This window comes from Nomascus leucogenys, chromosome 2, assembly GCF_006542625.1.
Source record: "Nomascus leucogenys isolate Asia chromosome 2, Asia_NLE_v1, whole genome shotgun sequence".
In the NCBI taxonomy this organism is placed as follows: domain Eukaryota; kingdom Metazoa; phylum Chordata; class Mammalia; order Primates; family Hylobatidae; genus Nomascus; species Nomascus leucogenys.
Window position 1 is genome coordinate 95,599,661 of NC_044382.1, and position 72,089 is coordinate 95,671,749.

Genomic DNA, 72,089 nt, shown 5'->3' on the forward strand with positions numbered 1-72,089 from the left:
CAGAAGGCACCATCTGTAGGGAGCATGTCCTCACCAAACACCAAATCTGCTAGCGCCTTGATCTTGGACTTCCCAGCCTCCAGAAATGAAAATAATAGATTTCTGTTGTTCACAAATTACCCCACCTAAGATGTTTTGGTATAGCAGCCTAAATGGACTAAGACACTGATTATATAAAAAAATGACCAATTTGTGAGATAAGTATGGAAGAAAAGAGCAGAGGGATAAGGGGATGCAAAGAAGAGAAGAAGAGAGAAACTGGGGAGAATAAGACAGAGAGAGGCCTAGAAAGAGAAAAGCAGGAAGAAGATGAGAGACAGATATAGAGAGGTTACAGCACTTTTGTTTTATGACCCTTTAAGGGCGGAAATGGATGGCAGAGTAAAAATACGAACAAGATCAAAGCAATATGGCTAAAACATTCTTTTATATAACTAAACAGAAAGGTCATACAAGGCATGTAATTTTAGAATATAGGTTGTGAAATGTCTATATGTACCAGGTAATAAATTTTTATTTTATGCTGTTGGCCAATGTTTTTCCAAAGTGTACTCCATGAAGACTTAATGACTCATAAAGAAAAAGGTTTATTTAAATACAGTTGAGAAATACTACAGATTATATCTCTCTCTGAAAGTATTACAACACATGTCAGCATACTTACATCTCTAAGGAATCCTGAGAAAATATACTTGGTGATAATTAGTTAAATCTGCATTTACCAATCATACTTAAAGACAGAATAATTTTTCTGTGTATAAATCCCTACTTGTATCCTGTAGAACATACTTTGGAAATATGGTCAATCATGAGCCACAGTTAAATGTTTAGACTAAAAAAGACAAGAGAAACATAGAGTTTAGGAAGATAAAATCTCATGGCTATATGCTATATGGATGAAACAGACTAAGACTAAACCCATGGGGGGGTTGGGGTGGGCAATTAATAGGTTATAGTAATAATCAAGAGGATATACCAGGTCTTCAATTTGTATGGGAATAATCAGAATTAAAAGATATGGGTAAGTGTGAGAAATGTTATATCAGAGATGTTGATTGTTACCAGACTGATAGCCCCTACTGAGACTGCCACCTTTTATACCATGTCACTTCACAACCTAATTAAACCAGAATGAGAATCTGATACAAAGTGACATGTCACAGCTGTCCAGCAATTATGACTTTTATTGTCTGGCTTAAAAACAAAAGTTAAATAGGGTTTCTCATTCAAGAGTTTGAAAGTTTGAAAACAGAGACTGAGACTTGTAGCAGATAGATACAGATATGTATCTCCAAATGCCATCACGTTTCAGGGTAGAGAGTTGGGGCTTCAAAGTATGAATTTTAGGGGAATGTAATTCAGTCTATAACATTATTCCCTGGCCTCCTAACATCCATGTCCTTCTTGCATGCAAAATACATTGATTACATTCCAACAGCCCCCAAACTCTTAACTCATTCTGGCACCAACTCTAAAGTCTAAATTTTAAAGTCTCATCTAAGTATTATATAAATCAGATATGGTTAAGACTTGATGCAAAATTCTTCTCCATCATGAGCTAAAGAAAAAAAATTGGGGTGAGCAGATAACTAGACAAGTATGTGCTCCCAAAATGCAATGGTGGGACAGGCATAAGATAGATATTCCAATTCCAAAAGTGAGAATAGGAAAAAAGAAACAGGTGATGGCTACCAAACAAGTCTGAAAGTTAGAAAGACAAATTCCATCAAATCCTAAAGCCTGAGGATAATCCTGTTTGGATCCATTCTCTGCCTCTGGACCCACTGGGGCAGTGGTTCTGCTTCTGTGACTCTGCAGGGTACTCTGGCCCCCATGGCTTCTTGCAGAAGCTGTCTATCCCAGTGAAACTGAGGAAGTAGCCTTGCTGATCTCTGGATCAACTTCAGGGTCATTTTTCTCTGTTTTTGTAGAGCAGAACAAATTTGCAGCCAAATACTTTGTTGTCCAGCCCTGTCAAATCCAGCAATTCTTACAGCCTTCCTTTATCTCATTTTTTCTGTTCCCTTTAGTTGAAACTGTTCTTGCTGGTTTAATCCCATTTCTATTCCTGGCTTCTGTTGAAATGGCTGATTAAGTCCATGAGTCCCAAACATAATCTTTTTATCAAGTGGTTATTCTGTCACACCTTTAGTGTTCTCTTCAGAAAAATCTTTCCCATTTTTACAATGTTATGCAATAAAATGAGAATTTTCCACATCTCCAAGTTCTGATTCCTTTTTGATTAACAATTTCTTCATCAATTAATCTCTCTTCTTTTGCATTTTACTGGAGGCATTCAAGAGGAATTTTCAACACTTTCCTTAGAAATCTCCTCAGCTAAATATCCAATTTCATCACTCACAAGTTCTGCCTTCTACAAAACACTAAAACACAGCTCAGCCAAGTATAAGTATTAGCTTTTGTCCAGTTTCCAGTTATTGGTGTTCTTCACTCCAATCTGAGTTTTCACCAGAATTGCCTTGAATACCCATATTTCTAATACATACCTCAAAACTCTACCAGCCTCTACCCATTACCCAGTTTCAAAGCCATGTTCATGTTTAGGTATTTGTTACAGTTGCACCTCACTTCTTAATACTAAGTTTTGTATTAGTCTAGGTTCTTCAGAGAAACAGAAGCAATAGAATATATATAGACAGAATGATATTTATTATAAAGAATTGGCTCACATGGTTATAGAAGCTGACAAGTCTCAAGATCTGTGGTCAGCAAACTAGAGACCCAGGAGAGCTGATGGCATAAACTCCTGTTCAAGTCCAAAGGCCTGAGAATCAGGAGAGCCAATGGCAAAAGTTCCAGTCTAAGTCCAAGTCCAAAGGTACGAGAAGACTGATACCACAGTGTAAAGACAGGAAGAAAGAGAAAATGCTCCCTTACTAAGCCTTTTTGTTCTATTCAGACCCTCGGCAGATTGGATGAGAGTCACCCACATTAGAGACGGCAATCGGCTTTCCTGAGTCCACTAGTTTAAGTGTTAGTCTCATCCAAAGCACCTTCATGGGTACACTCAAATAATGTTTAACCAACTGTCTGGACATCTCATGGCTCAGTCGGGTTGACATATAAAATAAACCATCACAGGCTGGGCATGGTGGCTCATGCCTGTAATCTCAGCACTTTGGAAAGCCAAAGCGGGAGAATGGCTTGAACCCAGGAGTTTGAGACCAGCCCTGGCAGCACAGCAAGACCTCATCTCTACAAAACTTAAAATTAAAAAAAAAAAATTAAGCATCACATAAATGGCATTTATAGGGCTCCTGAATAGGCAGATGGGGTCTTTGACACCCAGAGGGGTAGTAAATGTGAGAAAGTAAAGCCCTAGTGTCAATAATTGAGGAGGCCTGGAGCATAGTATGTTTTGTCCATGTTAAATAGTAAACAACAGATTTTCTATACAACTTTTATTTTGAAATTTCATTACTTTTATGAACCTAACTATAGAAGTTCAAATTGAACATAGTTTTGTGGTCCCGCATGCTTAAGCAAATAGAATGAAAATAAAACTGCATGAAAATAAAAACCTTTCTAACTTTAATAACTGCACTTTGCTTTATTTATTCAAAAACTCTCTGGATCTGAGGACCACCTATGTAGGAGAAATTAAAAACTAAATGAAAATATGCTTATTCTACATTCCATGCCTCCAATTTAATTTTTAAGCCTTTATCACCCTAAAAATGGTCAACTGTTGTTTTATCTTTTGGCACAGAGTAAGTTTCCTAACAAAGATTCCAGTAACAGTAAATCTGATGTTTATAGCCTCAATTTGGTTTTTTTTGTTTCTATAATATCTCTACATGAGTTCACATTAACATTTTCTTCATCTCAGTTTTCTCTCTGTTCTTCTTGGTACTAATGTTTGCGAGGGGCCTATGTTTCTAGGCCCCAGGATGTAAACCCACTTTCCTAAACTGTAATTCTCCACTCAGATACAATATTTTGGTTTCATCAGTTTGCTTGATTTTTTTACATGTTTACAATTTTCTGTTGCTTCAACGGAGTTTTGAAGATTAAGCAGGGCATTCTTTTCCAGTCTCCTCATCAAGGTGTTCTCCTTGCCTATGGTAGTCACACATTCTGCCTCCTCTAGAAATCCACCCCTATGGGTGAGGTGATTAGAGCTTCTGAACTAAGAATTAGAGTGTGTAATTTGACAAATTGAGTGTTCTAATAATGACACAAAACCTGAATTCTCTCTGGATAGAAGCCTCAAATGCAACTGAACCACTCTTTGTGTAAATCAGAGGTAGGACATAGATGTTAAACTTTAGTCTTGTTTCTTTTTAACACTGGATTGTGCTTGGTATAATCCCTCCCAAAAATTTATCTCTAAGTTCTTTCTAGGCCTCAATCTCTAAATTGGGAAGTTATTTATTCAGCACGTATTGAACAAGCAACTACAATATGTTTGGCACTGAACTTCAATTAGAAGCTGAAGAAAAAATGGTGAACAAAACATACTGATGCCTACAGTCTAATAGGGAAGACAGACTTTAATCAGATATCATAAATCATTACCATTTTACCCCAACCTACCTCTCCTCTCTTTTTCTTGGCTTTCTTGATTACTCTCTGTTAATTTATCTTCTACCTTTAGCAGCTCCTTTAGCAGCTCTTTAGCAGCTCTTTCTTTCTCCACCAGTATCACAGGGTTTTTTTTCCCAACTCTGCATCCTGCCACTCTATATTTTCTCCCTGAAACTTGACACATTTCATGGCTTCTACTTTTAACTAAATGCTGAAGATTCCAGAAATTCTCTCTCCTTCCTAGATCTCAGTAATCCCCTTGCCCCACCCAAAAAAACCACTAAACCTCTCATCAAATATTGGAATTAATCTCTTAGAAATAGTTAATTAATTAGCTAGAATTAGTTACTCCTTCATCTATTATACCATTGTCCCAATGACATACTTCTATTAATGCATCCATTAGAAGGTACTGGGTTCACGGTGTCATTTATCTCAGTAATCTCAATACAGAGCAAAAGAGCTGGAAAAATAGTAGATGATGAATAAATACTTATTGAATGTTGTTGAATAAGAGAATGCCTCTACAGTTTGTGTGTGTGTGTGTGTCTGTGTGTGTGTGTGTGTGTCTGTGTGCTTTAGAGGAATGGAACTTCCTGCTTTAGAGGAATGGAAATGTGCTTTCTCATTCTTTGTATGGAAACTGAGGAGCAGGGAGGCAGATAGAAGCAATAAGTAGAATACAAGTCAGAAGTAAAAAGTAAAAATCATAAATATAACCTGCTATTTAATGATGATGTGTCATATAGAATAAAGGGTTATTAAGCACAGATTTGGAATTGGCCCCTATTTGTTTTGATGTGGTTCAGGATTCAGTTTATCTGTAAATAACAGAAAAAAATATGATAGTTGTACTAGAAACTATTTTTAAGTCTACTCCTTTATCTTATAAAAGTCCGGGCAGGCAATCCTGGGCTGAACAGCACTTCACATTGTTAGAGAACATGTATTCTTCTGCCTTATTTCTCTGTCACATGTAGCTTCAACCTCAAGGTCCAAAATGGTAATGTGCGTTCCAAGAAGCAGGATAGGATAAAGAACAAGGAAACACAGCACAAACATTACATGAGCACTGTCTCCCTGGGAGGGCTTCCAGAAGATGTTGCATAACACTTCCACTTGCCTCTCATAGTCTAGTTCTGTGACCAAAGAGAGGCTAGGAAATGGACTCTTCATCCTGGTATATCATGTTTCAAGCTTTAAATTCTGTTGCTGTAAACAGAGGGAAAAATGGATATGGACTTACAGCCTTTTGTTTTTGCCTCTTTGTATTTCAGGCCTTGTCCATGATGTTACATATAAGGTAATTAGCACACTACATTCACTCAACAAATATTTACTATTATTGTTATTACTATTCACTTTTACATCATTTGCCAGTTCTCCCACATCCAGACAAACTGGCTACTTTGTCCCAATGACTGGTTAGCTATACGTTAAGATTTTGGATATTAGAGCCTTTATCAGTCCCTGAACACTATATAAACTGTACCCTGATCTTGATAAAGTAATAATGACTAAATTCCTAATAGCCAACTGATACTCTTGGAGTTGTCTGACATCACCAGAGAGTTAGTGAGGTAGTGGTCGATTTGATTAAATGTTATTTTGTGTTATGACCTTACTTTTTACTTGAGAGAGATGAGCTAATCATAACTACATAAAACTCAAAGTCTCACAGATGAAACATCCATCTCACAGAAGCTTTTGAACTTTACTCCCAAAGTGATTGGCCAGACCATTCTACATAACTGCACCAAAATCAACAATATTGAGTCCCCATTTCTCTAATGTGTTTTAAAGGATTGCTATGCTTTGTTGATTTGATAATGCTTATCTTTTTATTTCCTTTCTAAGAAACTAAAATTTATAGAGTAAGCTCTTGGCAAGTGAGTCATTTGAGAAAGCTACAGGATATTTCACCTGTAAGATAAGGCTAAGGACTACTACTAGCAGACAAGATAAGTCTCCTGGTTACTTGTTTGCTGGAAGTCATTATTCACAGTCTCCTGCCCAGATTACTGAAAACATGTTACTCAGGTCCTAAGGAATTGCTTCTTTGTTCTCTGTAACCTTAACTGTAGTGATCACTGTATTAAATGTTACAAAGTAGTCCTGGAGTTTTATTAATGAGCCCATCAGCTAAATTATAGTGATCATTAAAACTGCCAGTTTGTGTCAAAATGTTTTGACTATCAAATTCAGACAAATTAATCATTCTTTTAAATATGCTCTATTAGCAACCTGATTCTTTTTTCTGGTCCAGGATGTCATTTAGCAGGGTTTCTATTTCTTCCCTTTTGCAGGCTGGTAATTAAATGAAGGACAAATGGGTGGAAACAACCTTTTTGGGAAATTTTTTAAATGAGTTAATGATCCATTTCTTAAGCATTACAAACTGAAGGTGAGTCACTAAAGCTAATGACATTTATAATCAGTATTTGCAAAGAGCATCAGGTAATCAGTTAGAGCAGAAGAACAGGATAATGGCATTCCAGATGAGAATACACTTTTCAGAGGCTGATAACTTCTGCCAACAAATTGTCAGTGACATCTTGTTCAAAATAAAAAGAAATCTTCAAAATCTTATAAAGTGATAAAAGTCAGAAGATGTTTGATAAGTTGAAGTAAGAAATATTGACTGAGAGAGCAGGGTTTTTTATAAAAATTGACAGGGACTTCAAGATATGTTTGATAATGATTGAATTGGGTTACATAAAGTGACACATCTTGCTGCCTTGCTTCTTTTTCTGATCAAAATTGAGAGTTAGCAAATTGTATAATTTATATTGTTTCTGTCCCCTCTCTTGTCATTGCCATAAAGTCCGTGATAGTTGCTTCCATTTCTGAAGCATAACCAGGATTTATTTTTAAAATTTAAGCAATTGTATAAAGTGGCTACTCAAGCACTTACTAGGGCTATAGGAAATACTATATAGAAGTAGTATTTTCTTCCATGAGGTGTGGCAATAATTTCTTTTAAAAAAAGTTTTTTATACTATTTCTTTAAAGGAAAAAATTATTTTGAATTTTTCAGCAGCAGAATTTGTCTCCCAATTAGTGAAATGATTTATGTTAAGCAAGGATGGTGGTATGCCACAGTTTTGCCCCTTCTGATGTCAAAATCTCAGATCCTAATTACCAAAGTGACAAAGTCTTCTCAAATTGCCTCCTTCTGCTCCCCGCCAACAAGAGAAGTGTTATATTTAAATAAAATAATCTATTTTAGGCTTCTACATTTACAATTTTAAAGATATTTTAATGAAGTCAAATGAACTTGTACAAAAACATATTCAGAATTCATACCCTGAATTCATTACTGTGATTCTCCTACTTGGCTTCTAGGAATTAGAAGGTTAAAGACAAAAATGGTTGGAAAACTTAGAACTATTAACATTTGATACAAAGGCAAAATTAGGCTTCTGATTCAGTACTTAGTAGGGTCTCTCATAGATGAGATCAATACAGGCTGTTCCTTCTGTCACAACCAGAGTTTCCTAGGGAATTGAGTGTTCTCTTTCAGAGCAGAGGTTGCACCTGTGGTCATTGCCTTTCCCACTCCCCAGCCACATCATTTCTCATTCATTGGCCTTTTCCTTGAACTATCTCTATGCAAGATGTGCAGGAGGCATTGGAGGGATCAAGGTATTGATCATGCAGCATTCATCTACTTTTCCTTTCTTCTTTCCTACAGCTTCCAAGTTTGAGCAAAAACAAAAGAATTCACATATATTGAATGCCTCTTATGAACTAGTACTGGGCTCAAAATTTTACACATATAATTTCATTTAATTCTCTCTACAGTAGTGCCCTCTTTTGTGGATGAGGAAATCTAGACTGATAAGAGTCCCAGGGTCACAGAGTAAGGAAATGGGAACACTGGGCTGTCCAGCTCTTTCCACTCAGTACACCATACTGTGTCTATGTCACCTGGATTTAAGAGTTAGTTGAGGTTGGGATAAGAGAAATAAAAGGCTAACCATGATGCTAAAATGTCTGAATCGTTACTGACTTACCAGCTTGTCAACAATCTAATACACAAGGAGAGCAAATTTTCTATAATGGAAAGTTAAGTTTTTGTTGTTGTTGTTGTTGTTGAGATGGAGTCTCACTCTGTCACCCAGGCTGGAGTGCAGTGGCACGATCTCGGCTCACTGCAACCTCCGCCTCCTGGGTTCTCCTGACTCAGCCTCCCAAGTAGCTGGGATTACAGGCATGTGCCAACATGCCCGGCTAATTTTTGCGTTTTTAGTAGAGGCAGTGTTTCAGCATGTTGGCCAGGCTGGTCTTGAACTCCCGACCTCAGGTGATCCACCTGCCTCAGACTCCCAAAGTGCTGGGATTACAGTCATAAGCCACTGCACCCAGCCAAGAAGTTTAATATTAATAATAATTAAATAATATCTGTATTTGGCATGGAGACATTTATGGGTGTGGTTATTTATTGCATTCTGTTACAGTATGCAATTAATATATCATATATCACTTGAAATTTTTGTATGCCAATTATAAACTTTATATTCCATTTTCAGTGTGCTTGATGTGTATTTTCAAAGGCATTTGGAGAATATTTCCTGTAAAACATTTAAGTCAACATTCAGGTTAATTTTATAATCTTCATAAATGTATTAAAACCTTTCATATTAGTTCTCACCCTGCTCAATACTTCATCAGGATTCTGACTTAAGCATTTCTTTGACTGGAATTTGTCATTTACTACAGTTAATAGTGCATAACAATACCCAAGCCCCTACTTTATGCAGTTTTTTTAGCATGTGGAAACTACATGCTGACATAATTTTACTATTCACTGCAATAGAAATACAATAACCACTGTACAGCCGAAAGTGCTTTTGCACTCATTCATTCACAAATTTCACCTCCTCAAGAGTTATTCACTTAGTAATGTATTTATTCAATCATTTTGACCCTGTTGAACACCGATTCTGTTTAGGGTATACACATCTTGCAGGATAATATTTTCAATGTTTTTGTCATTTCTAATTATCTTGCCTTTTATGTCTACAAATATTTTATTTTTGATTTCATTGTTAACTTGACCTCCTGGTAGAACAAGTGGCTTTCTGCCTGTTTTGCATATTGTATTTTGTTAGAGGAAGGTGTTTGAAGAAAAACTTCATAAAAGAAGTTTTGATTTTGAGTAGGAGTTCATCAAGAAAAAAAATAATTGGGAGTTTAAAGTCCAGATAAGTAAGCTGAATCACTGATACAAGTGGTCCATAAGACACAGCAAAAGTGTAGCCAATACCTTTTCTGTGTTTGGAGGAGAATGAGGGAATTCAGCTCCTGGAGCTGAGGATGATAAGATCAGAGCATATAAGGACTCAGCATTCTTCAGCTGGCTGGCAGTACTGTAAAAATAACCATAAGACAACCCTAGATCTAGAATACACACTCCATGAGAGTGCCTAGAACAATTTCTGCCATATAGCAGGCTCTCTTTAAAAAATGATGCCTGAATGCCCTGGTGACTTGGTATATAAATTGTAAAGTGCTCAGAACTCTTCCACTTTATTGTTGTTGGTACATCTGTATTTTCTCCTACATAGCCTGATATTTCATGTCCACAAAGAAAGGGGACAGAAATTGATGGGTGAGGACTTAGGGATGCTTATTGAGCCAATGAGCTAGAGATGCCCTTCTAAGTCTGTATGACAGTTTTTTCCTACTTGACCCCTCTTTCAATAAGGATGCCTATTTTCCTTTTTCTTATCTTCATGAGGCTGCTTATGGCAATAGACCCTAAGAGAAGGAGCTCTACTTGGACAGATGGTCTGAGAAGACCGTAGGCCTAAGGAAAAAACTCTTTCTCATTCTTCCTTGTTCTATTTGTTCTTACATTGTGTGTCCTAACTTTCAGAGTATTTCTGGAAGGCGTGTGCCTAGAGGCAGGATACTAGGAACCCATGGTAACCTCTAGATGTAGCCTCATGGCTTGGCCTTATCCTATGTAACATAGCATCATAATTTGGAACCAAACTCTTTCTTCACCTGGCTTTGTCTCTCTATGTGGATAAACTGAGGCCTGAGATTCAAACCAAATCCCAATTCATAACCCTCATGATAGGTGGAAACACCTCATAAGGAGGTGTTCTGTGGACTGGACTGAAGCAAGAAGGACATTTCCAATGACTATCACAAGAGAGAAATATTACCAGGAAAAAAAATTGAGGTCAAAAAGCTAGAAGAAACTAACTGCATCAAACTAAAGGAGCAAAAACAAGAAAAGAAATAGGAAATTAATAATGGCCCAAATGTGGTGGTGGCTTCTGCCTGTAATCCCAGTACTCTAGGATGATAAAGGGAGTGGATGGCTTGAGGTCAGGAGTTCGAGACCAGCCTGGCCAACATAGTGAAACCCCATCTTTACTAAAAATACAACAAAATTAGCTGAGCAGGGTGGTACATGCCTATAGTCCCAGCTACTTGGGAGACTGAGGCAGGAGAATGGCTTGAACCTGGAAGGCAGAAGTTATAGTGAGCCGAGATCATGCCACTGCACTTCAGCCTGGGTGACAGAGTGAGACTCTGTATTAATAATAATAATAATGACAATAATAATAATAATAAGCTTAGTGGATGGGGAATCCATAGAATGGATAAGGTTGAAATGTAAGTTGCCCTGAGCTCACAAGAATCTGCTACATTTGTGGACTGCATAAAAGGGCTGATACCCAACAGTTTAAAGACTTTCAGGAACATTTCTCTTTCCTTCCTTCATTCTTTTAGTACTGACTGTGAGTCAACCTCTCCTCCTTTCTCTCGCACATACACACATAGAGGCATAGAATATAGAATTTTTGAGTATTTTCTGCCAGTAAAGAAGTCTCTTAGGTAATGGAGAAAAACAAACTCATGTTCTGGGCTATCATTCAGCATACTATTGTTCTCTCTACTTATGTACTTAGTATGCACTTTAATGTCTTCATTTTGAGTACTAATATGTATTCTTCTTACACTTGTGTTTTATTTAAATTTTCTCACAGTAAAATTTATAGTTAAGAAATATCAGATTACTTACAATCACTCTCAACACACACACTCACACACTCACGCATTCACACTTACAGCTGTAAACTCCTCAAGGTCAAAGATTGTGTGACTTATACATTTTTATATTCATCGCGCCCAGCATAAGTATTCAGTACATGTTCAATAAAATTAATTAATTTATTTTAAGATGCGTAAGGAAAGACCAAACATGTGCATAGGAAAAGCCAACCCAAAAAAGCATGAGAATTACTCCCTGTTGGGTAGTTCATAGCTGAGTAGCTCATAGGCCATCAAGGCATATCAATTTAAGCTCCTCTGTTCCCACAAAGTTGACAGAAAATGACTCAAGTAACAGGCATGAGAGAACCTTCCCTTGACATGTTGTAGTAAGAAAGTAAAACTCTGTAGGAGTAATTTCCATTCTCTTAATAATCTTGTTTGGTAAGTAAATATCTCTGAAGCCTTTTTTCCTGCTGTTCAAATCATCACCATTTCTTTACCCTTCCTCATTGCCAGTTTTCCATCTCATTTATGTTGTTGTCTCTTTATCACGTTCCTTCTTTCAGTTTTCCTTAATTTACCATTTTTAGCACATAGTCCTACTCTGACTTCAACTAGAGGTGATTAAGATAGGAAGATTTCTGTTCATCCATATTTCACTTACTTTTTCACACATCTCTTTGCTCTTTAAATAAATTTACATTACTGGTCACTCATTTTGAGTTCTCAGGTCCTTTCCGGGTATATCTGCCTGCACGCTCTTACCTGTATATTTGCAAACTATTTTATTCTTCTAATAGAACAATCCTACATCTTCCATTTTCAACTGTGTCCTATATCCTTTCTTTTTCAAGTGCCATTGTATTCTTAATTCTCATATTGTTCATTTTGCCACCATTCTCCAGACCTCTCATGAACCCGTTGGCAAAAATACATTTTATGAGCATTATTTCCATTTAACCACTCAAAGCACTCTTGTCAATGTCAAATGACCTCTCATATGGCTAGATTGTGCAGATCTCTTTGCAATATATTTTGCTCACATGTTACCTAAGGTACAACTGCTAATAACAGTCAATATATTATTCCTGGACAAACTCCATTATAATGAATTTAAAGAGGTATTCACACTTTTTCACTGTCTTAAAGTTTCATTACACAGAATTCAGTATTACTCATATGAAGAGGCCACAAGTCCTGCTTTATCACTTTAATCAGCCAAATACCCTTAATTTTCTGTCCATCATTGCTGAATGTGGTAAACCATAGCTAGCCTCCTTTCTAAAGTGTAAGGACTCAGTTGAAAGATAGATTTAGTTCATCAGAGTGAACAGGCAACCTACAGAATGGGAGAAAATTTTTGCAATCTATCCATCTGACAAAAGTCTAATATCCAGAATCTATGAGGAACTTAAACAAATTTACAAGAAAGAACAAAAAGTAGGCAAAGGATATGAAAAGACACTTCTCAAAAGAAGACATTTATGCAGCCAACCAACATATGAAAAAAAGCTCATCATCACTGGTCATTAGAGAAATGCAAATCAAAACCACAATGAGACACCATCTCATGCCAGTTAGAATGGCGATCCCTAAAAAGTCAGGAAATAACAGATGCTAGAGAGGATGTGGAGAAATAGGGACGCTTTTACACTGTTGGTGGGGGTGTAAATTAGTTCAACCATTGTGGAAGACAGTGTGGCGATTCCTAAAGGATCTGGAACCAGAAATACCATTTGACCCGGCAATCCCATTTACTAGGTATATACACAAAGGATTATAAATCATTCTGCTATAAAGACACATGCACACATATGTTTATTGCAGCACTATTTACAATAGCAAAGACTTGGAACCAACCCAAATGCCCATCAATGATAGACTGGATAAAGAAAATGTGGCACATATACACCACGGAATACTATGCAGCCATAAAAAAGGATGAGTTCATGTCCTTTGCAGGGACATCGATGAAGCTGGAAACCATCATTCTCAGGAAACTAACACAGGAACAGAAAAGCAAACACTGCATGTTCTCACTTATAAGTGGGAGTTGAACAATGAGAACACATGGACACAGAGAAGGGAACATTATGCACCAGGGCCTGTCGGGGGTTGCAGGGGAAGGAGAGGGAGAGCATTAGGAGAAATACTTAATACATGTAGGGCTTAAAACCTAGATGACTGGTTGATGGGTGCAGCAAACCACCATGGCACATGTATACCTATGTAACAAACCTGCACATTCTGCACATGTATCCCAGAACTTAAAACATAATTTAAAAAAAGATAGATATAGTTTAACGTTGTCAAATCTAGCCAATAAAAATACTTGTTAACTGAATTTAAATCTAATTAATTAAATTTAATTTAAATTCAGTTAAATTCAAATTTCAGATAATCAGAAGTTTTTTTACAAGTGTAATCTATAATATATTTAGGATATACATATATTAAAGTGTTATTTATATGCAATTCAAATTTAAATAAGTGTTTAATAATTTTTAATATAAATATGTCCTAATTATTTTTTTCTTTTTTTTAACTTTTATTTTAGGTCTGGGGGTAAAAGGGCAGGTTTGTTACTTAGGTAAATTTGTGTCATGGGGGTTTGTTGTACAAATTATTTCATCACCCAGGCGTTAAGCCCAGAACTCATTAGTTATTTTTCCTGATCCTCTCCCGCCTCCCAGCCTCCACCCTAAAATCGATAACAGCAATGCAAAAGAACTGAAGGCATAACAAGCAGTGTCTTGGACCACATCCCAATCAAATTCAAAATCAAGACTAAGAAATTCACTCAAAACAATACAATTACATGGAAATTGAATAACCTGTTCCTAAATGACTTCTGGGTAAATAACAAAATTAGGGCAGAAATCAAGAGGTTCTTTGAAACTAATGAGAACAAAGATACGATGTATCAGAATCTCTGTCCTAAATATTTTATGGATATACTTATACTAAAAATTATTTGTTAAAAATCTGAAATTAAAATTTAATTGAACCTCAAAGGGTTTCTGGAAAAGAAACAAAACACTAATAAACATGAACAGATTTGGGATGTTACGTGCAAATTTACTTCAAGAAAAGTAGAAGACTACAGGATTTCCAAAACTTGCTTTGGCCTGTTTGTAATTAAATTGTGTTTGCGTTCATGCATATGTACGTACTGTCTCTTTAAATCACTGCTCAATTCCCCAAACAACTTCATATAAAAATAGATCAGATTCAGTTGGCATATGTTAAATATCTACAATTATTTTTATAAAGAAAATGTTTTGTGTTGTAGGTTATATACACAGGTTCTAAAGGCAAAAGAATGTTGTGTATTGTTTACAGAGTCAAGCTGTTTGATGTTGCATGACACACTGTGACATTTTTGGGTCAGGCAGAAAAATCTGCATTTGCTCCTTGACATACTTTATTACATCCACAGTTCCAGGAGAAACCAATCATTTGGAACTTCAACTTGGTTTACGAAAAGAAAGAGTCTGGGTGCGGTGACTCACACCCATAATCCCAGCACTTTGGGAGGCCAAGGTGAGGTCGGGAGTTCCAGACAAGCCTGGCCAACACGGTGAAACCCCGCCTCTACTGAAAATACAAAAATTAGCCAGGCATGGTGGTGGGCACCTGTAGTCCCAGCTACTTGGGAGGCTGAGGCAGGAAAATCACTTGAACCCAGGAGGCAGAGGGTGTGGTGAGCGGAGATTGCGCCACTGCACTCCAGCCTGGGCAACAGAGCGAGACTCTGTCAAGAAAGAAAGAAAGAGAGAGAGACAGAGAGAGAAGGAGGGAAGGAGGGAGGGAGGGAGGGAGGGAAGGAAGGAAGGAAGGAAGGAAGGGAGGAAGGAAGGAGAGATAAAGAAAGAGAGAAAGAGAAAGAAAGAAAAAGAGAGAGAGAGAAATGTAATTCTGCCAAAAACTAGGAAAATAGGAGCAGTGTGTAAGAATATAACTTATTTATTTGAACTCTTCTGCTACACTGGAATCAACTTTCTGTACAAATTTGCACCAGAAATTTAAGAGCCTGAATTACCAATTATTGGTCAGAGCATCTCCTCTCTGATTAGATTCAGATAACGTATTCTAAAATATGCTTATTGTAAAAAAAAAAAAAAAATGCTGGTACATTTAGATGAGGTATACATGAGATGTAGTTATTTAAATTATTTGTACGAAACTGAAACAGAGAATCAAAGGATAGAGAAACTCACTTTTTGAAATTAATTCAGATAGAATTCTTGGAACTTGTTTAGCAGAATTGGCTCTAAGTGAGAGATGTCACAAATTCCATTGATACAGCAAGTAACATCATTAACTTTGATTCATAAACCTAACCTTGAGTGAGTTCAAGGGCATCAGGGCTTAGTAACTGGAAAGCACATCTACTACACTGGTAGAGTCCCTTCTGAGACATTTAGCTTAGTTCAGATACTACTGGAAATGAAACAGTTAATAGGGGTCAGATTAGCAGATAGTGCACAAGAAACTATACCAAAAGAACTTCTCATGTCTAAAGGGAAAAAAGAAAGCACTGCTCACAGAAAAAAAAAAAAAAAAAAGTAGCCATTATGTGTAATTGGTTGATATTTATTTAGTTAAGAGTTTTGTGCTCTCAAAGTATATTATTTCATTATACACATTTAAGGTGACCACACAATCTATCATCCAAACCTTGACACATTTTGCCCAGGACAAATGCTAAACCAAAGAGAACTCCTGGACAACGGGCATACATTGGGAATGTAATGGACAAACTTTAAGATATACACACTATGATTTGTATATACAATAAAAAAATAGAAAATTATTTAAATTCATATAATATATCCATGAAGCAATCAAAATAATCATAGCTAACATTTTGATGTTTACTGTGTCCCAAATGTTCATTTAATCCTGGCATCAATCTTATCCATTAAGGAGCTATTACTATTTCCATTTTACAAATTGGTAAATTATGACCCAGAGAGGCTAAGAAATGTTGCTAGAGTCACAAAGCTACGTAATGTAGAATGAAAATTTGAATCCACACAGCCTGGATACAGAGCTCATATTCTAAATGAAAACATATGCTGAAAGAGAATTAATTAAATTAAATAATTGAATGTTAAGTATAATATTATATTCAATCACATAAAAGAACTGGATAATAAGAATTTAAAATTTAAATATATACTCATTTTTAAAGATAATGACTCTATTATAGTCCCATTACAAATGTGGCAAGTCTGACCCTGAAAATAAGACACTCTAATTATAGACCACCCACCCAAACCAGATTCTTGAGCCCTACCCAAGACTTAACTAAGGATTTCACTTGATTCTTATAATCAGTGTTTGAGAATGTTTCCTAAAAAATAGGAAACAAGAGTAAATTGGTGGTGTTGCATTTATGCTGTTGTTATGATTTTGTTTTTGTTTTTATAAGAACATAGAACTTACAATAACTAAGCACAAGCACTGACTTAGAATGACTATCTTTAAGTACTCAAAAACAACTACACTAGTTTAATCTCCGTTGATTAAAAATATTAACTTCTACCCACCAGCTCACTAGATGAGGTTTTCTTATAAAAACAATAATTATGAACAATATGTAATTTGGTACAGAAGTTACTTAAATAAATCATTGTTACAAAATAACCACCACTGACAACATAGAAGAAATTATTTTGATTATATTATCTGTATTTAAAAAGTGAAGTTGTAGAAATGATTTTCTTTAACTGCATCTAGGAAAGTAAAAAATATGAGTTCTATTATCACTCAATATTATTCATGAGATTTTTTATTTTAAAATATTTTAAAATGCATTTTTCGTTCAATTAATTTAAAGTTATCACAGCTAAGCACACTAATACATAATGTCCTCATTCTTTTAAAAATATTTGCTTATACTTACCAGGCATTATTCTAGGCATGAGTTACAAGTCAGACAACAAAATATTATAAGCAAACAAAATACTTTTCTCCTAGAGCAAGTTTTGTGCTTCCTTGGCCTTAAAGTATTTGACCATTATTCAACAAACTTTCAGACATGTGAAGAAATAGTGTACCAATAAAATAAAATGCCTGCTCTTATCTAAGCACTAACCAGGGTGTACCCTTCTTAGCTTCTGTCTTAGTCTGCTTGTGCTGCTATAACAGAATACCTTAGACTGATTTATAATCATTTATAATGATTTATAATTAATAGAAGTTTATTTCTCATAGTTCTGGGGGCTGGGAAGTCCAAGGTCAAGGAACTTTCAGATTTCATGTCTGTAAGGGCTTTCTCTCTGCTTCCAAGAGGGCACCTTATTGCTGCATCCTTACATGGTAGCTGTGTCCTCACATGGCAGAAGAGCAAAAAGAAACAAACTCGCACCCTCAATTTCTTTTATAATCCCACCCATGACAGCAGAGTCCTAGTGGCCTAACTACATCCCAAGAGCCCTGCCTCTTAATACCATCATCTTGAGGTTTAAGTTACAATATATGATTTTTGGAGGGACATATACATTCAAACTGTAGAAGCTTCCAAAATCAGAGAAGATTGAGCACATCCAAGATGATATGTTGGCAAGGATGTGAAGAAATAGGAACCCTGTACACTACTTGGCAGGAATAAAAAATGGTGCAGCTGTATGAAAAAAATATGAAGATTCCTCAGAACATTAAAATTAGAACTACCATATTATATAGCAATTCAACTTCTAGGATATATCTGAAGGAACTGAAATCAGGATCTTGGAGCAACAACTGCACCCCATGTTCAATGCAGCACTATTCACAATAACAAAAATATGGAAACAACCCAAATGTCTAATATCAACAGAAAAATAAAGAAAATATGGTATATTCATAAAATGGAATATTATTCAGGCTTTAAAAAAAGAAATTCTACCATTTGAAACAATATGGATAAACCTTGAGGACATTATGATAAATAAAATAAACCAGTCACAGAATGACAAATAGTTCATGATTCCACTTATATGAGGTATCTAATATAGTCAAATCCATAGAGGCAGAGAATAGAATTGTAGTTTCAAGGACCTGGGAGTAGAGGGAAAGGGTAAGTTGCTGTTCAATGAATATAAAGTTTCATTTATGCAAGATTAATAATTTATAGAGATATGTTGCACAACATAGTATGTAGAGAGAACAATACTGTATTGTGCACTTAAAAAATTGAGAGAGTGGGCCGGGCGCAGTGGCTCATGCCTGTAATCCCAGCACTTTGGAAGGCCAAGGCAGGCGAATCACGAGGTCAGGAGATCGAGACCATCCTGGCCAACATGGTGAAACCCCGTCTCTACTAAAAATAGAAAAATTAGCTGGTCGTGGTGGCGCATGCCTGTAATCCCAGCTACACAGGTGGCTGAGGCAGGAGAATCGCTTGAACCAGGGAGTTGGAGATTGCAGTGAGCCGAGATTGCAGTGAGCCGAGATCGCACCACTGCACTCCAGCCTGGCAACAGAGTGAGACTCTGTCTCAGGAAAAAAAAAAAAATTAAGAGAGTAGATCTCATTGTTACAATAAGAACAAAAATGAGGCACACAGAAACTTTTGGAGGTGATGGATATGTCTGTTACCTTGGTTGTGGTGATTGTTTCATAGGGGTTTCTATATGTCCAAATTCAGCAAGTTTGGTGTGCCGTTTCTGTGCATCAATTATACTTCAATAAAGCAGTTTTTTAAAAAAAAGGATGAAGGAAGGGAAGAGGGGAGGGAAGGTGGTTACTGTTAGTTCCCAGGGAGAATACGAGAGAAAGTTAGGGTAGAAAAAATGTAAACTGAACCACTAGAATAAGTTTCTGTAAGGTAGAGACAAAAGAAGAACCATCTTGTGTGAGGCAGGGGACACAGAGACTCAGATGTCTTTGTGTCTAAAGATGGACAGAGATGTGAATCACCTCCTTAATTTGGAGGGGCACCTAAGTTGATGATTAGCTTAGCTCTCTTTATGCTATCCTGGTAGATCTTCCCAGCCTCCTTTCTTGGAAAGAGACCTCCAATGAAAATGGGGTAAGCAAGCCCTTTAGTGAGAATTAGAAAGAAGGAGGAAGTGTGGTGAGTTTACTTCTTGGAATAAAAGCACAAAGCAGAAAACCAATGGGACACCCAGTTACTTTGCCAACATTATGCCAAACACTAATTTTGGAAGATCCTGTTAAACTTGGTATAGTCCCTGAGTATTATTTTTATTCTCCATTGTCTGTTTCCCAGTTGTGATCATATAATAGCAAAACTCACCTAATGAAAGCACCTGCTTGCTTGTGTTTACAAGAAACAAGGGAAGGGTACAAAAAAAAAAAAAGAATGATTAAGACCTACTATTTGATAGCACAATAGGGTGACTATAGTCAATAATATCTTAATTTTACATGTTAAAATAACTTAAAAGTGTAATTGCATTGTTTATAACTCAAAGGATAAATGCTTGAGGGGACAGCTACCCCATTCCCCATAATGTGCTTACTTCACATTGCATGCCTATATTAAAACATCTCATGTAACCCATAAATATATGTACCTGCTATGTACCCACAAAAATCTTTATTAAAAAAAAATTAAACAAGTCAAGCCCAAGTAAACCAAATGACGGTATGGCAGTTTTAGAGGAGAGAGGAAAACAAATTTAGTCCTGCAAGCCCTGCTTATGCTGTTAAAAAAAAAAAAGAAAAAGAAAAAGAAAAACACACTAGGAGTTGGCTGAGTCTTAGACATGTACCTGAGGCCTAAGAGAAGAGATCTGTTTCGTGTGCACACAATTTACCTTTGTCACTGAAAAGGAAATAATGTTTCAGTCATTCATGGAGGCAAAAGGGTGGACAAATTGTATTGAGGTGGATAATTGCATCATAAAAATGCATTTCTTATTCTTCATTACCTAATACACTGTAAGTTCTTCAAGGGCAGAGATTGAGTCTCCACTTTTTTCTTCCTATGGCCCACCTTGGTAGCTGACACAAATTAATTACTCATAAATGTTGATACAGAATAAATGAGTGATTTAATTAATCACTTAAAATCCTTTATAAGTCTCAGGCTTACAGTTTTAGAAAAATAACAAACACAGAATTCTTATTAGGCACTAGAAAAATATGTGTCATGGAGGAATTGATATTTGATCTGAGTCTTGATCAATATAATGTGGAAAATGGGGAAAGAGATCTTTGAGGCAGAGATATTAGAATTTGCATGATGAAGAGTCATTTGGGGTGGCTTACATGTATGGGAGGAGACATAAGACACAAGGTATGTTAAGGCCCAACTATGAATAATCTTAAGTATGATGTGAGAAAATTTGGATTTTAATCAATGGATCATGGGAAACCATAGAAAGTTTGTAAGAATGCAAGTGTGACTTGTGATCTGATTTGTCTTCTGGAAGGTTAGGTCTGGTACTGACCAAATGGGGACTAGAAAAGAATCAAGTTATGAAGCTATTGAAATGGTTCAGGAAAGCAATAAAATAAAATATGGACAAAGATAAATAAGGCACAGATGTATAATATATTTAAACATGTAATTCCAAAGACTTCTGATGGGTATGAGACGGAGGATATAAGAGAGAGAAGAGTCATGGATGAACCCAAGATTTCTAGCTAGGGAAGTTGTAAAGCCTCTTTATTAATAAAATCAAAAAGAGATGGAAGATTCGGCAGGAGAGGCCAGATGTCAGTATGGGACTTTCTGAGTTTGAAGTGCCTGCAGATATTTTTATGAAGATGTTCATAAAGCATCTAGAAAATTAGATATTGATATCTACAACTCTGAGAAAGACTTGTGCTGGGCATGGATTTGAGATTTGTCAACAAATAATTAGAAGATGAGCCCAGGATAAATAGCTCATCCTGTAAAAGTAGGAAGAACTGGAGAGGGAAAAGCCTGAAATTGAAATCCAGAAAAGTCAACATTCAAGTAGCAAGAATTGAGGAGGAAACACAGAATAGTCAGGTAGTCAGGAAGAGAGACAGAAGAGAGCTTCTCATAGAACCCAAAGGAAGTCAAATTTCAATGAATGATTGGACCAGATAACAAATAAGATGACTGAAAAAAATTACCACTTGACTGGATAATTTGGAGAAATCTGATGACCTTATTGCAGCATATTGAGTTGGGAAACCAGAGTACAAAAGCTGGAAAAAAAAAAAAACAGTAAAGGGAAAATGGTACATCACTGGCAGTTAGCAGTGAAGGAAAGAGCACGATAGAGCTTAGGGCTTGAAAAAGTGCCAGAATCAAGAAAATGCTCTGTCTCTGGGAAGTTCTGCTTTCTGTGCCCTGATCAGGGACCAGAGAGGGGCAAAATCTGTCTTTGATCCTAACTCCCTATTTTTTCTTTTTCCTCTTTCTTGATCCCCTTGTCCACTTTTCAGATTTAGCCTCACCTTGTAAGTGCTTCCCTTCTGAGGTCTAGGTAAGAAAGATTGAGATTCCATCAGCACTAGACAAACCCAGCAGTCCGAAGCAGTCAAGACAGGTTTGACGGTTTATGGGTTGAGGGGAGATAGATGTGCCAGCTACTGAGGAAACTTGTTTTCCCATTATACCCAAATAGGAACATCCCTCTTAAATTCAAAAGAGCCACTAAACTTCACAGAATTCTTCACCTAAACATGCAGCAAGCCTAAAGCACTCCCATTTCTCTTATTTTGACTTATTTTTACCTCTATACGTCTGTATTTATTTCCAAGTGGTTTTCTTGGCCTCTATATTTCTGTTAGGTATTTCTCAAATGTTCTGAAAATTCCAACTGACATTGTAAACTTTTTTACTGAGTTGAAAAACTTTATTATGGGGCCTTCCCTCTCTAACCCCCATTTTCAAAGGTAAACCAAGTTGGTTTAATTCTAGAGGCCACATGTAATATTTAAGAAACCACCAGATGAGAAGTTAAGCAGCCTTTCTGTGGAGAGTGAGAATAATTGTGTACAAAGTAGAGAAATATCCAATTATGTGACAACCTTTGTGTAATAAAAATTTGTTTAAAGTTAAAAAAAAAAGAAGAAACCATAAGAGTTATCTAGGAGGGGAAGGGTATAATTTAAATACTAGTTTAGACCATATTCAGCCTTATATATGTCTTATGAAATATATAGTTAATCTAATTTATAAGCTACAGTTTATGAAAATATACAGCACATTTGGTGCTTATTTCAAAATGGCTCTTTTTTAAAAAAAAAAAAGTACTGTGAGTTACTAAAATGAAACTGTTCTTTTTGTCAGTGTCACTGCCCCATTTTATATTTTTTAAAAATCACTTGCTTTTATATTAATGTAAATCAACCAATGCCTGTCTCAGGAAAGATTCCATATGGTTCAATCCAAAACCACTCTCTGCCAAACACATGGAGGTGTCTCGCCCACTGGAGAAACTGACAAATGTAAACTCAAGAAAATAGAAGGGCCTTTGTTCTTTTGTTCCTTGTGTGCTGCCTTTCAACCTGCCCATGGCCTCACGGCAGGCGCTTATCCAAGGCAGGAAGTATTCTGTCTGAGTATCTTTGAGCTTTGCTCTTGTTCCAATTCCAGAAAACCACAGATTCGTTTATTTGCAGTATTTCCAGAAATTCAAATGGCCTAAGGAAATGAGTTAGATGGAGCAGTTAGTAATTTGTCCCTTTAAATTCTCAGTGTTTGTTTCCTGAAGATTTAACAATTTCAGTGTGCCTTTCTAGAGAATTAGTAAGCCAAAATAAACATCAAAATTCTTAAACTGTGATTTCTGATTTCTTGTTGAATAGCACCACCTCATGGTTATTCTCCTTTCTTAATTATTACAAGAGATGGCTGGCAATATTTGATTTCCCATTCTTATATGTTTTACTTTATAGCCATGACTAAAACTAAAATATGTTCAAATATAGTTTAAATAAATTCGTTTTTCTGGTGCAGCTATTTCCATTTACCCACCACCTCATCATTTGCCCCTGAAGTTTCATTTTCCTACTCTTTGAACACCTAGCACATCATTTTCTGTATAGTGGATGCTGTATGGATGTGTGTTAAATGAATCCATCTTTGTCAGTCTCACTATTTCTACAACCATCTATATAATGATGGGTTTTAATTTAATTTTCTTCTTAATCCCTTCTAAAATTCAGTTTCACTCATGCAAATATATGTAACTGAATGTCAAATAATTTCTTAAAACATAATACATAAACAAAATTTCTCATCTTTTATTTTTATAAAAGTCTTTAGCATTATTACTTTTGAAATCCTAATTTAGAATCTTACAGACATCCTGATTCTAACTTCTTGGTCCTTTCCTTATTTCAAATTATAATATTGTCCTTTCTATACCATATCTTCCCTTTATTTTTCCTCCTCAGCTAAATCTTTGGTTCAATTTTTGTCAAAGTTATGCTGAAGTTACAGCTATTTTACCAGCCACCTCTTTTTAAGCAGATCCTTCTTCACTTTATTTCAAAACTCATGCTTTTCTGCTGAATTCAAAAATTAAAATTAAAGAATACTATAAAAGTTCCATTTAAAGCCATTGGCATCATTATTCTTTCCATTAAAGCACTCCCCCATATAAAGATAAATATTTAGGTATAAGGATGTTCGATATCACTTATTTATAATACTATAAGACTGGAAACAAAGTAAATGTCCAACTGACAAGGAGATAAATGCCTCCACTGGCAGAAGTGGATAAATTATTGTACATTCATGCAATGGAATATTAAGCAATCATTAAGAATATTGTGTTTAAGCCAAAATTAGTATTAAATGAAAAGAGCAAAATTTTTAAAAAAATCAATACAATCTTTTTTTTTTTTTTCGAGATACGGTCTCAATGTGTCACTAGGCTGGTATGCATGCAGTGATTTGATCATGGCTCATTGTAGCCTTGATCTCCCAGACTCAAGCAGTTCTCCTGCCTTGGCCTCCTAAAGTGCTGGGATTACAAGCATGAGCCACCTCACCCGGCCACAATCATATTTTTTAAAAATATATGTTCAAAGGCCAGAAAAAAATATGCAAAATGCACACCAGATATTTTGTTAATAATAAGTCTTTTTTGTATTTTCCTAACCTTTTCCTATATTGTGCTGATTTTATTAGAAAGGATGAATTAATTATACAATAAAATTATAAATGTATTTAATTCTTCTTGCTCTATCCAAATTAGCATTTAATTCTGAGTTATAACTCATCAGTTCATGTAAATTTTAAATTTTAAATATTTCTTTTCCTTTCTCAAAAGAGACAGCCACTCTAAAGCACCTTAAAATAGGAGACTCCACCATGTAAGGCCCTTAATGAAATATTTAAGATAAAAATGTACATGTGATTAGTTGTCAAGCTCAGGTAAGTTCCTTTAAACAAATTCAACCCATAGTCAGAGAGTTTCATATAAGAAAATGAATTGAAGAATTCTCTCATCTTCATAACTACAAACCACTCTGGTAAATTGTCCACTTGGAATGGAAGTTGATCAAAAGCTTACAATGGAAAAATATGGTTGCAAGTGTATCTTACCAATCCTTTTCCAGTGGCTGTTTATTTAGATACACAAAGCAGTCTGGTCTCAGTGAATGGAGTGAATGGTCACAGACCCAGATGCCTCATATATTCCATATACAGCTTCTCACTTCAGTGCCTTGCACTGCCACTGACAAAGTTGTGGTGATTACAACATCAATAGTGGTGAAGAAAGGGGAAGATGAAAGGAAAAACATGGAAAAAAGAAAAGAAGGAGACTTAGTAAAACCAATATAGTAATGTATGTATTAAGCGCTTCTCTTGTGTTAGGCTCTGTGCTCAGCTCTTCTCATACCTTGCCACACTTTATTTTGTGTATTTATTTAGAGACGGAGTTTTCACTCTTGTTGCCCAGGCTGGAGTACAATGGAGCAATCTCGGCTCACTGCAACCTCTACCTCACAGGTTCAAGCTATTCTCCTGCCTCAGCCTCCCAAGTAGCTGAGATTACAGGCATGCGCCACCATGCCCGGCTAATTTTTTGTATTTAGTAGAGACGTGGTTTCTCCATATTGATTAAGCTGACCTCAAACTCCTGACATCAAGTGATCCACCCACCTCGGCCTCCCAAAGTGCTGGGATTACAGGCATGAGCCACCATGCCCAACCCACACTTCATTTTCACAGTGACTTTAGGAGGCAGTGCACTGTCATCATCTCTGTTTACCGATAAGGACACAGATTTATGAAAGGTTGCCTACTATCAGTAGGGGGCAGATTTGTTGCTTCAAAACCATGCTCAACCACACTCTTCTGACAGTCGGCCATGGACTATGAAACGTATTTCAGGTACGTCCTTGTGAGAGGGATAAGAATAAAAAAAGGAGTGCAGAGATCTGATTGGATCCACGTATAGCAAATAAATTTTACCTTATTATTGGAATCTCAAAATGCAGACTCTAGATGTCCTCAGAGAAGAAAGAAGCTCATGTGACTAAAATTGTGCAAGAGAACAACAGGCGTGAAAGTCTAGGCCAATGCCAGAGCCTGGCTCTATTTAGTTTTCAGTGACTCTCAAGAATACATTTTATTATGAGATTTCTCAAAATGAAACTTTACCAATGTTCACAATTCTAATGCTTCTTCTTCATTTTCTTCCTGTTCTCATTTTGACACCATTGTGTCTTCTGTGGTACTGAGAGAGGGGAAGGAGTTTTCATTTGCTCCAGGAACAGAGTTCTTGAGTCTTCAATGGAGTAGAGGAAGAGAAACACTGAAGGAGGTCAGGAGAGAGGATAGGAACTTTCTCATGTGCCCCTGATCAACCAGCCCTACATTCCCCAATATGCCAATGACCATCTCACCTCTCCTGCTGGCATCCAGTTCTCGGTCCAGAAACTCCATCTTTCCTACCACTGCAGAGCCCTTGCTCTTGTGGCCAAGTGAGTGGGCAATGAGACTAGAGACAATTCTCACTGGACATAGGTATTTTCTGGGATCCAAAGTGTTGGTGTATTTGATTAGGAATTTTAAGTGTGGTATTTTTGTATATTTGGGGGATATGTTCTCAAAATAATCTCTGTGTCTCTTTGTCCAGGAAGCATAACCACAGTGAAGGTAATAATAGCACACCATGTGAAGGGATTGGTTTACTTTATAAAAAAAAAAGGCCAATTTACATCCATCTCTAAGTTTTAGTGCACAATAATCTATTTCTTAAACTTGAAGGAATTTCCACATGGTAATTTTAAAATGGAAAGAGAGAGTAAAAATGACTGTTTATAAAACCAAATCTATAAACTATTCTACAAAACCAGTGTATCAAACAGGTTTAAAATTAAAAGCTGCAGGAGGCTGTAAATTAGCCACAATACTAGCATGTTTTGCCACCCAGATAAACAAACTTTCAAAAAAAAGACTTCACAAAATTCAACTCTATAAATTTAATAGAATTACAAAAAATATCCCAATAATTCTTAGAAATAGCAGCTCACCATACCCTACTACAACTTCATAGAAAGGTTTATTTTGATAATTTGAAGCTGTTTACATTTCAGAATAAAGTGTTTTATCATTCTGACCTTTAAAATGTAAAACTTGACATAAAATTCTATTCTTATTGGTTATCTTTTTATTTAGGAATCTTAGATTAAAATGAAATTATAGTTACATGTTCATGTGTGTCTTTTTCCCCGTTAGGCTGTAAGAAATTTGAGGAGAAAAAGAATCATTATTTATTTATGTTTGCATGTTTCTAGGAACATTAATACAGTAATTTACACATTGTAAGTGTTAAAATATCTTATAAAATACTTATTTTTTCAGTAAATTTGACTACTTCAATGAAAATCAAAATATATGGAGTAATTCAAATGTAAAGAATTATTCTGAAATGTTTTGAAACATATAGTCTGTGTTACAAAAGGAGATTGAATTTCATTAGAAAGTATTTATAGGTTAATTGGCAATATTCAAATGTCAGGTGATGGTGTTGGTGAGTATATAAGTAGCAATCCCACACAATTTATGTGTGGATAGGTAACTAAGTACTTAACTGTTCAAGAATAAGCAAAACCCCTCTCTAACCTTCAGTACAGACTAATGGAGTTGGCCATAATTTTAAGAATAAGCAGACTTCTTGAATTTCAGGGAAAGAGAAAATTTTTGGTTTGAATCATAAAACAGATCGCTGAATTAGCCCAGTTTATGCATTTTGGAGAATAGGGATTAGAAGAAAATTGGAACAAAAAAGAGAATAGATTCCTTTAGATGACAAGGAGAAGGAGCATAACAAGTAAAGATTACACTCAAACAGCTGCTCAGGCATCTAGACCCAAAGTCACAAAATACGTATCACTATAAGCCCAATACTATACAGAGTTTTTTAATGAAGTTACGTATTTAATCCTCAAAGTCTCATGAATTAGACTTTATTAATCTGTCCCTTTTACAGATGATGGAGTTGAATCTTAGGTTAAATAACTTGCCCAAGCTCATGAATCTGAAACGAAATACACATCCATATAAAGTCTATTCTCTCTTGATTCATTACCACCAAGAGAAAAGTTATAATGAAGAGGATGTTTCAGAGTAGGATAATTACTGTGTTCCTAAGAGGTAGCCCCAGCAATCCTCAGTTTGTATTATAGAAACAAACATGGGGAACCTGTACATCTACCACCCAGTTTATACCTGTAGTGACATTAGAAATGGATACCATCATTCATATTTGAATATTTGTCAGATGTGAAATTCAATACCAGTACTTAAAATTTGCAGATATATAGTTATTCCCAATAGTTTTTTGTCCTTTTTAAATTTCAGTTTTATTTTAGTGGATATTTTTTCATAACTTCATTAGCACAATTTACCCTCCAAAGTACAGACAAAGAACTCTAAGTTTTAAGACCCAAAGTGACCAAAGTGAATGAATCAATAAAAATATTAACTTGGATACTATTGGCAGTGGATAAGGACAGTTTAGAATTTGGAAGACAAGGTCTTTATATTGGGAAAGACAAGCCCTCAGTAATGGAAGACAGAGAAAAGAAGAGAATTAATTTATGGTCACTTAGTAATTCATTTGATATATATTAAGTTAACTCCCATTATTAAGTGCCAGGAACTATGCTAAGAACCTTTCATACAAATATGAAAAAGACAAGACTTCTGCCCTTCCATAGTTCTTCATCTAGAGGAGGAAACCGGTTTTCTTATCATTCGGTGGAGTTGTGGGGCTCAGAGGAAGGAGAACCAAATCAGCAACTGGTGAGGTTTGGGTGAAGGGTGTCAAGACTGGCTGCCCAGAAAACCAGATTCTAAACTTCAGTATTTAAAAGTGAGTAGGAATTGTTATACCAAGTAATAACAGTAAGATCATAAATAATAGTGAAATTATGCCAAAAATGAGAAAATGTCATTGACTCAAAAACAAAAAAGGCATTCCTGATTGCTAGAGGTAAAGGTATGATTGGGAAATTAGAGAAAAGGCAAAAACTACAGAGTCAGAAAGGGACAGATCATAACTAGCCTAATATCCTTCACCAACAATTTTGGAACTTTATACTTAAGGAGATAGGGTGATAGTAAAGAACTCTAAAATAATATTTTCATGAGTTTATAAAACAACAGGGAGAATGCTTTGACATCATGTTAAGTAAAATGGTAAAGTAAAATTACATGCATATATAAATTATAAATATGATGTTTTCAATATTGTCAAAAACAAAAGTCAAAAAAGATTGAACAAAAGGAAAACACATCAAAATAATGAGTGATTTTAGGTGGTAGGATTATGGTTAAATTAATTTAATAAACATGTATTATGTATATTTAAATTTCATTTCTAAAAAATTTAAAGCTTCACTGCTCTCTTTGTAAAGAGCTGAAAACTACAAAGAGTGTTATGTCTCTTTTATTTTACTGTAAATATGTGTTAAAATTTAATATTGCTACTCTAGAATAATATATCTTAAAAAGCAGTCCTTATTCACTACAAATCCACAGTGAATTTAGTGTTGTGTTTGAAACATGAAGTTCCTATTCCCAATGTTGTTTTCCTTCAAAAGACACAGGAATTGGACTAGCATCATTATTTCTGGAGAAAGACAAGTCTGGTTTATAGAACTAAAAGGCCATGCTCAAGCTAACATAGGTTTATTTCCAGATGTCTGTTCTCTAACAAATTGCTTAATATTCCTGGAAAAGGGTGATCATAATGATGGCCCGCAGATGTGTGGAGGTTGTACTGGGTGTGGTAACAGAAACAGGATGTGTGGACAAACTTCAGCTCAATTAATTGTAGTTAATTATATACCATTAACACTCACATCTGAAAAATGGTTGAAAGCATAGATGTCATTCTTACATACTTGGAGAATTTTTCCCCCAGGTTCATCATCCTCTAAATGATGTTTTTCCCCAGTGATGTTTTCTAGTATGTCAAGATTTAAGCGTCTCTGCTTCTTTTCTGCTCATTTATGTGAGCTTGTAAGATCTTTCAGTGACGATTCCACCATACTTCCATTTCCTTGCCTGGAACCGGTGACTCATCTAAAATTTTGCAAATTGTATCCCAAACATAACATCTGTAAATATTCATGGCAATTTATGGACATAAGGAAGTTAGGAAATTCCTTGACTATATGGCTGCTTGTTCCGTGTCCACATATGCATACTACACCGGAGCTAGTCTTGACAAATTTGTAGAGTGGTCACAATTCTGATGTTTAACTTTTAAGCATTCATGACAAAGAAGAAAGAAAAAAATATTTGTTTATATGAATCATTCTTCTGTCCCAAACTGACCTATGATGTCTGGTCTCATTCAGAATTAAAGGCAAAGCACATGTATCTACAAGACAATGTAGTCTCATGCTCCATACCCTCACTGACTTCAGCTTCTATGGCTCTCCGTCTTAGCTTGGTTCCAGATATACTGACCATCTTGCTATCTCTTGTACGTGTCAGGGCTTTGCAGTTGCTATTTCCTTCTTTCTGCAGCACTCTTCCCCAGATCCCTACATGGCTCACTCCCTTGTCTCCTTTAAGTCTGTGGTTAAATGTCAACTTATAAGTGAGTTCCTTCCTGCCTATCTAATTTAAAATAGTAAATATCCCCACCAATTCTCCCAAGGATCCCCCTTCTCATGCTTTACTTTTCTTACTGAACTTGTAACATCTGACATACTACATATTTTATGTGCTTGTTTATTTTCTTTCTTATTTAACTAGAATATAAACTCCATGAAAGCAGGGATTTGTGTGGGTTTTTCTCATTGCTATATAGCCAGCATGTATAACTATGTCATCACATACTATATGCTCAATAAATTGTTATGGCAAAAATACATTAATCAATTTAAGTTAGGGATATTATTTCAAAAAGCGTACTTGTTAAACCAGAATAAACTGGGTTTAATTGGAAAAAAATAAATAGTACATTTATTTATAGTAAAAATGTTATTTTTGATATCTCAGAGTAAATAGGGTCTCTCAATCATGAGAATAATTCATTAGGAAGAAGAAAGGTAGAATTAGAAACCAATAGAAAACACTTCAATGTAACAAAACTAGTATAGGAAGCACCAGCTCAGACCTGGGCAGTAGAAGTTGTTGTCAGCAAAATTTGGTTTCAGGATTTTATTATTCAAGGCTTCAGGGAGTAGGGCAGGTAGTATTTTTCCTTCTAGTTAGAGGACTGTAGGCCAGTGACCATAAATATCACCGTTCTACTACCAATTTGGAACAGATGAACATAAATAGGATATATTTGACCCAGTTTGTCAAAAACTGCATTCTGTCTATATGAAGCAAATCGAAGGAAGGCATATGATTGTGGAGATCAATGCTATCTGAAACTAAGCAATTCTAACTATTGTCTAAGAATTGGAGTGCAATGCTATCATAGAGGCATTGAGAAGCTCAGGATGGTAGTTATTTCCAGGGTCATGACCCATGATTCCATGAAATGGAAATGCCACCCCTTAGCTAGGATTGTGAGAATGGGCACTTTGTAAGCACTAAGCACACCAAAAAGCCATCCTCAATGATATGGAAAGTAAGGCTTTTCTGGAAATGTTCTGGTAACAAGTGAGATTGCAGAAAATTTCAAGAGGAATGGGGCTTTCTAGATCCTATGAGCAAATATGCTTGGTTAACTATAGAGTTCTCTTTCCTTTTATAGAGGGGCTTGGGAAACAGGCAAATTTCTAGGTGGAGTGTCATGCCAAGCACAAGCAGTATATGACTTTAAAGGGGAGTTAATACAGGGTCAACTTACTGTTCTGTGGATCGCATCATAGGAAACAGGAATGGGAAGAAATATTATTTTATGGAAACAGGGGCATACCATTCTCAAAGGGACAAAACCTTGGCAATCAGCACTGTCTTTCAAGACTATAAATCAGAGACTGAAGCCTCAGGATAGAGAACAATGTTGATACTCTCACCACACCCATTTCCTCATGCTTCAGAGACAGCTGTTCATTCTCATTCCCCAGTTACGCAAATTTTTAAGAGATTTCTTCCAGTTTTGGAGAGCTCTGCCTGAAACAGTTTCTCATACTAGGTCTGCATGTCATAGGGATTGAGTAGCCTGAAAGAGTGTCCATAAGATATTAGATGATATGTTTTTATCTTTTCCAGAACATGACCTATGGAAAGAGTTTATGGGCAACTTTCTTTTCCAGCCACAGAAAATATTTTGCTGAAGGAAATGTGTAACCTGATGAAAATATTGATTTTGAAAACATAATATGGTTTGCAACTACTTAAGTCATCCTTGGTATAAGCATTTACCAAGATAAATGGTTCTTTGTTTCTAGGAAATTATCTTGATGGGCCACAAGAGACTTTTTTATTGTACAAGATAATGGGGGCTCCCAAGATAATCTAGATAGATAAATCCTAGTGTGGGAAACTGAGTGAAATCTCTCTTGCGAAATAGAGTAACAGGAATTTTTTAATTATTTACTAATAACTACAAAATGGTAGCTGGCAAATGGGGTGAGAACCTTGGAAAAAGAAAGGGAATCAATCTTCACAGACAGTTGGACAGACCTTTGCTGTCCAACATGATAGCCACTAGTCACATGACTAAATTTACATTTAAATAAAATTTAAAATTTAGTTCCTCAGCCTCGCTAACCACATTTCAAGTGCTCAATAGCCACATGTGTCCAGTGGCTACTATATTGAACAGTGCAGAAAGTTTTGTTAAACAACTCTGGTCTAGAGAGATACGACTCTCAGGAACATGGTTTTAGGAAGGGCAGAGAATTGTTTTCTCACTGTAAGGAAGTTCTATTTTTTGCAAGTCGTCAACAGAAATCTGTTTTGCCCAGAATTTCAGTCATTAATATTAATGGTACTTTGGGGAATGGAGAAAGAGAAGCAAAGTTCCAAAGTTGGGGGGAACAGCCACAAAGTAAACAGAAACCTGATGTTCAGCAGGAGACATGACAATGAGTGCTGGAGATGACAGTAAAGAAGCAAACTTCAAGCAACCTCGATTTTTTTTCAAATATTTTAGGGAAAGTTAGCCCTCAAAAGAATGAAGTGGATTGAAGCTAGGTAGTGCTATTTTATAAAAAGAAATTTGAACCATTTTATTTAAATGTTAGAATAAAAGATAGCTCCAAAAACTGGAGGACTTGATGAATTCCAAGAGGCAGACATTTTGCTTACCCTCATATAAGTATCAAATACTTTTTGAAGTAAGGATGTGGACTGTTGACTTCCTGGTTGTAGCCCCAGAGATGTAAGTGCTTTACTGCAGGGAAGTAAAACAAGGGTGTTTACTTCAGTTCATTACAGATGAGAGGATTTTTTTTCTAAGACTAACGTTTAGCCTTTCCTAAGATAATTTCACATCAAAGATATACATAGCAGAAGACTCTGACCTGGCTTGGACTGCCCCTCTCAGGCATATCAAAACTCTCCGCAAAAGATGGAACGTTGTACCTATAATATCTGAGTGGACTTTTCACTGAATCTACTATTATTTTTTCCAAATGAAAAAATCGTAACTACCCTATATTTCCTCCCCGTTTAGAGAAAGAAAAAATTGAAGGGGACTTATTTATTTCTAACAAGAATGACCCAAATTCGTGTTTTCCAGAACTGTATGGTTTGAGAAACAATATTATACTTATATTGGAGTGTACCCTCTATTTCATTCACTAAACAGCAGATTTCTTGAAGAGAAACAACTGCTATCCTTCACAATGCCTAGAAAAGAACATTTGATAATGAATATTTACTAATTACATCCCAAGTTAGTGCAAAGATCAAGAGCTACACTCTGTGTATATTGAGCCCTTGAAATATTGCTAATCCAAATCTTCATGTGTTTTAAGGATAAGATATACACCAGATTTTGAATCAAATATCTCAATAATTTTTATATTGGTTACATGAAATAATAATTTTGATGTTGAGTTTTAAAGGATATATTAAAATTAACTTCCCATTTCTTTTTATGCTTTCTAATAAGGTACTAGAACACTTATTAATTCTATATGTGGATTACTTTATATATCTCTTGACCAGTGCTGATTTAGAAAAGTCATGCAAGGGAAAGAGCCTTGAAAGCAAAAGCAAAGTTAAATAATAAAACAGACACAGATCAGAAATGTAACACAAATAGAGAGAAACTGTTTTGAGGCATCAATGGAAAGGCACTGAAGGTACACATAAAAAAAATCTTCATTATTACAATTGTTTAAAACCTTGCATCTAAAATTTGAACTTTAATTTACTACATGCAGAATGAAATAAGACAAAAGTAAGTAGATGCTTGAGAAAGAAAACTACATATAACTGGAACTAGTCATAACAGATATATTTATCTCAGCCACTCCAGGTTAATAGTTTCACCAAATAATAAAGAAGAATAGGAAGTTAAAGAGTCTGAAACCCATTTATATTACTTTCAGTTTATTCTGTAATAGGAAATTTCATAACAAAGCTTCAGTCAACCAACTCACCAGATTAGACTACACTCTCACTTCCTTTATAAAGCACAATGACTAATGCCCAAAGTATGCTGAATGCTTCAGCAGCAAAGACCGGATTAAGCCTATTGCCACCCCACCCATGACTCTTCTCTCAGATGGTCTCAAATTTACCACCCTTATGTTGAAGCAGGAAGGACAGACAGAGCACAGAGGCCAGTTAATAAAAATTTCAACTTTCCAAGCTTATAAGTCATGTCTAGATCTTTGGCAGTGGTTACCACTACATGGCAATAACCAGAAGCAAATAGTTCAGAGCTAGAGTTTTTAGGAAATTGAATGATGGCAAAATGACCTTGGAGTCTTTTTAGCCATGAAATTCCCATGACTTTTTGAACCTTAGAGCAATCCCTGAAACCTCAAATCCCTTGCACCAGCAACAGGGAGAACACAAAGTCTGTGTGACAACAAACAAAAAGCACATGATTCGTCACCCACTTTCTAAAAAAATAATTAACAAGACATAAGGCTCAGGGCCATGGAGAACCATAAACAGGGCTATTCTCCCAGGGAACAAAACCTGAACGTCCAGCTAGACTGACCAAGAAATTTACTCAATTGCCCTGAGAGTTTGCCTTCCCAATTTCCATGTGTTTTCCACTTTTCCCTGTTCTGTATGGAAATTTCTATTATACTGTATAGTTTGATAAACAATATTATAATGACAGCATGTGCCCCTTATTTCATTCACTGAATAGCAGATTTCTTGAAGAGAAACAATTTCTATCCTTCACAATGCCTAGAAAAGTGGACCTACTCTAATTCACCGTTGTATAATACATGCAAGGGAAGAAGTGTAACTGGCCTTTTAGTTTATAGGTCAACAGAACACAATGAATCATCACCTTTAGACTAGTTGGAAAGGACTGAACATCACCAAGAGACCTTGGACTTGAATGAAGGAACTGGATGGGATTTGGTGGATGTCTTCATTAGGGATAGAGTGTTTTATGTATAGAAAAGGGAATTTGTGTGCAGGAATAAGTAGATATTTGGATGAACAAAAACAGACACATGCTTAATATTTGCAGGGCCTGAGGCAAGAATACAAATGGAGGCATAATATCAAGATTTTCTTTAAAAGCTATTAAATGGAAAATGTTTGCCATAGATTGTTTCTCAAATGGCCATCCCTCCCATCTTGCATGGCTTTTTTTTTTTAATTTGTAAACAAAGGAGGTTTAATTGACTCACAGTTACACGTGGCTGCAGAGGCCTTAGGAAACTTACAATCATGGGTGGAAGGGGAAGCAGGCACCTTCTTCACAAGGTGGCAGGGGAGAGAGAAAGCATGTGAAGGGGGAACTGTCAAACACTTATAAAACCATCAGATCTCATGAGAATTTATTCACTATCATGAGAACAGCATGGGGGAAACGTCCCCCGTGATCCAATCTCCAGTCACCTCCCACCAGGACACTCCCTCAACACATGGGGTCTATGGGGATTACAGTTAGAGATGAGATTTTGGTGGGGACACAGAGCCAAACTATATTACTCCACTACTTAAGATCCTGGCCATTTAACAAAACCTAGGTAAGTACATCCCATCCCTTCTGTGACGAGCTCTTAGACTACCCTAATTTTTGCATGGCTTTTTGCAATGTAACTTTGCCACTCCTCCCATTAAGTGGTTAAACTTATTTGCCCTCTTTTTTATCTGGGCTGATTCTATGACTTACTTTGGGCACTAGAATATGGTAGAAGTGTGATTTCCGTGACTAGGCTTTAAGAAGTCCTGCAACTTCCTATTTTTACCCATCATGGAAGCCCACTGCCATGCAAAGAAACCCATAATGAACTCTTTGATGATAAGAAAACACATGGAAAGAGAGGCAATGTAGAGATGACCAAAGACACCATAATTGGCAGACAGCATCAAAGTTCCAAACACGTGAATGAAGCCTCCTTGCATCCTCCAGCCTCAGCCTACAACTTAAGGAACAGTTTCCACAGGGACAATAAAATGATTTTTTTTTTTTTTTTTTTTTTGATGTCTTCCACAAGCCACAATCCCCCCCCCCCCCCCCCCCCCCCCCCCCCCCCCCCCCCCCCCCCCCCCCCCCCCCCCCCCCCCCCCCCCCCCCCCCCCCCATTGATGTCTTAAACCACAAAGTTTTGGTATAGTTTGTTATATAGCCACAGATAAATGATACCATCTTCCTACTTTGGCAAATATACCTACATAATGAGCTGAAAGGCCAAATTCAATTTTATACATTTCAAGCTTTTATGAATTCTCCATCAGAAGTTTCCAGTGCTGGGAAACATGGCTCATATATTCTTCTATTCTCTTCCCACCTTTGGCTCTGTGGATACTATAAGGACCTCAAACATACATGTGAGAATTCCCATCCTGCTCACCCAACCTCTATTCATACTCCTGAAGTACATGTAGCTCACCATCCAGAGGACCCAAGAGGCACTGGTTACAGGCCCAGGGCTGATCAGACAGGGAGTTTTAGACTTTTGAGTAGCCAGGTTAAAAGGAGGGCATGAATTTTGGTTAGACAAGACCCCTTGGCGCTGTGGGATCCCCACTACACGTAGAGAGGCATAACCAGAGAAGTTCAGAGCAAAACCTACTAAAGCATTTGCCTGGTTTGATAGATCTGAATAAATCAGGCACTGCTCAATGTTCCTCAATATCTATTCTCCCCTTCTTATATAACAATAAACTTTGTAGTGAGCACATGGTCATCTAGCTACAGGCTACATTTCCAAGCTTCCTTTGCAGATAGCTATGACAGTGTGACTAAGTGTTCTGAGGTGATGTGTGCAAATTATGGATCATACCATTAAAATGGAAGAGCCTATTCTTCTTCCCTCTTTCCTCTTTTGCTGCTGGCTGGTATATGAATGTCATGGCAGGAATGGCAGCAGTCATTTTGTAACATTAGTTGGATGACTAGAGCAACTAGTTAGCTGTAGGTTCTATCCCTAATTATTGTTGAGCTGTCATTAAAAATACCAGCCCTAAAAATATCTAACCAGGGCCAGGCACAGTGGTTCATACCTGTAATCTCATCACTTTGGGAGACCAAGGTGGGTGGATCACCTGAGGTCAGGAGTTCAAGACCAGCCTGACCAACATGGTGAAACCCCATCTCTTTTCAGATACAAAAAAAGTAGCCAGGCATGATGGCAAGTGCCTGTAATCTCAGCTACTCAGGAGGCTGAGGCAGGAGAATCGCTTGAATCCAGGAGGCGGAGGTTGCAGTTAGCTGAAATCTCGCCATTGCACTCCACCCTGGGCAATAAGAGAGAAACTCTGTCTCAAAAAAAAAAAAAAAGACATATATATGTCTCTCTCCAGATTTTTCTGTCAGAGAGATAAAAATTCTTTCTTTTCTAGGCCAATGTTATTTTAGCTTAAATCTATGTCCTACTGTGGAATTATCTTTATAATTATATAATTTGATAAATTTTTCATTAATTGAAAAATGAGAATACGAAAGAAAGTCATTGTTTCTTTCATACTCACATGCAAATTAAGGTAAATGCTTTGGAAAGGCTTCAGAAAGTCTAAGACAAAAAAGGAAGCCATTGAATTGAGAGTAAAACTATTATAAAAATAATGGGAGATGAGGGAATCATGAAAATATATGATGATTCTGCACTCAGCTTCACAAGTACCTGGAAGGTTTTTCTACACATTAAAGTCACTGAAATTAGAAATTTTTAAAAGATACATTACAGGTATGCTTATTCAAGAAAGAAGAGGCAGAACTCCAAACAGTGGGCATACACTCACAGAAAAGGGCCTCAGTTTACAGCTAAGGATTGGCTAATGCATACATATGTGTATGCTTTAAGTTAAAAAAATGTTTGAGGTAATCCTGATTTTAAAAAAGCTTTTTATTAACCAACCATCTATAGGGCCCAAACACAAGGGAAGGCTTTATTGTACACAATTTCACTTATGGAAATTGCATAAAAAATACATACATTCTTATTTCAGACTGTGGATTCAATCACTCTAAAGCAACTGTTTTAGGATCTTCCTACAATCTCAGACACTTCTAATTATAGATTTCTGCTTGGGATGAGGTAGACTACCATTTCAGTCAACTTAGTCAAAATATTGGTACTCAGAACCCTTTCTAAGTTTTGTTTTTGTTTTTTTAAACTAAGGCTGCTTTCTGTTTGTTAAATGCCCAGGTGATAAATCCTATTTTACTTATCTGTTTTGTTAGATAGCCCTAGTTTGACATATTTATTACCATATACTAGAACCTGAGCTTCCTCTCTGTTTAAAAGTTTGGGAGAAAAAAGTTCTAGGAAGAAATAAAAACATTTTTGACTTGGGAAATAATTTTTTTCAAAATGAAAGCTGCCTTTTTTCTAAGGGCCAAAGAAGTCTTCCTTCCAAAGATGTGTTTTGAAATAATTTTCTGTTTTTTTCTTATAGGTTATTTTTGCTATTAAAATCCCTTCCTATTTTCATAACACCCACAGTTTTCACTAGTTTCTTTTATAAATCTGGCTTACCGTATGGTAGATTTATTTAGCTTGATGGACTTAAGCGTGTTTTGAAGATTCACCCACAAATATTCCCTATATCTGTCCTGGATTCCTGGCCTTATGTAGAACTAAATCTGGTTGACTTTTTTCTGGTGTTTTCTCAAACCCAGAGACACGAATATTTCTTCTAAGAGCTCTGGAATACTAAACTACATCCCCAAAGCAATTTCTTAGTTTGAAGTGGGATGGAGGGAGAATCACAGAGAGTAATCAGGTTAAAGAAACTATTGATTTAAATCTCTAACATAAATTTTGCAATACGGTATTTCTTCACATTATCCAGTCCTTATTACTTTAGCATGCATTTTTATTTGTGAGAAGTGGCATAGCATATTGATTAAAGGCATAAGTTCTTAGGTTTAACTATCTGCTTATAAATCCTCAACCCATCACTTGCTACCTATGTGATATCAGATGAATTACTTACTTATTGCAATCCTCAGTTAATGGCATAATAATAATCATCACTCACCTATGTTGTACAAATGAGAAAATATATGTAATAAGGTTAGCTTAGGATTTTAAATGCAATAATTGATCAGTTAGTACCAGCTTTTTTAGACCATGAAAGAAATTGATAATGCAGAGTCTTAATTAATTTTAAATGTTATTCATCAAAAGATTGCAACAAAATGGCATATACAAGATAATGATAATAATGCCAATTCAGAGGAATATATGAATAAATTTTGGAGGGATTAAGCAAAAACAAATAGTTAACTATGATGAAGCTATAAGTACTTTTTTTAATGATAATGTTTTAAAGTTAGTTTTATCATTTAAAACAAGTGTTTGAAATCCAATTCTCCACTAGATGACTCAATAAAATGTTTTCCTATTGAACTATTTTTCTCATTTTTCCTTGTGCAAAACAAATATATAAAAGTAGTGCTAAATGAGGATAATCTAATAAGAAATCTCCATCTAGGAGATTTTTAGAGGATATTGCCAGTTGGTCTGAACCTGATATCCATTTCCAGAAAATACCATATTATCCAGCAAAATATATTATTAGTCAATAAATGAGTGTACAGAAAGAAAAAATGTAGATAAATGTGTGATGACAGAGAGCAGAGAAGAGGAAAGGAAAGAGAGCTCTCACCCTGATGCGCTTAACCTGCCTCCTGGGGGACAGCCTTTACCTAGTTCCAAAAAGCATTGATCTAGACCTTTGCAAACACAAGCCTGTCAAACTCACTTCCACTCTTCCTTCTCACCTCCACAGAAACCTACGTGGACTTCAGCTAATAGAACTGTGCCTTTTAGAAGAATGCTGGAAATCTCTCATTTGAGTAGAGACGCTGTATTTTAAAAGACAATTTATTGGCTTGTTTGCCATCAGCATTCAAAAGAAGTGGAATATTATGTACATGATTCTATATAAATAGGTTACTAAGAACAGAATAGTAAGGCCTTATTTTTAAAAAATACTGAAATTTATCATTTGTAATAATTTCAACAGAACTTAGAACTTACTATAACTAGGCCTATAAGTAAATTTTCCAAGATTTAATATTTTAAAGTTTTAAAGTTGATTTCACATTTTAAAGAGACCACTTGGTAAGTGAGTAGTTCAAATAAAATTATAGAACATAGTATTTAAATGAATGCACACTTTCAAGCACCTTTTATGTTTTAAAAATCCCCATTATAAATGCAAAACGATTGATAGCATGCTTGCAAATCACTTTTATTATTGATGAAAGTATCTGTAAGACCTAATTTAAAATTTTAACAATGAAAATAGTGAACCTATTACTTCGAGAAAAGACAAGCAGAGCCTAATAAAATAAGATCATATTTTAGGATCATGAATTTATAAAAATAAATGGAACACATCTGAGAATTAGTATATATTTAGTCTAAATATCTATCCCTACTTCGACATCTAATATAGAGTGCTTACTAAAAATTAATATATTTTACTTTTTGTGAGAGTAGGAGCCAGAAAGAGTTGGAGACACCAATTCAGTTAAACAGAAAAATGTAGTTAATCAGAATGCCTCAGTTGCCAGGCTTCTTCTGACTGGCTCAATGTATTTAATATAATATAATTACTATAGAAATCAATGAAAAGCCTTTCTATATTTTTTGTTATTTTGGAAGCATCCAAAAAAATTTAAGCCATTTACATGGATGTGAGTTTCTCATAGTTCATGAATACTGAAGTGTCTATTTAGGAGAAATAAAACCCAAAACATTTGAGGGTTTACTAGCCAACAGAACCTAAAACAGCATCAGAAACAAATATTTATTTATAAAGCTATTATATGATTCATTGCTTTTCTTCCAAAGTAACTATTTAAACCAGGTAAAATAATAAAACAAAGGGCTAGTAAATAAAAGAGCAAGAAGAATGGGTCCAGGGGACTTTGCTTTTCTTTTTGAAAGTCGTCCATTTGTTTCCTCTAATTCAATTTACAGCAAGTTGTCATTATTCTATTCACTTTTAGAGATGAGGTCTCACTGTGTTCCCAGGCTGCCTCAAAGTCCTGGGCTCAGGGGTTCCTCCAGCCTCAGCCTCTCGAATAGCTGGGACCACAGGTGTGTGCCATGGTATTCAGTGTTCTCCACTTCCATTGAAACATTTTGACAAATATGCTCTTTGTTATGCATTCCAATTAATTCAATAATTATACCTGGAAAAATTAGATTACTAAGAAACATAATCCCACAAAACAAAGATTTACCAATATATCTTTTCCTATACATTAATAAGGTCACTCTTTTAAACTAATAATTTTTTATTTTGTGCCTCGTGATATCCACGTAATATTTTAGCATTGAAAAATTAAAAAATTTACTAAGAAAACACAATTCCTCATGCAAAACTCTTAAGATATCCTTGGTGGAGCTTTTACTACTCATCATTAAAAGTGAAGCTTGAATATTTATAGAAGTTGTAGAAATTCTAAGTAGACTAAAAGCATAGATACTATGTGTCTAGAATATAAATTGACAAAAGGAAGAATAATATCTTCCTGAATAGTTTGTAGCCCAGGCAGACAAATGCTAGCTGTGACTCAAATGAGCAGTTGAGTATATCTGCTGATTAACTGAAAATGATGTTACTGAGCTTAAATAAAACAGAGAGATGGATTATCAGAATGTGAAACAATCATAGGTGCACTTCACCTTTAATATCTATAGATGGTGCCAATCTGACACTTAAAATTCCCTGGAAATAACCTAAAAGTTAATAAACATACTTCTTAATCTTCACTAGTCTGAAAAACTCATGTGCTGGTCAACTAAAAATGATTTCAGTTCTCTACCACAGAGTCACAAGTGTCTCATTAAATTTCAAGAGCTTCCGCCGCTTTATGTATTAAGGACACAGAAATCTTCACTAGTCTTGAATTTTTGCAATCTTGGCAAAAGAATTCCCAAAACTAGCAAGCCCAAAAAGATAATTAATCATATAATAACTTATTATCTCTTTCCTCAAACAGAGACCAAAGTAAAAAAATCTTACACCTTGTTTTTATACAAACTTACAAAAGTAGACTCTAAATGAGGAGGAAACTTTAAAGATTAACGATCTCTTTTTCTTGATAAGGATGCTGAAACCCAAAGTGATAGGACGTTGTCATTCCTCACTGGTTTACAGCAGAAACAGCATTTGAACTCACATTCCTTAGTCCAAAGCCACTGTCCCATCCTGAGCACCTTCTTCGAGTGAGTCTTCTCGCTCTCTCTCTCTAAATCTCTCTCTTTCTCTCTCTTTCTCACTCGCTCTCTCTTGCTCTCTCCCTCCCGCCTTCATAGACTCTTCGGGATGGGGGGCTTCCTTAGTTTGTCCTTCTTTAAAAACATTAAAGTTATAACTTCCTGACTTGGACAATTCCTGACTTGCCAATACCTCGAAAGTTCCTCAAGTTAGTTTATAAAAAAGCAAAAAGCTAGTCTGATTCCAAATGATTTCTATAATTATTTTCTTAGAAGAAATACTTTTTAAAACCATGGTGATACTGTAGAGTATACTACCCTGTTGTCTGTTAACCTATATAAAACTAATATAATAAAAAAGCGATCACACAGCAGCAAAATCTATATTAGGATCTTGATTTAAATGTGTTAATATTTCTAACAAGCATACAGAATAGCTCAACTGTTGTTAAACTGTCTTTATTAAACAATCTGTCAAAGGACACCTCCATCTTCATAATTAGAGTACATGGTTAAAAAAAAGAAAAACAACATGTATTATGCAGACAAATTTCCACTCTTTCACCTGCTATGGCAAACATAGTCTCACAAAGGGAAAAGACCCAAGTATTGATTCCTGTAGAAAATTTACTTCATACTGTTATTTCTCAGTCTCTGCTGAAAGTGGCTTAAAATTTATTTCCCTTCTCATAAATTCAGTGGTTTTTAGCTATGGCCTGTTTTTTTTTTGTAACTTTTTTCACTATGTATATTTTAATCAAGCAATAAAAACAGTGGCTAACATTATTGAACATTTATAGAGATCATTTTGTTTAACTCTCATTAGCACCCAGGAGGTAGGTATAATTGTCATCCACATTTTAGAGATAAGAAACTGATATTTGAAGAGTTTGACTAACTCACCCTTTAGTTTTACTGGTATAAATAACGGAGCTGGCATCTGACTCCAAAGCTTGTACTATAATTACCCAGCATTAGGTCACTTTTTAATTAACCAGTGTAAAACATTTTACCTATTTTCATCCATGTACACGTGTAAGCGGTGGATGTTTATCCATAAAATTTTATGTTTGAAGAAGACTCTCATATCTGCAAGGGTTAATAACAACACAAACTATAGATAAAGTGTAGCTTCAGAATAATTCACTTTGACTTTCAGCAAGCCAGGTGCTCAGAAGTAAAGGATTCAACTGGTTGATCCCTAGGAATAGCTCCAGGCCAGAAATTCTATCATTCTATAATTTAGATTTGCATTTCTCAAAATGGATTCTGCAGAATTCTGGTCTTAAGAGATGCTTCACAGAAGTTTGAGGAACACCATAAACTAAAAGAGCCACCATACACAAAAGTGAATATCCTCTTTTGGAGATTCATAATTACATTCACATAGTGTAAGCTCTGAGAAGTCCTCCAGAGCACTGGATCACACAAAATGAAATAGGTCCCCTTATTATAAGACTTAGCAAGAAAACCTTTTTCATTTTGCATAGCCTGGGGTACCCTGAAAATATCTGGGCGTCGAACTCCTGTTCTACATAAATATTTTAAATATTTCATGGAACTGGTTCCACAGAAAAGACTTAGGCTAGAACTCAAATTGGGCAGTTAAAACATTTTTGTGTTATGTGGCAGGCTACGAAAAGTGAACTTTTGAGATTCTTCCTAAAACTGTCACTCTGTATGAAAGTATGGGTTTTCATAAAGGTTTTTAGTCAAAAGCCATATTATCTAAGCACTGTATAGACCTGCTAAGTATTTTTGTCTCTCTTTCAGCATGGAATAAAATTTTTATTACACTATACCACTCTAAATGTTACGTCCTTCTATTCTTCAAAATTCCTTCCAGACTAAAGGTTCTCAAACTTTACCATCCTCAGAACCACCTGGAGTGCTTGTTTAAACAAGAGTTGCTGAACCCCTCTCCCACAGTTTCTCATTCAGTAGATCTGGAAAGAGGCCTGGGAATTGACATTATTCACAGTTCCCAGGGAATGCGAATGCTGCTGCTCAGGGATCATCCCACTCTTGTGTAGATGTAGACCTCTTGTGTTAGATGTAGACCATGAAGTGGACACGGAAGGCACCTGGTTCATCTCTGCTTCCATCATCAAGGGCTGTTATCTTTTCTCTTGCTTTCTGTAAGCCTAGATCTTGGATATCCTGCCAAATATTTATGGTCTTTGTGCTTTACATTTTTAAATTACAAACGTTTTTAAAACTTCAATCAGTGATGAAGAAAGGAGTTAAGAGAAAAGAGAGTGTCTGAGCTTTAAGAGAAGATATTCTGAAAATATTCAGCATTAATTTATGTGAGTTAATCTCTTATTTCTCATTCAATCATATAAATTAAATTTCAGTAGAATGAGTTTATTCTTCCCACCTTGGAAGAGTGATTAAGTAATCATTTGTAAATATAAGTGGGCAAGTTTTATATCATTGACACTTCGACTGGGGATCCATTCACTGGAACCCAGAGATCTTTCAGACCTTTAATTTCTATAATAGAATATTCTATGATGCTAGAGAATCTATACTGGCTATGGCCTGTTTCTTTGAGGACTTCATACTACATTATTTCATTCAGAAAATTTTTCTTCCGTGTTTCCCCCCAAACCATATATGTATATGTATATGTATGGATTACATAAATATATAAATATGTATTTCATTTATACACACATGGAGAAAAAGAAACAGACTCCTCTTCTACTAAAGGAATAAAATAAAATGTCATCCATTATCATTATTATTATTATTATTATTATTATTATTATTATTATTTGAGACAGAGTCTTGTTCTGTCATCCAGGGTGGAGTGCAGTGGTGTGATCTTGGTTCACTGCGACCTCTGCTTCCTGGATTCAAGCAATTCTCCTGCCTCGGCCTCCCGAGTAGCTAGGATTACAGGCATGTACCACCAAGCCTGGCTAATTTTTGTAATTTTTTGTAGAGACAGGGTTTCGCCATGTTGTCCAGGCTAGTCTTAAATTCCTGGGCTCAAGTGATCTACCTGCCTCGGCCTGCCAAAGTGTTGGGATTACAGGCTTGAGCCACTGCGCCCAGCTAAAATGTCATCAATTATTAATACTATATTAAAGGAATTTGATGTTAGTAGCTTTCAAATTACTCCCTAAATGATATGGAATTCTGCTCCAAGTTGATCAACTTGACTGATTCTTAGACATTTTTAGGGATATACACTTAGGTTTTGGGGGGTTTTAAAATTTTAATTGTTATTTATATACTTATTTTTTCATTTACTCCTGAGTGTCGAGAAAGAGATATATACTTATGTTCCATGCACACCCTATGCAACCCTTATTTGTTATGGTTATCTAAGTGAAGGTTATGATGATAAAAATAAAACGCACAGTTATCTTTGGACAGCATACCTTATACATGTTGCCAAAAAAAAAAAAAAGGAAAAAGAAAAAAACTTGCATAAGCCTGAAACTTGGATTGCTTTGAAGGTGATCTGTTTTATGTATTTAATAGTTCATATTAGATCAAAGTCATTAAAACAATATTCAGCATAAATAGTTTTTATCTGGGAAACTGGATAGTTTCACTTGAAAATTTTTTTGTCGACTTCTTGAATAATCATTTTCACTCAGCTTATAGCATAGATGGCACAACTTTTAAATTCCCATCCCTAACTTTCCTGCTGTCAAGACTGCTATAGAGGTATACTAATGCTATCTTTGACAGTCTAGTTCAGTGGTTCCATGACCAGATTCCTATCAGATGTACCAGGGACACTTGGAGACTTCAACCTACACCTGCCAAATCAGACTATCTGGAGGTGAATCTGATGCATACCTAGGTCTGAGTATCTCTGATTTAGAACAGACTGCTAAGGACTGAGGAGACTAAGAAAGATTTTGAGGCCGTGTTAACCTGAAATACTGTATGTAGAGTCCCAGAAATATCTGTGAATGGTTAGGCTTTGTGTCACCGCCCAGATCTCATCTTGAATTGTAATCCCCATAGTCCCCACATGTCAAGGGAGAGACCAGGTGGAGGTACTTGAATCATAGGGACAGTTTCCCCCATTCTGTTCTCATTATAGTGAATGAGATCACATGAGATCTGATGATTTTATAAGGGGCTCTTCCCGCTTTGCTCGGCACTTCTCCTTCCTGCCACTTTGTGAAGGTGTCCTGCTTTCCCTTTGCCTTCCACCAGGATTGTAAGTTTCCTGAGGTCTCCTCAGCCATGCTGAACTGGGAGTCAATTAAACCTCTTTCCTTTATAAATTACCCAGTCTCAGGAAGTTCTTTATAGTAGTATGAATGTGGACTAATATTTATATAATCTGCCAGTAAGGTAAGAGCAAGAAGTGTTCTAAAGTATGCCAATAAGACTAAAGATAGGCAAAAGATAATCGATATCATCTAATAATTAGTCAAAGTGTCACTGAAATATACCTGTTTTTCTTCAAAAGATCAAAAACTGACATTTTCTGTTTTTATTGACATATAATACACTTAGAGAAAACTAGCCTTAAGTATATTACTCTTTATATTGGCATAAAGTGTACAAACCTGTATAATCAGCCCCCAGAACAAAAAAAACCAGACAATCACCAGTCACACTCATCATTCTCCTTTCCAGTCAGTATACCATCAGAGGAAATTACTATCCTGACTTTCAAAAGGGTAAATTAATTTTGCTTGTTTTCATACTTCATATATGAAGTACATTACAAAATATCCTGAGGGATCTACCCTTATGTGAAGTACAGATTTGAACTCTGCTTAAATCCAGTGGCTGAGTGGACAGTGACATTCAGGAACACACAATGTTCATCTTTTGCATTAAGCTTATTTCCCTCAACATTATATTTGTGCAATTCATCTATATTGTTGCTAAAGATGTAGATAATTCATTCACATTCTTACTTAGTAAACCTTCAGTGTGTCTATTCACCAATTCTATTATTGAGTGAGATTTTGATCATTTACTGTTTTTGATTACTATGAATAGTATGCTGTGAACATTCTAGTATGTGTATTTTGGAAAACATATGTATACTTTTTTGAAATTTTTATTTTAGGTTCAGGAGTACATGTGAAGGTTTGTTATATAGGTAAATTGCATGTCACAGGGGTTTGGTATACAGAATATTTTGTTGCCCAGGTAATAAGCATAGCACCTGATAGGTATTTTTTGATCCTCTCCCTCCTACCATCCTCTACCCTCAAGTAGGCCCCAGTGTCTGCTGTTCTCTTCTTTGTGTCCATATGTGCTCAAAGTTTAGCTCCCGCTTATAAGTGAGAACATGTGGTTTTTAGTTTTCTGTCGCTGAGTTAGTTTGCTTGGGATAATGGCCTCTAGCTCCATCCATGTTGCTGCAGAGAACATGATCTCATTCTTTTTTCTGGCTGCATGGTGTATATGTACCACATTTTTTTATCCCATCTACCACTAATGGACATTAGGTTGATTCCATGTCTTTGCTTTTGTGAAGAGTGTTGGTATAAACATATGCATGCATGTGTCTTTATGGCAGAACAATTTATATTCCTTTGGATACATACCCAATAATGGGATTGCTAGGTCAACTGGTAGTCCATTCTGTTTTAAGTTCTTTGAGAAATCTCCAAACTGCTTTTCACAGTGGCTGAACTAATTTGCAATCCTACCAGCAATGTAGAAAAGGGAATGTATAAGCATTCCTTTTTCTCCACAATCTCGCTATAACCTCTTATATTTTAACTTTGTAATAATAGCTGTTCTTACTAACGTGAGATGGTATTTCATTGTGGTTTTGATTTGCATTTCTTTAATGATTAGTGACATTAAGCATTTTTTCATGTTTCTTGGCCACATGTGTGTCTTCTTTTGAAAAGCTTCTGTTTATGTTTTGCCCACTTTTTAATGGAGTTGTTTTTTTCTTATAAATTAAGTTCCTTATAGATTCTGGATATTAGACCTTTGTCAGATGCGTAGTTTCAAAATATTTTCTCCCATTCTGTGGCTTGTCTGTTTACTCTGTTGATAGTTTCTTTTGCTGTTCAGAAGCTCTTTAGTTAAATTAGGTTCCGTTTGTCAATTTTTGGTTTCGTTGCAATTGCTTTTGGTGTCTTCATCATGAAAACTTTGTCAGTCCTACATCCATAATTGTATCTCCTAGGTTATCTTTCAGAGTTTTTTATAGTTTCAGGTTTCACATTTAAGTCTTTAATCCATGTTGAGTTGATTTTTGTATATGGTATAAGGAAGAGGTCCAATTTCAGTCTTTTGCATATTGCTAGCCAGTTATCCCAGCACCGTATTGCTTGTTTTTGTCAACTTTGTTGAAGATCAGATGGTTGTAGGTGTGCAGCATTATTTTTGGGCTCTCTACTCTGTTCCAGTTGTCTATGTGTCTGTTTTTTGTACCAGCACCATGCTGTTTTGGTTACTGTAGCCCTGTAGGATAGTTTGAAGCTGGGTAATGTAATGCCTCCTGCTTTGTTTTATTTGCTTAGGATTGCCTTGGCTATTCAGGCTCTTTTTTCGTTCCATGTGAATTTTTAAATAGTTTTTTCTAGCTCCATGAAGAAGAACATTGGTAGTTTGATAGGAATAGCATTGAATCTGTACGTTGCTTTGGGCAGTATGGCCATTTTAACAATATTGATTCTTCCTAACCATGAGCATGAGATGTTTTTTATTTGTGTATTCTTTGATTTATTTGAGCAGTGTTTTGTAATTCTTGTTGTAGAGGTCTTTTGTCTCCTTGGTTAGCTGTTTCCTAGGTATTCTATTCTTTTTGAAGCTATCGTGAATGTGGTTGAGTTCTTGATTTGGCTCTCAGCTTGGATGTTATTATTGTATAGGAATGCTACTGATTTTTGTACATTGACTTTGTATCCTGAAATTTTGCTGAAGTTGTTTATCAGGTCAAGGAGCTCTTGGGCAGATACTAAGGGGTTTTCTAGGTATAGAATCATATCATCTGCAGACAAGGATAGTTTGTCGTCTTCTCTTCCTATCTGGACGCCTTTTATTTTTTTCTCCTGCCTGATTGCTCTGTCTATTCCATTATTATGTTGAATAGGAGTGGTGAGAGAGGGCATCCTTGTCTTGTTCTGGCTTTAAGGAGAATGCTTCCAGCTTTTTGCCATTCAGTGTGATGTTGGATGTGGATTTGTCATAGATGGCTCTTATTGTTTTGAGGTATGTTCCTTAAATGCCTAGTTTGTTGAGGGCCTTTAACATGAAGGGATATCGAATTTTTATTGAAAGCCTTTTCTGCATCTATCAAGATGATCATGTGGTTTTTGTTTTTAGTTCTGTTTATGTGAAAAATCACATTTATTGATTTGCATCTGTTGAACCAATCTTGCCTCCCAGGGATAAAGCCTAGTTGATTATGATGGATTAATTTTTTGATGAGCTGCTGGAATCAGTTTGTTAGTATTTTGTAGAGATTTTTACATCTACGTTCATCAAGGATATTGGCCTGAAGTTTTCTTTTGGTTGTTGTTGTGTCTCTGCCAGGCTTTGGTAACAGGATTATGCTGTCCTCATAGAATGACTTAGGCAGGAGTCCCCCTCCTCAATTTTTTGGAATAGTTTCAGAAGGAACAGTACCAGCTCTTCCTTATACATCTGGTAGTATTTGGCTGTGAATCAGTCTGGTCCTGGGCTTTTTCTGGTTGGGAGGCTTGTTACTGATTGAATTTTAGAACTCATTATTGATTTGTTCAGGGATTTAATCTCTTCCTGGTTCATTCTTGGGATGTTGTATGTATCCAAAAATTTATCAGTTTCTTCTAGCTGTTTTAGCTTGTGTGCATAGAGGTGTTCCTAATAGTCTCTAAGGGTTCTTTGTATTTCTGTAGGGTCAGTGGTAATGTCCCCTTTGTCATTTGTGATTGTATTTATTTAGATTTCTCTCTTCTTTCTTTATTAGTCTAGCTAGTAGTTTACCTTATTAATTATTTCAAAAAACCATTTCCTGGATTCATTGATCTTTTGTACGGTTTTTCATGTCTCAGTTTCCTTCAGTTCAGCTCTAATTTTGGTTATTTCTTGTCTTCTGCTAGCCTTGGGATTGGTTTGTTTTTGTTTCTCTAGTTCCTCTAATTATGATATTAAGTTGTTAATGTAATATCTTTTTAACTTTTTGATGTGGATGTGTAGTGCTATAAATTTCTCTTTTAACACTGCTTTGGCTGTATCCCAGAGATTTTTGAATGTTGTATCTTTGTTCTCATTAGTTTCAAAGAATTTCTTGATTTCTGCCTTAATTTCATTATTTTCCCAGAAGTCATTCAGGAGCAGATTGTTCAGTTTTTATCTAATTGTGTAGTTTTGAGTGAATTTCTTAGCATTGATTTCTGTTAGTTTTTATTAAAGAAATCTAGAAGTTAAATTACTTGTTACCAGAGTATTTGTTTATCAGAGTTGTTGGACTAATTTACAGTTCCATCAGCAGTGTATGAGAGACTTCCAGTTTCTCTGTGCCTTTACCAAAATTTCCTTTTTTAATCATTTTAATGGGTGTGAAGTATTAATTCCATATGCTGGATTTAGTTCACCTTTCTTTTATAAATTATGAATTTAAGCATCTATTTATAGGTTTACCCAGCATAGGGATATCCTTATTCATGAAGTCTCTTCATATCTTGTCCATTTTTCAATTCAGTCATCTGTGTTTTTCTTATTGATTTATAGAGGTTCTCATATCTATTCTTTTTATTGATATATAATATTGGTTCATTTTTATGCGCTACATGTGGTATTTTATTAAGTGCATAGAACACGTAATGATCAAATTAGAATATTTAGAGTATCCATCACCCCAAGTATTTACAATTTATATGTGTTGGGAATATTTAAAGTTTTCTCTTCTAGCTCTTTGAAATATACAATACATTGTTGTTAACTACAGTAACTCTACTCTCCTAAGATTGGAGTTTATTCCTTCTGTTTAACTCTACATTCATACCCATTAACCAACCTCTCTTCATCCATCCTACGCACAAACACACACAACCTGCCTAGCCTCTAGTCTATCAATCTACTCTCTAACTCCATGAGGTCAACTCCTTTAGCTTCCACATATGAGTAAGAACATGTAAAATTTGTCTTTCTGTAACTGGCTTATATCACTTCACATAATGATCTCCAATTCCATCCAGGTTGCTACAAAAATGATTTCATTCTTTTTTATGATTGAATAGTATTCCATTCTAAATATGTCCATTTTCTTTATTCATTCATCCATTGATGGACACAGGTTGATTCCATATCTTTGTTATTGTGACTAGTTCTACAATAAACATAGTGGTGCAAGTATTGCTTTAATACAATTTATTTCCTTCCCTTTGAATAAATACCCAGTAGTGGGAATGCTAGATCACATTGTAATTCTATTTTTAGTTTTTTGAGAACTCTCCATACTGTTCTCCATAGTAGCTGCACTAATTTACATTCCAACCAACTGTGTATAGGATAAGTTTCTCTTTTCTCTGCATCCTCACGAGCACCTGTTATTTTTGTGTTTTTATTAATAGCCATCCTAAAAGGAGTAAGATAGTATCCTATCGTGGTTTGATTCGCATTTTTCTGATTAGTGACATTGAGTACTTTTTTAATATAACTGTTAGCCACATGTATGCCCTCTTTTGATAATCTTCTATTTATGTCCTTTGACCACTTTCTATTGGAATTATTAGTTTTTGTTTGTTTGTTTGTTTAGTTGTTTGAGTTCCTTGTATAATCTGGATATTCACCCCTTGTCAGATGAATAATTTGCAAATATTTTCTCCAATCCAATAGGTTGTGTCTCCACTCTGTTGATTGTTTCCTATGCCGTGCAGAGGCTTCTTAGTTTAATATAGTCTCATTTTTCTATTTTCGTTTTTGTTGCCTGTGCTTTTGAGGTCTTAGCCATAAAATATTTGCCTACACGAATGTTCTGGATTATTTCCTCTATGTTTCTTCTGGCAGTTTTATAGTTTTGGATCCTATGTTTAAGTCTTTAATCTGTCTTGAGTTGATTTTTCTTTATGGTGAGAGATAGGGTTCTGGGTTCATTCTTCTGCATCTAGAAATCCAGTTTTCCCAGCACCATTTATTGAAAAGTGCATCCATTCCCCCAAGGTATGTTCTTGCCACCTTTGTTGAAAAGTAATTGGCTGTAAATACATACATTTATTTCTAGGTCCTCTATTTTGTTCCATTGATCTATGTGTCTATTTTTAACATAAACCATGCTGTTTTGGTTATTTTAGCCTTGTAATATATTTTGAAGTCAGTTAATGTGAAGTTCTACCTTTGTTCTTTTTGCTCAGAATGATTTTGGCTGTTGAGCCCCCCAATAGATGTGGGGATGTCAGTAGGGCTCTAGGATTGTGGAGATGTGGGGAATATTGGGCCCCAGAAAAGGATGCAATCTGGTGGTGGCTGGGCTCTCAGAATGGCACCATGCTGCAGCTGCCTAGGATTCAGGGTGTGTGGGACCTGGCATGAGTGCCTTCTCTGGAGCAATGCTGTCATGTGGTCTCCAGACATATCTTTATGCTATTCTCAGGGGCCATGTGGGTTTCTCCCATGGCTAGGTTTGCAGGAGTTTGCCCTAGGAATGTGAACTAGTTGAGATCTGTCACTTACCCTTTCCCCACACTGGGAACCCTCTTTGGATTCCCAGACAATCCTGGCTGAGCTGGCTGCCTCACTTCCTTCTCCTTCTGTGTCTCATGTGTTTCCTATCACTTCTGTTAAATGCCAGTTTTCTCTCTTAGATTCTCTATTCGATGTGTGATTATTTACTTGCTATTTCGGTTCCTCTTTCTGGAGGAGGCATCCACCAGATGCCTCTGGTCTGCCCCCTTGAAGCCCTTCTCTTTATATATTCTTGACAGAAGTCTTTTGTCATATATATGGAGTGTGAATATTTTCTTCCAGTCCACATCTTTCCCCTTAATCCACTTACGGTGTCTTTGGCAAACAGAAATTCTTAATATAATCCAGGTTTTCAATTCTTTCTTTTATGCTTAATGCTTTTTATGTTCTATTCAATATTTCTTTGCCTATTCCAAGGTCACAAAAAATGTACACCTATATTTTGCTCTAAAATTCTGTTTGTTTTGTTTTATACATTTAGCCCAGTAATCAATCTAGAATTGACTCTTGTATATGGGGTGAGATAGGAGTCGAGGTCCTTATTTTTATAGCTATCTATTAAACCCAGCATCATTAAATGAAAAGATAAAGCGTTCTTTCCCAATCAGTTGAACATACACACCATGGTCTGTTTCTGAACTTTATCCTGTTCCGTTTGTAGTTTATTCCTGTACCAAACTCACACTGTCTTTGTTATGTTTTATAGGTATACAGATAAGCATTTTGTTTGTAGTTATGATGTTAGCATATTTAAATAAGGAATTCTGTGGTGAATATGAGCATGTGGGGTTTAGATGTGTGTGTGCGTTTGTGTGTGTGTGTGTGTGTGTGTGCATGTGTGTGACTTTCACAGAGCTACACGAGCTTTATTTTTCAAATTATGGACTACTAACTTAATTATGAACTAATCAAGGTGCCAGATCACATGGTTTTAACATAAATTTAAAGATACATATTTAAGAAGAAGAAAGTAACTTTTGAGTGCTGGACTTCCACATATAAATGTATAATGCAATAGATTCCTAATAGTAAGGCCAGCTATTGTAAGCTTTTCTGAACACAGTGCTAACAACATTCTTTGTAAGGCAGACTTCTTATCCAGTTAACTGGTGACATTTGTTCCTTATAACAAATCTAGCTACATCTCTACTGAATAAAAGCAACTGCCCACATAATTGATTATACTGCTGACCTTGATGGAAAAGATTTTAACTTACAACAGTGTATAAAATATTGCAATCCACTAATGATCCCATGTTCTACCTAGTGGTATGTCAATTCTAATAATAAAATAAGATAATTGAGATTCTTAGGTAAAAGACATCCAATCTGAAAAGCAGTCTTTCCATAGGTTAGGATTTAGAAAACTGAGTCAATTTTTTAATAAATCAGGAAAGGGGGCTGGGCACAGTGGCTCACACTTGTAATCCCAGCACTTTGGGAGGCCGAGGCAGGTGGATCACGTGAGGTCAGGAGTTTGAGACCAACCTGGCCAAAATAGTGAAACTTTGTCTCCACTAAAAATACAAAACTTAGCCAGCCACAGTGGCACATGCCTGTAGTCCCAGCTATTTGGGAGGCTGAGGCAGGAGAATCACTTGAACCTGGGAGGCGGAGGTGGCAGTGAGCCAAGATCGCGCCACTGCACTCTAGCCTGGGCAACAGAGCAGTACTCCATCTCAAAAAAAAAAAAAGTATACAATTACAGCTAGACAGGTGAAATAAGTTCTAGTGTTCTATAGTATAAGTATAGTTAACAAGAATATATTGTATAGTTTCAAATAACTAAAAGGATATTGAATGTTCCCAACACAAAAAAAATTATAAATTTTTGATATGATGGATAGTTGATTATCCTGATCTGATCACTATACATTATATGTATCACAACATCACCATGTACCCCATAAATGGGTACAACTATTATGTGTCAATTTTTTAAAAATATTTTAAAGAAAGAACTCTTGCTTAAGTTAAAAAAAAAAAGGCTGGCAGACTAGAGGAACTAAATAAACTCTTTCAACTGCTTACTATAATTACATTTACTAATCAATTGCTCACTTCAACTTTTTAGGTAGAACTAGTTTTAACATACCCTGTTATTTTAAAAGTCAAATTAATGTATGTTACTTGGTCAGGATCCATAGAAAACAGACTCTGAATCAGAGACTGAGTGCAAATGTTTTTATAGAAATGTTCTTGGGAACAACACCTCCAATGAAGTGAAGGAAGCAGGGTTAGGCAACTGGAGTACTTATCCTGTGTTATGAGGTCTCGGTCACTCCCACGGAGAGCTCTGAAGCTGAGATAGTGCTTCAGAGATATCCTGAATTAGTAGAGGTGACTGGACCTTTGCGCCTACACATAGACTACTGATTGGATATGAAATTCCCCGCTAGAAACGGAGCATAACCATGGTCACGGCAGTTCCCTTTTGAAGGCAATTGCAGGGGAGTGATTCAACTGTGAGCCATTAGCAGGCAACAATCCCAGCAGCTAGGTACTGCTGTCCCAGAAGGTGGACTCTGGGTAATGAACTGCAGCATCCACTGCAGTTCACCATTGTCCCTTTTGGATTCACTTGCTTCATATAAGTTTACTCCAGACAGGTTTTCCGGGATTCTGATTGGTCCTATTTCCTGAAAAAAATTATAATAAAAATGGTAATAGGACAAACAATAGTCTCCATGGCTTCAGCAAGTTTCAAGGTTAACTAGTAATCACCATTCTTCCTGCAGTATTCATTCCATGTTGATCACATCCTCAGCACATGCCTCTGCTGTTCTAGGTGGCTTACCTAGTGGAATGACCAAAACTGTCATCTCTGAGAGAACTGAAATCCTAGGATTATGCCTTGCTCATGTCATGGCTGCTGGACATGTCCACTTACTGTCAAAATTTGGCATTACTAGCAATAGGCACCCCAGAGGATCACTTGGATCTAAATCTTATTCTCTACTGATCCCATTGTATAACAATAGTCCTACTTCCTGATGTTCAAGTTAATTTGCCCTACCAGTTTGGTGGGAAAAAAAAACAGCACCTAAAGCAACTGAATAACAGCCATAGCTCAAAGTTTACTGAGAATCTTGATATATTTCCTAGTGAAAGCATTCCACTTCTTGGAACCAAAATGTATAGAACCACACAATCTAGTGTTACAGTGACAGAAAGCACAAATTTCCCAGGTAGATTACTGAGATGCTGGTCATACGATCCACTCCTACTTCCACCCATTGATTCCAAGATCTATGTATTGTACTCACTGAGAACACATGGCCATTGATTTAGAGTGTATTCTGCATCTAAGAGAATGGCATCTTATCTTTGCAAGGGCAAGGTATCATCTCTAAACTGACATATCAACAATTCCTCCAGAAACCATTGCCAGGGTGAGAATGGGTGGTGACTATAAGTGAGCAAGAGGTTTCTTATTGGAATGATAGAAATATTCTAAATTGGATTGTAGTCATAGTTATATAACCTATACATATGCTAAAATTCATTGAATTGTACATTTAAAATGAGTGAATTTAATAATACATGAATTATTTCTTGATAAAACTTTTTAAAAGGCAATTCTATCAGTCTATCTGGCCATCAGATTCTCTATGGAATAGTATGTGATAGGGCTAGTAGACTCCATGTTCATATTCCCAAGGTCACACTTTCTTCTGTAAGGTGCATCCTTGGATATGATGCTACATTCTGAGCTATGGAATAAACACTCTGCCCGCTCTCAGAGAATGACTCCGGTTGAAGTCCTGCAGACTGGAAAGAAAAAACATAATATGTGTCTATTTCCATCAAGATGATTCATTCTCCTTACAGGATACAAGGGGTCTAATATATAAAGTTGACACCAGTGACTGGTAGCTCACCTAGAAAGATGGTGTCATAGGCCGGGCATGGTGGCTCACGCCTGTAATCCCAGCACTTTGGGAGGCCGAGGCAGGTGGATCACGAGGTCAGGAGATCGAGACCATCCTGGCTAACACAGTGAAACCCCTTCTCTACTAAAAGTACAAAAAATAAGCCGGGCGTGGTGGCGGGCGCCTGTAGTCCCAGCTACTCGGAGAGGCTGAAGTAGAAGAATGGCGTGAACCCGGGAGGCGGAGCTTGCAGTGAGCTGAGATTGCACCGCTGCACTCCAGCCTGGGCGACAGAGCGAGACTCCATCTCAAAAAAAAAAAAAAAAGAAAGAAAGAAAAAAAGATGGTGTCATAGTAGGGACTCATCTTTGGTCTCTGTTGCCAGCAGGTTGAATCTTCAGCAATAGCAGGAGCCAGATCAGTCTTGGTAAGAGGGAGGCCACATTGTTGAGCCCATGCATAGCTTTCATCCCTGCTGCCATGGTCATGCTGTTCATTGTTCAAGCTGTTCATTGTGCCAGCACATGGTTGGAGGATGAAGAAGATGGCTGGTTCTTCTCCTTGATTGTTTAGTGCTTATTCCATGATGGATTATTACAACCATTTGATGCAAAGATCTTCACAATTTACACTCAAGCTCTCTAAGGCTTCTTAGGTCTAGCCACATGCTTCCAGCCCAATATTTCATTTTCTATGCCCCTGAACAGACAGCCAAACTATTCACCACTGTCTATGAGTTCATATGTATATTTTACTCAATCCTATAGCTTTGTCCATTGGGAGAATTTCCCATGCCCCTACTGTATCTCAGGGCCACTCCCAGATATGTTTGTAATGCAATAGTAATACATTTCTAGCTTGCACCACATAAAGAGTAAATCCATCTATGAACGAAGCTTCACCTTTTCCCTTCTCTGTAAGCGGTTATAGACTGCTTTAACTGGTACAGCAGCTGCAATAGTTAATTGAGGGAGAGGCATCAGTGGAACAGCAATGGATTTCATGGACGGCTGGGCCACTCATTCATACATCTTATGACCTCTGGCCCTGCTTATGACTGATTCCAGACATACCACTTCCTTCTTAGGATAAACTGCAGACAGTTCATCATGTGGAGGGTCTAACAGAAACCAGCTTATAATGGGAAGTTCTGGTCATAGGGTCACTTGTTGTCCCATTGTCAGGAATGCTGTTTCAACTAGGGTCCAGCAACACAACAGGAACTATACTTCTGAAGGCTGTATAACTCTCTACTGCAGAGAGGATTGCCTTGCTCCTGAACCCTGGGGGTCCATTGCAGTTATCCTACCAGATGTAGCCAGCAATCTTACACAGCACCTTTTCCTACCACAGTTGCCTCTAATAGCACCAGATCTGTCAGGCCATATGGCCCACACATCAAGGCTGCTGCACCTTACCTTGAACCTGCTACAGAGCACTTCTTTGCTCTGAGTCCCACTCAAAGCTGGCAGTGTTTATGTCACTCAGTAAAAGCATCTAGCAGCATTCCCAGGTGTGAAATATGCTGCCATCAGATAAACACACGATGACCTCTTTTATACAGGTCAGGTGTTTATCTGGAGGCAGCATGTTTCACACTTGGGAATGCTGCTAGATGTATTGTTGTACAGTTATATACAGCTGAAATATATTGAGCTAGAAGGGTGCCTCCTTTTTATCACTTCTAGTCCAGAAAAGAAGCCACCCCCAACAGGGAGCCTGAGTTGCAGAGGAAAGAAAGATGTGCGCATGCATCTCCCTGTCTGTGTGTCTGAATATACGATCTATCTAGAATTGTCATTGAATTTGGACTTAGCTAGAATTTCAAAGGCTAATATGATTAAATATCTTATTTTGGAGATGGAATATTAAATCCAAGAAACTTCACATATCTACTCCCAAGTCACCCAGTTCACTTGTGGCTGAGCTGGAACAGAGTTTAGGATTTTAGGTATCAGGTAACCATCAGAGTTTCTGCAGATGTCACTCTACCGATTAATGGAGGTCCCCAAATAGTATGATGAAAACAATCTTCCTGCTTTTCTTGATTGCCATTTGGCTTTACGACTATATGTTGTATTTTTCCTATCCCTCAATATCCCCAGCCTATTTATTCATTAAATTTCATCAAATAATAGTGCCCCTATTCTATGCCTTTCCCAGCTGAGCCCTGTTAAACAACTAGCTGCTGAGACACCTTCACCAGGTTTCTAATCCTCTCTTGCAGGAACTGTCCGTGCCAACTCCCCTTTCATTTCCATACATCTCCTATCTTGGACCCTGATGTAGTTTGTATTCAAAATTGGCTACCCTGCCAGGGCAGTAAGTGTTCATTAATTATAAGGTATTCATAATATGCTTCTCTTTTTTTTCTTTCTGTTTCTCTGGTAGCCCTCTACCAACTTGGGACAAGAGGGCACTATCGTTTGAATATTGTCAGTAGGTAAACTAGGGAACAAAAAAAAATCTAAAATCTTGGCTTTTAAAATCAAAACCTGAGTACAGAAGGAAATTCTGGAAAGATAATGACCTGAACAAGCCTCTAGAAACCTCTAACCTCTAGTGCAAGTTTCTAGCACTAGCTCTGAATTATCTGTCTTTGACCAATTACAAAAAAAAAAAAAAAAAAACTGGTTGGGTTTCATAAGAGCTGAAATGAAATGAACTTGTGGGCTCTGAGGAGCTTCCTGTGGAAGAAAATTGGCAGTATCCCTTACTGCCCCCATGCCTTTGTGACTCACTGGACACCTAAAGAAGTCTTGAAACCTGAGAGTGAGGATCACAAAGCAATAGACCCTTGAAATAGTTTTAACCTATGGAGATGTATGAATGGGTTGACTGAGGGCAATGGGTAGGCTGAGTCTTTGCTTCCCTAAGGCTGAGCAGGTATGAAGACATCAGGGAATAGAGGGATGCATCAATGGACTCCCTGCCACCATCTCCTGGCAGAAGATCACTTCACCTCTCACCTTTCACCATTTGTAGGACGCCCAGTGCTTAAAGTTTGTCAACCAAAAAGCCAGCAAAGAAAAAGTAGCAACCCAACCAGTGAGCTAGCAGCCAGAATGTGCTAGAGAGTCAGAGTAAAAAGAACACATGGACAGCCCACAGACCTGCCAAAGGAGACAGGTGGCAACTATAATAGAAAAATCATTAGGGCACTCAAGGAGATTCAAGTATGGCATCCCTAGAGAGGCTGACAATTGCAGGTTGGGCCAGCTAGAACATGGCTCAAGACTCCACAGAATGGACAGGACACAGCAATCCCTTTGTCCTATTTTCAGATCTTTTTCTAAGGACAGTTTTTCTAAAAAAGAAAACAAAAAGGAAAAAAGAAATATAAATTAGAATGGAAGGAATAAAACCAAGTATATTAGTTATAATACTAAACATTAACATATTTATCTGACATTAAAAGCAAAGACCATCAGAAACTACAAAACCTAATGCCGGCTATAAAAGCTGTATACCAAAATAAGGCACTTGAATTTATTTTTTAAATGATTGAAAACAAAACATTGAGCAAATAATTATGAAGCAAATGGGAAAAAAAGACAACAGGCATGGTTATACGAAAATCAGATATGGTATCTTTTAAACTGTTAAAAATATTTTCAGAAAATTTAATATGAATATTTGTCAAAGTTTTATCTCAAACTTTCTATAAAGAAGGAGACGTAAAACAGGCCAATTAAAACACTTCTTATTTGGTACAGATATTTGCTTTTTTAAGAAAAAGAAAAGGAGTGGTTAAATACTGAGTTACATATGATTAAAGAAAAAAAAAGGAACAGGGAGAAAGGAAAAGAACACGTGGTCGATGATGATGAGGCTCCTGATGGACAGTCAGCTGGGTCCATGGGTAATTAGTTTTCAATAAGGGATCTTAATCTTATTAAAATTTGTCAGAAAATTGCTTAAGCATTTTCAAGAATGCAAATTTCTTTCTAGAAAGAGATTTTGAATTACCTTACATGGACCAGGCTGGGCACAATCTTCCTTTTATAAATAATAAAACCAGTAATTAGGAAAAAAAAGAGACACTGGGCAGTAATAGCAAATACAATTTGTCTTAAATTTGTATGGAACATAAAACAGATAATCTAAATATGTTGCTTTTAAAAAGAAAATGTATAGTGATTCTCTTTAATGTACTCTTTTCAGAGTGGAACAAATCTACCAGGAAACAAAAAAGGGTAAAGTCATTAGTAATGTAATAAGTCAATCAGTAAGTTTGATTAAATATAGAGAATTTTTCACCCTTTGAACAGAGAATATGCATTTTTCACATATACGTAGAATATTTATAAAATAATCAGGTGCAACCCCTAAAGATGAAAGGCTTTAACAGAGGTATAATACAAAAAGATTGGAAAGGATATTTATTGGACAAAACTGTTTTATTCTGCCCTCCACAACAGTTTCTACTCTAACAGATTAAGATCCCAAAAGCTAGAGAGAAGGAAGAAACTTAGAGGATGAGTCCACTGATTATAATTCTGTTAGGTTTTTCTTGTATTTTTCCACAGCCATAACACCATATCTGTGTTTTCCAATTTTAGCTTCTTTAAAATGAAAAGGAGAACTTTGGGGGAAAAAAATCCACAAAATTAGAGTTCCAAATTCTAGATTTCCAGATTTTTCCCCACCCCTTACAGTTGTTTTCCCATACTTAAATCAATAGCATTTTTTCATCCAATTTGTATTGCTTGTTTGCCAAAAGCATTCAAATTATTTTAATAAAAATAATAGCTTTCCTTTTTTGTGTCCATGTTTCTTGGTTCACAAATTAACAAGTGACTTCAAATTTGACTCATAGCACAACTGGGGCTAGCAGAAAATATAAACTTACAAAGGAGTAGCTACTAGCTACTCTCATTTTGCTTGTCCTGAGTATTAATCAAGTTTGTTTTATAGGGGAGCTGAGGAATGTTAGTTAACCCATAATCTGTAAGTTGGCAGTTGGAAGACAGACTTTCATGTAGTCGCATTATTTACTTCTGTGCTAGCTTTTAAGTCTTCATTTTGACAAATATGGGGTTAAGAAAAGTGAATCTTCTTCTCCAATAAATAAATTTTAATTACTCTATGAAAAGTGCTAAATTCCCAAAAATATAAACTGTTAATTTCTAGGGAAAAAAAGTAGACATAATGAAATAAGTCAGCTGAGGTACTTACAGGTGAAAAATGATAAACATCTAAGAACAAATATTAGATTCAAAGATTTCCCTAATATTCAATGCTTTTCATGCTTTGTGTTTACATTTTTACAAATTTAGAGATTTACTCTATTATGATAACTTAAGAAGGTGGTATGAACAATGAGTAATATATTCTGATTAGAGTCCCAAAACTTCCTTTCTACCAGCCTAAGCTCCTAAAATGTTGACTTCTCAGGTCATTTTGTCATTTAATGCTAAGAATGGAACTCAATTGTGTGTGGTGGTTTTGGGGGGTTTTTTTTGGTTTTGTTTTTGTTTGTTTGTTTTGTTTGTTTGTTTTTGAGGCAGAGTGTCTTTGTCACCCAGGCTGGAGTGCAGTGGTGCAATCTCCGCTCACTGTACTGTCTGCCTCCTGGGTTCAAGTAATTCTCCTGCCTTAGCCTAATGAATAGCTGGGGTTACAGATGCCTGCCACCATGCCCAGGTAATTTTTTGTATTTTTAGTAGAGGCAGCGTTTCACCATGTTGGCCAAGTCGGTCTCAAACTCATTACCTCAAATGATCCACCCACCTTAGCCTCCCAAAGTGCTGGGATTACAGGTGTGAGCCACCACGCCCAGCCTCAACTGTGTTTTAAGCCTTGTGATGGATATAGTGAAAATTAATATGCAAAATTATTAAATTCAGAATCTGATAAAGTAAAAAAGGGTACATTAGTGTAAGTATGGGAATATACAGCAGGAAAGAGGGAGATTTTGCTGGTTAACTCTTAAAATGTGAACCAAAACCTCAGAAATTCTCGTCTGCCATCAGATTTAACAAATATTTATTAAGTGGTCACTGTGAACCAGATACAATGTTTTCAAATTTCAACTCTGTGTTTTTCTTGTCTTACATGGAACTAAACATTAACCAGTGTCCCAAACCAGTATTTATTATTAACTCTTTTGCTACATATTAGCCTAATAACAGCACAGTTGTTTAATTTGTGTTATACATACCTCATTCTCCCTGCCCTGTTAAACACAAGTCCAAACACAGTTTACCTGTGGTACCAATTAAAAATTGCTGGCTTTAACTTAATTTTCCAATTTCTAATAATGACACAAATGTTAATGGATAATTTAATTAATAGAAGCTGTTGTGTAGATTGCTAGTTAGAAAGTTTCTGTTGCTTCTGCGTTAAATTATTAAGCACAAGTATTGTAACATATTCAGAGTAGAGAGGGTAGATTTGGACATGATCATAAACATTTATGATTTATTTGTTAATCATTCTCTAAACTGACTGAAAGATGATAGATAGATAGATAGATAGATAGATAGATAGATAGATAGATCCCCCTAGGGATTTATATTTACTGAACTCTAATCTTCCAACTTTTATGTCATTCTTATATGGTTTAGTCCATCAATTCTGGACTAAGTTATTACACTGGCCACCTGGATGTCTTAATGCATATCCATAGGAGTCCGCCCGGAGATGACTTGGTATTGGCATAAAACTAGTCCATCCAATGTGTCCAGAACATATGCTACCTAAGTGGGGCATATAACTTCTATCTGAGATCATTATTTATAAGCCAGCATTATAATGTATGGATTTAAATTTACAACCTCTAATTCATAAATGAGCATACAATTAAATGGTACTTTAACTTTTACATAATACAAAAAAGATTACATTTTCTCATTTTGCATGTGAAAGTACCTAAGCAAGATGAGAAAAAATGGAAATGAGAGGCTATAGAGCTAAGGTTTTCATTTATACCAATAATGCTGAAAATACAACATTTCCTGTCTTTAACGTATTTCAGTTCCAGTAACATTCAGCCTATATTAATGAAATGATTCCAAAGTTCATGAGCTCAATATGTTGCTACAAAAAAAAGCAACTGGATATAGCATACTCCCTATTTGGCAAAGAAGAAAGAAAGTGTGTTTCCTATGGGGAAAAATAGCACTAAAAGAATTCCAAAATAGATAGCACATTGAGTTTTATACATGCTTCTCCATGTATGGCTAACAGCCTGGTCTATGGCATGAAGAGCACAGATAAAACTGTGAGCAATCAAAACAGGTCGCCTCATGATTTGGAGTATTAGCCATACTGTTTATGTTTTCATGAAAGTGTAAGTAGTCTACAACATTTTACTGATTCATGGAAGTGAATGATTTAGTTAAGGAAATAATAAACTCCTAGTTTTCCCAAGCCCTTTTGAACGGCAAATACTTAATATTTGGAGTATTATCTGAATCTACTCAAATATAAATAAACACCATCTATTAGGTATTAAGAACATACTTTAAAACCACAAAGGAAGTAATCACAGATTAGGTTCTCAGTGTCTACCAAGAACTCAGCAGTTGGACATCATACGATAGATATTCAGTTTAAAGAAACCCCATTTGTTTTTGAAGATATTTGTTCTCTGAGAGGAAGGAGCAAGGAAGAGCAATTCAAAGCCTACCACACTTTCCAGGCACAATATAAGGACAAGGGCCATCTTCGTGGATGTTGTTTGTTCTGTGCTGAGCTTAACGCTCTGACATTGCCATTTTGAAACTCTTAGTAACTCTGTAACAAGGGGCCCTACACTTTTATTTTGAACTAGGCCCCAGAAATCATGTAACTAGTCCTGAGAAGAAGATTGGCTATGACTTAGGACACAGTCTCCGTGCTTTAGTTTGCCACCAGGATACAGCTAAGCATAAGTCTTTGTTCTGTTTTTCTACTATTTCACATTCTCCATGAATATTATTGCTCTAATTTCACCCAGATCCTGCATCATCACCCTCTTTCTTTTGCAAAAAAAAAAGCACTAGAAAATTACAGATTTAGCAACTATAAATAGAAGCAAATGGACATAAAATTATCTTAATAATACAGGACGTATTTTGCAGAAAGGCCAAGTTAATGTCAACTAAAAATAGTTAAAATTTTTTAACATAGAAAAAATGCAAATAAGAATAATAAGATTAAGCATCAATTTTTCTCCTAAAAGAAAAATTCACATTTGATCACCAGTATGTTCTAGAGAAGTTGTAGCATTATGTTTAAGTATCAGAAACATATGTGAATATATATCTATAGCAAATTTTGTGACTGCTTATTAAAAAAATATTTTGAGGAGTAATATATGATTAATTTCCTAATATTAAAAATTGCTTCAGTATAATAAAGCTTTAAACACTTTTAGAGCATTCATTTCTGTGAATTAAAGGAAGTGTTCTGGCCAAAAACCTGTTGCCTCTTAAACTCTTTCAAAACCAGAAAGAGCAGGTAATAATAACCCAACCCAGGTTACAGTTGCATAGTTAACCCCTAAGTATTATCCCAGAATTTATTACTGGCATCATTCAAATGATACCTGAGTCAGAGCATCAAAATCCTCTAGCTCCAACATCCCGAAGGCACAACTCAGGTTATATTAGTATTAGTGTTCAAAAGTCACTGATTCCTCATTCCTACCATGACTTTATACTGTTTCTCATTTCTTTGTGGAAAAAAAAATCTTTCAAATACTTGTATAGTCCTGAGGCCATATTCTCAGATAAAGCAAGTACCTTATTAGTGATATAAAGTCACAAATGTTAGGAAACTCTAAGGTCCTTACAACCTCTCCTACACGATGGTACTAAAAGCCCTGCCCCAAACAAAGCCAACAGTCAAATAATGCTAGCTATGCACCAGGCACTATTCTAGAAGCTTTACCTATACAATTCATTCAATTCTGCCATCAGTTAGCTACTATTTTACACATGAGAAAACCAAGGCACAAAGAGGTTGAGTAATTTGCCTAAATTACCACATCTGGTAGTGGTGGAGTTGGATTTCCAGTCCAGAAAGTCAGCTCGAATCTGTGCTCTTAAGCAATATGTCTCACAAGAATTTTATTCCGTTTGTTTTTGGAATTCCTACCATTAAGATGTAAAGGCTATTGTTCAAATGAGGCTGCCTTGGAATCGATCATCTCTAAGGAAGAAGGAAGAAGAATATGAGAGCCAGCTTATATAGTTGGATGAGAACAAGAGGTCAACAGAGACCAATGGACAAAGAAATAAACGGATGGGAAAGCAAACAGGAAGAAGCGTGTGCCTACCCCCAACCTATAACTATCATGCCAGAGACTGGAAACTGTAATTTTTTGTCCCCACCCACTTGGAAAAAGCTTCCGTATATCCATCCAAGTGAGACGGATTCATTATTGAGAGGATTTTATCATCAAAGAGAAAAATAATAAAAATAAACAGCTGCCTAACTGAACAGCAACCAAAATACAATAATAATAAAAGGTAAATAATTGAAGTTAAGTAAGTCAATACATTTTCATTAGTTAGCCCCTAAGTATTATGCCAGGATTTATTACTGGCATCATTCCAACAACATTGAAGTAAGGGCATTAAAGTCCTTAAGCTCTAACAGCCAGAAGGCACAATTCAGGTCATATTAATATTAATGTTTGAAATTCACTGACTCTTCATTCCTACCCATAACCTCGTACTGTTCTTTATTTCTTTGTGCAAAAAGAAATCTTCCAAATAATTGTATCCTTCTTACAATGTAACTTCACAGAGGTTATGATCAATATCTTTATTTTACATATGATGATTATTAAATTACAATTTCCAGTTAACTCCTACTCTATGTGACTTTAAATTTTTATAACAAATTTTTATTTTCTATTTACTGAAGACCCAGAAATTGGAATTATATTTTAGAAATGAAATGAATTATTTATTCATACTTCTAGGTCCTATTTCAATGTCATGCTGTCTTTCATTATATTCCTCATCCAAAAAAAAAAGCTTTGTGATTTGTTTACTTTGCTAGAAGTTCACAGATTTATTTGTTTCATTTACTCATAATATTTATTGAGCACCTGCTTCACATCAAACTCCTTGTAGGTGCTTGGATACATCAGTGAACCCAACAAATTAAGATCCCTGACCTGTTGGAGTTTGTGTAGTAGCCACTAGGGCATTCACCTTTAATTCCTTCACACAGAAATCATTTTATATTGCTTGTAAAAATTACCTTATTTTTAACAAATCTAGCACTTCATAACTGGTTTTACAGATTACTTAAATGCACAAATGACATAAATGCAGAAGGGAATTATTTGCATTATTTTAAGAGTCTTAAGATCATAAAACCTAGTAGCAACTTAGTCACAGCTTTGTGCAGGATAGGTGTATAAGCTGTCCTACTACAGAGCCAAGTGAAAAATGAAGAAAATGTTTCCAAATATAGGTGCATTTTAAGGTCTCAACAGTTGAACTCATTATTTCAACAGGCAAGGAAATATTCAGTGATGGATTTTTGGCAAAGATGGGAGTGTAATAGTCAAGAAAGGAGGAGAGAGGTTCTGTGTCAGCATTTCCTCGGTCTCGTCCTTCCGCTTTCAGTGGCTTGTGGGTATTAGTCCACTATATTTATGCTTAAATGGCTTCCCATTTTAAAATACTCATTGCTGTTCACCTAACCACTGTTCTGAATATTTAAAATACACCTTAGTGGCAAATTCTAACCTCTGGCTAATACTTACTCTGCACTTTCTTCTGGTGTTTTTTTTTTTTTTGTCTGTAAGCACATGTACAAAATACAAATCAGCAAACTAAATCCAATATTGTCTGTTTTTCCGCTGTTATGAAGGGTACCACACTAGGCTTTGAATACATAAAACTGTTTATAAATAAAAAGTATCTACCATTTCCACCCTTAAGAATCTAGTATTCTTTTTTTTTTTTTTTTTTTTTTTTTTGAGACGGAGTCTCGCTTTGTCGCCGACTGGAGTGCAGTGGCGCGATCTCGGCTCACTGCAAGCTCCGCCTCCCGGGTTCACACCACTCTCCTGCCTTAGCCTCCCTAGCAGCTGGGAATACAGGCGGCTGCCACCACCCCCGGCTAATTTTTTGTGTTTTTAGTAGAGACGGGGTTTCACAGTGTTCGCCAGGATGGTCTCGATCTCCTGACCTTGTGATCCGCCCGCCTCGGCCTCCCAAAGTGCTGGGATTACAGGCGTGAGCCACCGCGCCCGGCCTAGTATTCATTTTTAACAGTTGAAATAGATGGCCAATTTTACAGACACAAAAGGGTACAGCAGCATAAAGGACTTTCAACCCTGTGATGACCCCATACTTCAGCAATTTCTTAGTAAACACTGCCACCGTGTGGTGTTTCATTCTAAAATGAATTTCAGGATTCATTATACAATTGAACATTGCATAATAATATAGAATAATAAAAATTATTTTTCTTACAATGTAACATTACCAAAAAACTTATGAGCAGTATTTATTACAATGCATAAATATTAGCTAAATGACTTTTACATAAATAAATACTTTCTTTTACTCTCTAGTTTTTAATATATAAACATTTTATAATAGTTTTACGTATCTTCATGTAAAAGAATTTTCCTTTAAAGCTAAAAATATGTCACTAAAAAAACGAAAATTTAAAACATAATTGTCAAAAGCATAAGCTAGTTTTTTAAATATAGGTTTTAATTTGGTGTATAAAGACTATATAAAAACACTTTTCTCTGAGCTTTAAAATATAATTATATCTTTGTTCAACAATTGTGCTTTAAAGTATGATTAATGTTAACTAGACTTATGTCTTTCCTTCTTTGTATTTCCAGTTCCACTAGGATCTTAAATTACAAGGAAATTAACAGGCAAACTAGATAGAAACCTAGAGGGGTATACAATGTTTATTCTCACCTTCAAGGAGAAAAACAACTTTAAATACCTCCTGGAAAGATAAAGCAAAATTTACCATTTTTATTTTGAAAATTCTTACTGATAAGCATTCTTTCTTATACTCTAGCCAACTCTGTCATTCAACTATTTAAAGAAATTTTGTCTGAATTTGTCGTCATGGGTAATCGAAAAGTGATTCTCTAACTTCTATAAGTTCTTCAGTCTATTCTTCCCTACTCAGTGAAATTAACTATATCTCCCCTAAATCCAAAAAAAGAACAGTATCTATGGATAAGCATGACACAACTTTCTGAACAATGTGAAAAAATATGGTAAGAAGCTTGAAATAACAAAAGTAATATTTTAGTTTAATTTAAATATTTTATATAGTATGTAAGAACATGAAATACTAAATTTTATTTAAATTTAAAATATCAATTTTATCTTGATAAAATATGACAGTCAATCTTCTCAACTCTTCAGTGAAAGGATTCCTGGAGATTACCATGCTTAATTAAATATGTAGTCTTTACACTGAGACCTATGTCAAGAAAAAAGGTACAGAAGGCTTAAACTAATGAAAGAAGTCTTTAAAGAAACTCAATATCATAAAAGATAAACTAAAACTGATTTCAAATAGTTTTTTAACCTAAAGAGCATGTTTTTCTCTGTGACAAAATTACCCCCAACAAGTGAATAAACATTGAAATCTTATCAATTACTGTGTAGTATTTTCCGTCAGCAAGTTTTGCTGTTTTCCTTATTTTTAGACCTCTCATGTAATATCAGCTAGTGCTTCTGTCTCAAACAGTTTAGCTCTTACATAATAAATCAACTCAGTCGTTACTGAAATCCTGTGGGCAGGGAGAAAGATGTCCCAATGACTACTGCAAGTCCCAAGAGTTAGAAATGGATATTGTGACCGAGTTTAGCATTATTTTTCCTGTCTATTCAATATTCTTTAATATTCAATCTTAGTTCTTGACTAAGTATAAGTATACACACTCTCTGTCTCTGTGTGTGTATACATATTTATACATATATACATCAATGTGTGTGTTTATATATGTGTATGTCTTTTATTTATTTATTTATTTATTTATTTATTTATTTATTTTAAAGACAGGGTCTCACTCTGTCACCTAGGCTGGAATGCAGTAGCATGATCACAGCTCACCAAAGCCTTGAACTTCTGGGCTCAAGTAATACTCTTGCCTTGGCCTCCAAAGTGCTGGTATCACACGTGTGAGCCACCATGCCTGATTTGTGAGCACAATATTATATATGGCAACATAATAATGACTGTTCTAAAATGAGCTAAAATAATTTTGTTTGTGTATTAAAGTGTATTAAATCCCAAAGTGTATTAAAGTGTATTAAATCATTTTAGACTAAAAGTCATTAGAGTTATAAGAGTTATTTCCCTTCTTGAAACTTATTATGACAAAATCTGTACCCCATGGGTGCAGATAAATCCACAAAAAAAGTTCTTCAGAAAAATTCTCCTGTTAAGTGCAGGTGGTAAAAAGGGGAGAATCTCTCCTGGACAATGATTGAGATAAACATCAGAAAATATTAGAAAAGTAAGATTGTGCTGAGTAAAGCAGAGGAAGAAATCTACACCCCACCCACAACTTTTCATAGAATAGTTGTGGAAAGGGGCAAGATCTTTCCAAGGAATTAAAATAAGTTTTTAATAATGTAAGTTACCAAATCAGAACCTTCTTTCTCAAATTTATATAGTAAGTGAAAGCAAAACTACGTAATGGAGGAAATTTCTCAAAGTTTCTAGTTAGGCATACATATCATAGAACACAATATTAATGAATATTGTATGGATGACTTGTTTGAAAAAATGCTACTAAGATAAATTCAGAGACAAGTGTAAAGCTATATCTTGTGTGCCAAGCTACATTTCCTAAAACTCTTTATCAATTTCTGAAAGTATCTCACTTCTTTACCAAAGATATTTATGAGGCATCATTAAGTATATAACAATATATTAGATTTTGAAAACTAGTTTCTTGGACTAAAAAGAAAAGTGAAATAAATATCACCATTAGAATGAGCCATTCATATTAAAAATTACAGGCCATTTTGAAAAGTAATTTATTCTCGATAGGTAGCCAAGGTTTTAGTAATGTGTGGCTTTTAACATTATTTATTAGCTCTATTTGTTCCATTTAGTTCTTTTTCTTACAATTTGGATAACTTTAATGTGGATACTTGAATTTTAGACATTTAACTCTAGTGACATCAGAATCTGCCAAAGATAAAAACTGACCTTTTCTTACTATTTCAAAAGAAGTTCAACTTCCTAAATTTAAAATATTGGCAATGAGTCAGACTCAAACCAGTATAGTCAGTATTTTTAAAGCAGAAGTTGGAAGAGTTTTTGTTTTGTTGAAGCATTGTGTTTGTGTGTGTGTGTGTGTGTGTGTGTGTGTGTATGTGTTCCATTTTGCTTCATTTTTATAAAAGCAGTATAAAACTTGGAAATGATAAAGTTATAGATTTTAAATCCTGCAAATAATGTTTTTCTTTTATAAAAAGTTGCTGACACAGTTTTGGTTTTGGTTTTGTTGTTCTTATATAATTCTGCCTTGGTTTGTGGCCTCACAGATTTTTGAAATAATATAAAGGAGGAAGAAGCAGAACATAGTAGAAGGTTTGTACATGAGACACAAACACAGTGACTGAAAAACAATTATTTGATTAAAAAAAACGAAAAAATAACTCTAAAGAGAATAAGATGCAAACTATTTTTTCTAAATTCTTGCTACATACTACATCCTGCTAAAGGCCATGATCCTAATTCTGCTTTTTCACTGTAAAAAGAGAAAGAAGAAGGAAAAAGTTAAAAAATATTAAGGATGTGTTAAAGGCATGATTGCATCAAATTTGGACTTTTTCCTTGGCATATTTTCGGGGAATTAGAAGAGAATTGACCAAGGGAATGACTTCCTTGGTTTGAAACTTATTTGTTGAAACAACTAAAATCATCCAGGGGAGCTAGGCATGG